Raw genomic sequence first — 64,909 nt, 5'->3', positions numbered from 1 at the left:
AGAAGTGTTTTAATTCTGCCACACTGGAGGGTTTGTGAGCATGATTGGGGTGTTTAGGGGTCACGCCACAGTATCTCTGTGGTAATAGAGTCCATTGGGGCACTCCAAAAGCAGTTTTTTTTCAAGTTTGACTTGCTGCTGTACTTCAAATCACTGTCCTGTTGCATTTACATTATAGCTATATGTAATAAGAATAGATTAGGAATATTGCCAAAAGTATTAATCTGTCTGCCTTCAAACATTTATGAACTTGAGTTCACTCGGGTTGCAGTCAGGACTCTGTAGGCCATTCAAGTGTCTTAACCCCAAACTCACTCATCCAGGTTTTTATGGAGCTCGCTCTGTGTACTGGTGCTCAGTCATGCTGGAAAAGGACGCAGAGCTAATTGACAAGATTATATTGTTTCACTTCATATAAGATGTTTACAAAAAGTAGAACTTATTACAAGTAATTATCATTAAACTTAATAAAATTTGGTAGTTTAAGGTAACTCAAGGTAGTCTTACGTGTATTAAATCCACCCATCAAATTATCTTTTTTAAATGTGCATGTAAATTTGCAGATATTGCCCTTTTAGTGTTAGTGTCTCATGATTAGTAGAAATAAAACTGACATATTGAGAATTGAAAATGCAGTTTAGATATTGTTTAAATCAGAAAACAGAGCTACCAAGCACAATTTCAAAGGCAACAGCCCACTCCTGTGGTGGATAAGCCGATTCGGCTTTTTCGCTAGACGAAGGCCGAGCCAGGGTGGAAAAGATGGCGGCGGTGTCAGCTGGAAGAGGAATTAATCGAAATAATGCGGGAAATTCAAATATCAATATTGATCTTCATATTCCGGTGGTTGAGCGCGACTGTTCCGTGAGTGGGTCAGTTGTGGGTAGTTAGGGGGATATGATTGATATTGATGTAGATGAGGAAGTTAATCCGGGGCAACAGAATGAGCAAAGGAATGTTGACAGGCAAGCTAAGTGCAACAAGTGGGTTAGAAATTTAAGTGAATCTGATAGTGAAGCTGATTTACCATCTAAGAAGAAAAAAATTGAAAGCAGATAAACTGATTGTTATTTTGAGATTCAAGGAAAAGATACATCCCAATGTTAAAAAGATTAATCCATTTACTTTGACAACAGAACTGTCAAATAAGTTAGGAGATATAATGTCTGCTAAAGTTCTTAGTGATGGAAACCTACTTGTTCATTATGCAAACGAAGATCAGCTCAAAAAAGCACTTATATGAGAGAGTTGGGAAAATTTAAAGTTGATAGCTCAGGGCGGGTGGGGGTTCAGAAAAGTGGTAGAAGTAAGGGAGTTATCACAGGGGTGCCTGTCAGTGTGGGAATGGAGTAATTTAAGAAACTCCTTCCAGGAGGAAAAGTGATCAATCTAGTTAGAATGACTTCCACCAAGGACGGTGCAAGGGATAGTGAGACCATTGTAGGGGAGTTTCAGGAAGAAATCTTGCCTAAGAAAGTATTTCTGGGATTCATGAGTTATCCAGTCAGAGCTTATGTACCTAAACCACTGAGATGTTACAACTGCCAGTGCTTTGGTCATATAGCAAAAAACTGTACTCATAAGAGGACATGTGCCAGATGTGATGGGGACCATAATTATGGAGAGTGTAGGTCAGGAGTACAACCTCAGTGCTGTAGCTGTGGAGGGGCTCATAGTGTGGCATTTGCCGGTTGTGAGATTTTGGAAAAGGAGAGGCAGGTGCAAAAAATGAGGGTGGAGAGGAAAATCTCTTATGCAGAGGCAGTGAGAGTGACAAGAGAGGACAATGTGATGAATATGCAGGTTGCATTAAATATGCCAATACCTCAACATCAAGGAAGGAATGATATTCTCGTTGATAAAGTTTCATTAGTGACATTTATCGCTGGGGTTATAAATAGTACTGCAGAAATCAAATCAAAAAATGAGAAAATACAGCTTATAGTAACAGCAGCAGTTAAACATCTTTGTGTAACAGGACTGACATGGGAAGAGGTGAGGGAGAATCTCACCAATCAGTCTAGTTAGGATTCATTATGATTTTTCTCATTATGGTGCTTATTCTTCAGTGGAATGCAAGGAGTTTACTGGCCAATGGCCGGGAGTTTAAGCATTTCATTAAAGAATTTTCAATTTTGCCTGATGTTATTTGTGTCACGGAAACTTGGTTTAAACCGTCTCTTGATTTTCAGATTTTGCATATTTGGTTATTAGAAATGATAGGGAAAAGGGCGTTGGAGGTGGATGTGCTACGTTTGTGAAACAAGATATTCCTTACAGGTTTTAGGTAAGCGAGATAATCAGGAATACATAGCAATAGAAATCTGGAACAACACAGTGTCGACTGTAATCATAAACTACTATCATCCATGTAACAGGTTAGAGCTACAGAACCTTCTTTGTATCCAAGGACAAAACAACAGCAGAGTGGTTTGGTGTGGAGATTTTAATGCTCATAGTACAGCTTAGGGGACTTTGCATACTAATTGTAATGGCAGGGTAATTGAAGATTTGATGGAGGAGCAAGGTTTAGTGTGCCTTAATGTTGGGAGTGGGACCAGAGTTAATGTATTAAATGGTACGGAATCTGTGTTAGACCTACCTATGGTGTTTAATATGCTAGCTGGAGTCAGTCGGTGGACAGTCAGAACAGAAATAACTATGGGAAGTGACCATTATCCTATTTTGTGTTTGGTAGGGGGGAAAGTACAGGTGCCGTTTAGAGAAGGTGTGCAGAAATGGGTCTTCAGTAGGGCCGATTGGGATAAGTTCCGAGGTTTGTGTGAAGAAGCTATGGTTGAGGTTGATACTTCAGATAGCGTAGACATTTTGAACAATCAGTTAATGCAAGCAATATTGTTGGCAGCACAATTATCTATAGCAATTAGCAAATTCCAGAAAAATAGATTACTAGTGCCCTGGTGGACAGATAAGTGTAAGAAAGCTGTTCAAAACAGAAACAGAGCTTTTGGATTACTTAAAAGAACTTATAATAAACTTATGCAATATGAAAAGGCACAGGCAGTAGTCAGGAGAACAGTGAGACAGGCAAAGAGGTCTAGCTGGAGAGCCTTTTGTTCAAGAATAGGGAGGGATACTCCGGTGGGAGAAGTCTGGGGAATGATAAAGAGGATGGGAGGAGACAGGCTGGAATAGGACTATCCTGTTTTAATATCGGAACAGGGGGTAGCAATCTCTGATTGTGAGAAAGCAGAGATCATGGCCAAAAACTTTGCTAAGGTTCATAGCTTTGATAACCTGTCAGAAGAGGCAAAAATGAGAAAGGAACAAACATTGGCTTAATATCAAGAAGTCCTAATTAATAAGGCAACAACAGACCATCAATTAGATTCATTGTTTACAATGGAGGAAATGAACAGGGCCTTTAGAAGATTAAAACCAACATCTCCTGGAAAGGATCGGATCTGATATTTAATGTCAAAGAACATGGGTAATGAACCACTCACAAAGATGCTGGCTTTGTACAATAGAATTTGGACTGAGGGTAAGCTTCCAGCTGCATGGAAAGAGGCAGTAATTGTGCCAATTAGGAAACCAGGAAAAGATCCATCTAAACCAAATAACTATCGTCCAATAGCATTTACCTCAAATTTGTGCAAAATAATGGAACGGATGATCAAAGAAAGGCTATCAAATGAGCTTGAAAGAAGATGAGTATTAGCCAGTTTCCAGAAATGGTTCAGAAAGGCACGGAATACCACAAATTCCATTATTAGACTAGAGAATGAAATCAGGAAAGCCGAGGTAAACAAGGAAACTGTAATTGCAATGTTCTTTGATATTGAAAAGGCATATGATATGATATGGAGGAAAGGCCTTTTAATTCAATTGCACAGGTTGATGGTTGGTGCCAGGGTTTTTAATTGGGTCAAAGACTTTCTTTTTGGTAGACAGATTGAGGTTCGAATCAATTCAGCTTTGTCTAGCAAATACACAGTTTATAATGGTACTCCACAGGGAAGCTGCATTAGTCCTTTGCTCTTCATTATCATGATCAATGATATTTTTTCTGCTGTTCCAGGAGATATTGATCGGTCTCTTTTTGCAGATGACGGTGTACTATGGAAGAGAGGGAGAAACATTGAACATATATTAAATAAGGTCCAAGAAGCTATAAATGATGTAGTTGAATGGGGGAATGACTGGGGGTTTAGGTTTTCTGTTGAAAAAACTAAAGCAATCTTCTTTACAAGGAGGAAATTAAATGAAAACTTCAAACCACAGTTATATGGAGAAGAAGTGGAGAATATTGGATCATTCAAGTATTTGGGTGTGATATTTGATGTACGCTTGACATGGAGAGATCATATTGACAGGATTAAGGGAAATGCAAAAAAAAAAAATTATTTCATGAGATGTTTGGCAGGAAGGGAGTGGGGAGCAAGTTGCCTAGCCCTAAAAAGAATATACCAAGTTATGATTAAGTCAGTTTTAGATTATGGGTGTATAGCATATGGAACAGCAGCTTCTTCTCTCTTAAAAAAATTAGATGTGATCCAAGCACAGGCGTTGAGAGTGTGTTGTGGTGCTTTTAAAACTTCCCCAGTGAATGCTTTGCAGGTGGAAATTGGAGAAATGCCATTAAAGTTGAGGAGAAAACAGATCATGGCAAACTATTGGGTTCATCTCAGCAGTCATGGCAAATTTCACCCCACTAAACAAGTGCTTGAAAACTGCTGGGAGTATGGAAAATGTCAGATGGATCACTTTGGGAAGGTGGAGAACCGATTGGCTAAGGAATGTGAAATAGATGGTCTATGGATTTGTCCTGCGGTGGGTTACCCAGACGTGCCCCACTGGTTAATGATATGCCCTTTGGTTGATTGGTACCTCTTTGACAAAAAGAGAGATAGGAAAAGAAAAGAAGATCTTGTTATCACCTTTAACCATTATGTGGAAAGCAAATATTTTGATTATGTTCACATTTTCACAGATGGAACCAAGAATCCAGAGACAGCAGTGACAGGTTTTAGGGTGTCAGTTCCAGCAAGGATAATTGGGATTAATAGACGCACTCCAAATGGGTTGGGGGTTTATACTGTGGAGATGGTGGCAATCTTGGTGGCATTACGATGGGTAGAGCTTGCAAAGTTAAACAAGGTGTTAATATGCTCGGACTCAACTTCTGTCCTCTCAAGTATAAGACCATCCCATTCAAACAGTAAACAGGATATTCTCATTGACTTCATCTTGGGAGGGGGGGGCAGCACATGTGGGGATCAATGGGAATGAAAAAGTGGACAAACTGGCAAAAGAAGCTCTAAAAAAAAAAAAAAGGACAGTGGAAATGAGGGTTAAATTGAGTAAATCTGAGGTAAAGAGTATGATTTAGAAACACATAAATCAGGAGTGGCAAAGAGAGTGGGATAATGGAAAGAAGGGAAGACATCTGTATAACATTCACAGCAGGATATCAGAGTCCAGAGTGCAGGGAGGGTATAGGAAAGAAGAATCTGTTATTACAAGAATGAGGATAGGACATTGTTCACAAAGGTAGAGATGGGAGAGATGCCATTAGATTTAAGAAGGAAACAGTTAGCAATAACTTACTGGATAAACTTACAAAGCAATAATCCGGATCATCCCACACGTGATATTTTAAAACCATGCTGGGAAAAAGAAAAAAAACAAGTTAAGAGTTTTGGTTGGATTATCAATAGTATAGCAGAAGAATTTCAAATATATGAAAAAGAAATAAGTTCAATGTTGCCTTTGCCAGTAGTGCCACCGTGGCTGTTACCAGAAGCAGTGGTGGATATGGCGTTGATGAAAAAGAAAAAGGATCCAAAATGTAGATTAGATTCAAGTATAATACAAGAATATATAAACAATTACTATCATTATGTCCAGATTTACACAGACGCATCAAAAACAGATGGAAAAGTAGGAGTAGCATTTGTAATACCAGAATTTAAAATAAAAGTAGGAAAAAGAATTACAGATGGATTATCGATATATTCAGGAGAATTATTAGCCATATTGCTAGCAGTGCAGTGGGTGGAGGATATAAAACCATTAAAAACAATCATTTGTTCAGACTCAAGTTCAGCATTATTAAGTTTAAAACATAATCATTCAGAGGGTAGACCAGACATTTTGTTGGAAATAAAACATACTTTATTTAGACTACAAAGGATGGGATTAATATTAGTGTTTTTATGGGTACCAGCACATGTAGGAGTTGGAGGGAATGAGATGGCGGACAGGATAGCAAAGAAGGCAACACAAAACAACTTTAGCTTTATAATTAATATTAGTAGGTCAGAGGCAAGAAATATAATTAAACAGAGAATCAGGAAAGAGTGGCAAAAAAGGTGGGATGAAGAGAGGAAAGGAAGATGGTTTTACAGAATCAACAAGATAGTAGGAGAAGTAAGAACTGGAAAAAGGAGCAGAAAAGAGGAAAGATTAATTACAAGATTAAGACTTGGACATACAGGACTTAATTCTACATTGTTCAAGATAAAGAAACATAATACAAGAAAATGTGATCATTGTGGAGAGGAGGAAACAATAGAACATGTAATATTGAAGTGTCAGAAATATGAACAAGAAAGAACAATTTTAAGGAGAGAATTTGTAGGTATTAAAGAAAATTTTATTTTGAGAGATACTTTGCAAAGACGTTTAGGTAGCAAACATATTCAAATTATAATTAGATTTTTCAAAAAAACTAAATTAATAAATAGAATTTGATTGTTGTAATAGTAAATAAGATTTAAAACCATGAAGAACCACACTCCATACCAGTCGGTGGTGGTAATGCACATCATAAAGTTATTTGCCAACTGCCAAAAATAATACAAGAAGAAGAAGAAGAAGACATTGTTTACTAATAGGGAAACATGGGATAGGGAAATGTGAAGGTTGCCAGGAAGAACATGTGGTTTTAAGGTGTAGAGGTTACAGTGTGTATAGGGAGATTTTGAGAGAAACTTTAAGGAACTAGGAGTAAAAGAGTTCACTTGGAAAAGTATTTTGGGTTTGGGAAGTAGAGCACAATTTCGGGTATTGGTGTCCTTTTTAAATGATACAGTGATATATTGGAGGGTTTAGGTAGTGGCTGACCAATACTCTGGAACAGTAGGTGACGGTAATGCCCCATTTAGTTGGTCGCCAACCGCCGTAAAACTTTAAGAAGAAGAAGAAGAAGAAGCCGATTCGGCTTCAACTGTGCTTCTGCCTCTGTTTGGAATCTCGCGAGACTTCAAATCGTGGGCAAAGAAAATGGAATCCCATGCTAGCATGGTAGCTGAACGAATCTAGCAACTACTGGAAAACAGTAACTTATATTTAAGGTATGATAATGTTGTCTACTTTTTATGTTCCCAGACAGCGTTACTAAATACAGCTAGCTTTAGAACACAGACAATTATTATTAGTTCACCGTCACCGTTAGCTGCAGACAACAATGTCGGACGCCTCTAAATAGTAGCAGTTTTCCCTTGTGGCCTCACGAACTAACTCGGTTGTGCTGCTAAAATCGCAGAAAGAACACGTTTTGTTTTGCGGGTTTACATCTGGCCGCGGCCTGTTATTTAAATTAGGAAGGCTGGTTTCACTATTACTTCTCTAACTAGTGTTAGCGACTTTCAAAAGGCTGTTGTTAAGTACGAACTAATGCTAGCACCAGACTGCTTCTGCTTTGGTAAACATGGTAAAATTTTGTCCAAACACCTCAGTGTAAAGCGATTGATAACTATTCATATCGACACCATAACATAAATCCAGAGTACAAAAAATCAACAGCATATAAAATGAATCATTGTGTATTTGTTTTGTATATTAAATCCATGTTTGGAATTAAACAGGAAAAGCTAGCCGTGCAGAGATTAAAGCAGCATACGCATTATTTCCTTATTTATACATATTATGCAGCGTTGTTTTTAAACAGCTAAAGGTTATCGAGATATTGGGCAAAATGGAACATCTTTACTCAGTTTTTAAGATATTTTTGCAGGGGTATGTTGCAATTACTAAACTATTATTAAAGTAAAACAACAATATTACCCTATAAAATGTTACAGAGCTCAGTTGTCCCTTATGTGTCATCTAATGTGACTAATTAAAAAAAAATCTTCCAAGTAGAAACAGGAAAGCTATCGGAATGATCCTTTTAAAATGACAGATTATGACCCAGGGTCAAACCTAAATGACCTCCTGTTGGTAGATATTTGTTGGTCAAATAACCACATTTTCTTACAGTAGACTGAGTAAATAAGAAAAAATACTTTTAATCATCTGTTAAAGTGGGTACAAACTGATGCCAGTCACCGCTGAGCTGGCAGTCCCACAAACAATTTTAACTTAAATTGTTTATGGACAGGGTTGCTGCCTACTGATGTCGGCATGGACTCAATAGAAAAGACCAATGCAGTTAATGATGATGGTAGTTCAGGTACACCAGGTAAGTGGGTTAGTTTCTTAAGCAAACGGAAACAAAAAAAATCAAGGTGTTGGTTCTGTTTTTGATTATTCTTTTTCTCGTTATTTTTCTGTAGACGAACGGCAGAGCCAATCAGGCGGGGTGGACTCTGGTGCCAGGCCATCCTTGTCACAAGTTAAAAAGTCCTGGGGCTTCAGAAGGACAACCATTGCTCGACGGGAGTTCATGGAGGAGGTCGGAGACTTAACCCACAGTCCCCCGCTGGTGCGAAGGGGCAGAAGTCGAAGAGCCATCCAGGCACCAGAAACGAACACAGAAGATGGCACCAAACAGAAAACTACACGAACAGCCAGGAGTGTGATAGAAGATCTGCAGTGGTCTGCCCCTTCCTCACCTGTATCAGAGGATAGCAAGGAACCATCAGAGACCTCTGCTGGAGGGGCCTTTGATCCCAGCCTATGGCAGGACTTGGGATCTGCTTTCCACACGGCCTTCTCTCTGCTTGGTGGCAATGAAGGCCTGTCATTGACAGATGCACTGGCAGTTCCTGCTTTTTTGGGGCCTGCTAATGAAATTGAGCCCACTGATCCACAGCCGGTAGAAGAAAATGAGGTCCCGGAGAATCTGGAAGACATGGACGTCACACAGCCTGTTGCTCCGGACAATGTTACAGAAAGAGAGAGTGATTATGTTGTTTTAATCTCTAGTCAAGAAGAGGACAGTGATGAAATGACTCTTTTTCAAATTAAAGAGCAGCTGGCCACCAGCAGCAGACCAGGAGACTCAAAGGCTCGCGGTGGGAAGGGTGGAAGAGGAAAAGCCAGGGCGAGGGGGAGAGGCAGGGGAAGAGGTAGAGGAAAGGGTAAAGGTAAGGGAAGAGGCAGGGGCAGGGCAGTGGAACTTCAGCCAATCATTGCAGACATTGAGGACATTGATGATAATGTGATACTTGTTAATGCAGATGAGCCGCAACATTTACATGAGAGCATCCAGAATGATCCACAGAGTTCTCCTGAAATGGAATCAACATCTGCCCACTTTGATATAACTCTGAATGCTGCTTTGCAGTCAGTCAGCTCAGACTGCATAATCTTAGAAAGTGATTTTACCCATAATAGGGCTGTAAATCATGGCCAGTTTGATGATGCACCAGGTGAGATGGAGGGAGAGAAAGGCAAGAAACAGGGTGAGAATATAGGAGAAATTCCAATCATAACAGAGAGTGAGGAACGTGGCTCCAATGCAATGTGCTTCGTCTGCAGCCAAACACACATTAAGAGGTACTTGCTCTTTTCTGGTAACAAGGTCTCTTAACAGAAAGGTTTGCATACCTGTTTTATATGTTTGTTTCACTTCCTGAAAACATCTTTTTCAGGTTCATGATCTGCTGTAACAGCTGCCAGGAGTGGTTTCATAGTGCCTGTGTGGGTATCGGTGAGACACAGGACTGGGAGATAGAAGAGAAAGAACAAGAGTACATGTGTTTAACCTGTACTACAACGAGGCAGACCATCATCCAGTTAGAGTCTCACCTTGAGCCAGACCTTAGCTTTCCTGACTGTCTGACACTAAGTCCGCTTGAAGTGGGATCGGAGCAACAAGAGGAGCAGCAGCAAGTTCTGAAGGTTTGAATTTCATTTCGATTGTTACCTGTCCACAAATGGGTCACAGTGTAGTCAAACCAAATCAATTAGTGCATTTGTGTTTTGGCATTTTGCATATTTAAAAATTTAGCATAATTATGACAGATTTTCAGTCACCGATTTTCCTGAATGAGTCTGCATGTAAGTCAGTGATCTGTGTTTAGGAGGCTGTTTTAGAGGAGGAGAAGGAAGAAGAGAGGGAGGCTCTGGAGACGAGACCTAAACCAGAAGCTGAGGGTGAACCACCTGAAACTGTGGCTGAGCCTCGTTGCGAGATGGAGACAGATGGCCCTCTGTGCACCGGACCTGGTTGTGTGAAACAAGCCCTGCCGGACTCTGTTTACTGTGGCACTGATTGCATCCTTCAGCATGCTGCTATTACTATGAAGACTCTTTCCTGCCCTAAGGTGCCTAAATCCAAGGAACGACCACAGAGAAAAACTGCAGCAACCAGACCTCCTGCAAAGGTAAGTGAAAGGCGAAGGTGAAGTGTTTCAGAGTAAAAAATTTGCAAGTTTGGTGAGAATCTAATAGATAGTTTCTTTGATGTTGATGTATAAAATAATCCATCCAGGTTCAAAGCTCATGCCGAACATCTAAGAGGTTGGCAAGAAAAGTTTTGGACGATGGTGATGAAGTGGAGATGAAGGAAGATCACGCAGAGCAGGAGGAGCCGTCTGCTTCTCCTAAAACCTGTGACCCCAGTCTAACAGATGTTCAGTCCACTTCCATACCGTCATCTAACCTAAACACCACGTGTATGTACCACTCAGTACTCATACACTTTCAGGCAGTTTATTCACCATGCACAAAGCACTTCCTCAGATATCATAGATTTGTCCTTCCCTTTAAATCTATTTTCTACATGAAACAAACACACAATCCCTGTACATATACATTTCTCTCGTGGATGACTGACAAGTAGCAGGGGTCAGCATTGGGTAAGTATGTTCAATTTTATTGTTGCTCTTGAATTTAAATGTCAAAAATGTTCCGTCGAGACATTCTTGATGCATCATATTAGGTGAACACTCTTAAACCAGTATGAAAAAGAAACACTTAGGTAACACGACACATGAGTAGAAGGCACACGGCTGGGTTTTAACCAGTACATTGCTGCTCTTGAAGTTTCTGTGTTGATACTCCATTTCCATTTTAAACTTAACGATCCTTTATATAAATCTCCTCAACTTCCAAGGGTCATCTGAACAATGAATAAAACCTTACAAGTTGGAAAGGTTTTTTTTTTTTTTTTTTTTTTTTTTGGAAACCATTACTTATGCTATGACCAGTAACCCTTAAAGAGAAACCCTTCCTGAAGGTTTGCAATAGGACCTTATATTTCATTAGCCTCATAGCACACTTGTTTTTCAGCAGGCACATTTTTTATTGATATTGAGCCAAAATATGACTCGGGCAGTTATGCTATGAGGCTGATGATAAACTATGCACCCATATTTGGCTTTGCTGCAAGAGGAAAGTGCTGTTCAGGCCTGCTGTCTGCATTTCATTCAAAAAGGTTCCTTAATGGCTGTTTTCTCTGACAGTATCATAATAACCCACCTCTATGGCTGTTTTCTGGAAAGCCACCGTTACTCTCTTGCTTTGCATTTATTGAGAAAAAAAACAAAACATACCTTCAAAAACATACAGGGTGGGGCAAATCTCTTACACACATTTCTGTTGGCTGTGTGAAAATATTCTGTGGTCGCAAGCCCCAAGGATGAACTCTCACCAAAAACTGCACGTTAAACATACTTCACCGATCATTTTCAGGCAGAATGTGCTGACATTTTCATAGTTCCTGGGCATGCACATCACACAGATGCCCATGTCACAACGTGACAGTTTTTGTGCATTTATCAAGCTCACACCTCAAACAGAGCTTTGGAAAGCTCTCAGAATGTAAATATGAAGTGTGTGGTAAATATTTACAGTTCATGGGACATGCATTTTAAACACTTTTACAATACAGAATACTTCTAGATAAAAGCTGCATCAAAGCAAATCAGACAAAAACAAAAATTGACACAAACGCAAATTGACCAAAAAAAATAGGGATAATTAAATTAAACCATTGCAACCCTTTTCTGTAGTAACTTGCAAAAGTATTTATATTTAAACATTTTGACATTTGTTGCATTCAACCACAAACTTTTAAATGATTGATGAAAAGTCGATCATAATTGTAAAATGGCAGAAAAGTAATTTATGGCTTAAAAATGAAATATTTTTACTAATAAAAATCTGAAATGTATGGCTTGCAAATGTATTCATCCCCATTTACTTCTATACCTCTATGTTTATTTCACTGCAGTCATTTGCATTGAAATGTCACCTTATAATTTAGTAAATGTGGTCCAGTTGTGTCTTAATTCATACTCGGTAGAAATACAGGTGTCCTGTAGAGGCTCTTCAGGTTCGTTGGGAACGCAGCAGAAGAGGTCAGGGAAGGCGTTTTGGAAGAATTTAAGGCAGGGTTAGGTTAAAAAACAATTTCCTAAGCTTTAAACATCTTACAGACAGTACAATCTATCAGGCGAAAAAATTAAAGAGGATAGCACAGCTGCCACCTTAACATGACTGTCCATTTAAACTGAAAGGTCAGATAAGAAGAGCATTAATCAGAGAAGCAGTCAAGAGGCCTGGTACAGTTCTGTAGGAGAAGGTTTGTCAACAGAACAAATATTAATCATGCAGTCCACATGCCTTGTTTTTCTTAAAGAGTGGCAAGAAGAAAGCCATGGTTGGACAAGAATAAAGTTCTGTTACAAGGTTTTCTACAAGCCATGTAACAGACACAGCAAACATGTGGAATGATGTTGTCAACATGCTCAAAGTTTAGCGTTTTGGCAACCTTGCATGCAAGACTGAGCGGGGGAACATTTAACACCACAAATCAGTTCAATCACGTCATCTTCAAGGTGAAACATGGTGGTGAAAGCATCATGCTGTGGAGGGTTAGGGAAGATCGATGAAGCTAAAAGGAGAGTTTTACTATAAGAACCTTTCTTAAAGGCTGCAAAGGACCTGAGATGGAGCTGAGGTTCACCTTCCAGCAGGACAACCACCTTCAAACTACCGCCTGATCTTCGATTGAATGGTTTAGAATTACAGCACGTCCATGTGTTTAAAACAGCCTGGTCCAACTCCAGGTCTAAATCCAGTCGAGAATCTGTGGGTCGATTTGAAAATCGAGCTATGTATACCCTCTTCAGTCATACTGAGCTTGAGCTACTTTTCAAATATCGAGGAAAAGAAATTTAGTTTCTAGGCGTTTAAAGTTGATAGTGACATACTACAAATCCCATATAGCTGTAATTACAATAAAAAGGTATTCCACAAAGTTTTGACACAGGATGGCTTAAATACAAATGCATGCCACACTTTTTGGATTTTATGTGTAAAACATTTTGAAAACCATGGGATAAAGATAAAGGGGTATGAATACTTTATAAAAGCATTTTACATTTTAAAGCTTCATATGAAGACGAATCCTTTTCACCCCAGTCTCCAAAAGCTAAGTTAATTGCCTAGTGCATGAGGTCCTTTTCCAACAGGGTTTAATTTCCAACTACAACCTAAACTCCTGTTTATGCTGTTGAATTGACTGTTTTTCCTGATGGCCAGTTTCTGCTCTTCTTCAGAGATGCTTCTTTTGATTGTTCAGCAACCTGATGCCCCCAATAGGCAACAATTTTCTGAACTATTCCTTACCATTGTTGCATAAAATGCTTCGCTGACTACACATAGCCCCTGCATTTCACAATTCTCCATGTTCACGACATCTTAAAACAGCTTTCCACGCTTCTCAAGAAACTACCTCTCAAATTAGGGTGTAGTGTAAAAATGTCCAGTATCTTCGGTGCACAGCTCTCTCCAAACTGGATGGAAAAAGTACCTGGCTGACCATGGAGAGAGCAGCTGCTTTAGAGCAGGAGGAGTTGACTGGTTTTTGTGCTGGGGGATACATTAGTAAATGTCCTACACAGGGTTTGACTTAGAGCTTTGACACAGTGGAGGGAAGATATGTGTCTGCATCAGTGAAAGGCTTTCCTCTCGCTTAGCCTCAGGGAAAAATTACAGTTCAACAGTAACACATTCAAGCCTCTGCTGGGGATGTGTTGAAAAACCCAAGTTGGGTAAAATTTTGCCAACTTTGTTTTCAAGTGATGTGAATACAACGGTAGCTGTGTCGGAGCTCCTGTTTCTGCACAAATACTATTATTTGCATACAGATTTCTTCATACAAACACACAGACTGCAGCAAACTACTCTTGACACTACTTGTTTTTGATGTTTTTTGGAATCTCTTACCAGGGTCAGCTTTTGGTATTTTTCCTTTGTAAATCCTTGTCATTTCTTTTAAGTATTAGCACCATTCCTCAAACTCTTACTCTAACTTACAGTTAAAGTTTGTAAACTCAACTGCTCATATTGCCAGAACATTTACACATCTACATAATATTTGATGGACGGGGACGCCAGTTGATGTCTTTCTTTTTCAATCCCTTTAATAGGTAAATAGATAAAATGTGCTGTGGATCTCAAGATCACAAGCATATTTGGATCCATGGCGGGTTTCTCTGCCGTGGATCCTAGTATGCTTGTAACTTGGCCTAAGTATTGAGATATAAACATACATATACACACATACATATACTGATGGCCAAAAGAAATCTTTCCCCACAACACCAGTTGTCCAGCAGCGTATCATAACCAAACGGACAACCTGTTGCATAAACCTTTGCTTGGCACCACATGGAGCCACTGAACCTCTTGGTGTGCAGCTGTGAAGTGCTGGCGCATTCCTGAAGAGGATCCCGACTGAGCAGCTGGCTACTGGCAGGAATTGGTCAAGTCTCCAGCTGTGGTACAGCAATGCAACTCAGTTTCTCACTGGGGTGGACGTCAAGGGATAAGACAGGCTGAGACAGCATCTTCACTTCATGATATTCCCTGAGCAAATGTGATCAGAGTGGTTGAGTGAGGCCTGAGAGCAGAAGTTTTGTCCTGGTGAATCAAAGCACTCCACGTGATCTTTTTATATGATCACCAATGTTGCTGGTTTGTGACAAAAATCTTGCCTATTACTTTATGGTACTTATACCAATGATTTGTTTCTTTTCCATCAGTATATACAGCAAAAAGCAATACAGCCCAACCCATTACATAATACACTGTTTGCCCAGACATGCCTCCTATCTAAAATTTATTATTCTATGCTGATAGTAGGTATACTTTTTATTAAATTCACTTTAAAAATATTTTATTAATCCCAAAGGGAAATGAAATGTTGACGCTCATGTTATATAGGTTTTTCAAAGAAAAGCTATACTTTTATATATGTTTTATATATAGCATTGAGGAGTTTTTGGTTTCCAACACCCACAGTGTGCAACATTAACGTGTGAACCAGTTGATCAGGCTTTTTATAAGGAGTTTTTAAAAACAAACCGACTAGATGAAAAATATTAGGCTGCTATATTTCAGCAAACGCTCAGTATCCACAAAATATTTTTTGTTCATATACCAAACAGTTTTAATTTATCACTATAGATGAAAACATTTTGAGTTGATCAAGAATTTCATTCATAAAAGTATCTAAATCTAAAAAGATTAATTTCTTTCCTTAATGTTAACACCTCAGTACTGCTTACATGCTTTTCCTCAAAACTTGAGCATCAGCTTTCTCTCTTGGGTCTCCATCAGCACACTTGCCAAAGTTAAAATAGACCTGATGAACGATTTCTATGAAAAGACATCTAGAGGTATATGTGTCGTTAATTGAAGCTTCCTAAGAATCCAAGGAAATCTAAGAGAGTATTTAAGTCACGCATTAGAGGAGGTCCTAGTTTTGGTTTGATGAGCATTTTAAACATAAGGCATTGAGCAAATAAAGTGCCAAATGTACTGATACTAATAGTGAAGTACACGGTATTATGTTTTCCTACAAATAAAGAAACTGAATATAAGGGAAAAGTCTGCCAAAAACCCGTGATTTACCGAATCTATAGATGTGGCGTTGTGTGTTTATATGAAATCATATTGTGAAACTAAATTATTCTCTATACAGATGGGCATCATTGGTAAAGGTATAGAATTTTTTTGAAAGGTTAGTTTGAAAACTGCTGAAATATTCTGTCATACCGTTCCTACAGTTTAAACATATTTTAATGATATTACAGGAAAGGTGCACCAGGGTTTTCCAGTTGTATGAAGCACAAGGGTAGTGCTATACTCCCCCACACCAATGTGTTGCTGTACACTCCCTGTCAGCTGGTTTAGATGGCTACAACACGTTTCCCTTACTCATAAGATATATGTTATATATGGTATATATAATATTTGCAGTCACAAAAAATATGGACATTCATGACTTGTAAAAGAAATGATCACCACCCATCACAGTTTTAAACTACAGTTAGCAAGCTACGAGAGGCATGTCTGTTAAGCAGCGGGCTGCAGGCTGGCAGCCTGAGCAGATACCCTGACTACTTACCCAGCTACTTCTAGCTTGTCGGACCTTTAGTGTTACTCTACTAAAAGCAAATCAAACAGGTATGATTTTTCCGTGCATTAAGCACCTAACATCTTCTGCTACATTATTTTAGTACCAGTAGGGATCAGTTGCTTTTTTGTTCATATAAACACACCAAGTAAAAGAATTGCACATAAATCACACTCATGTCTTTCATGCGATAAATTCATGGCCTACAGTCTGGCCTCCATTGTTTTACAAATGGAAAAGTGGAGGTTAGGCCACTGTCACAATGTAAAGCCTTAAGAGACCCTGTTAGTCAATGTGGCTTTATAAACAACTGAGTTTCTGTCTTTTCAATTTCCGCATTGAATTTAGTTGGAGTCTTATTTGTTTTCGCTTTCATCGCTGATGGTGGTAAACCATGTTCTGCCAGACGAAACTACAACACAATGTTGACCCCGAAAGAAAAGGCCTTTTTGACCTGTGAATGTCACTGGGAGGCACAGGATGCAGTATCTGTTAGGAAATATTAAATAAATGCTATAGGCCATGATTATAAGACATTCCATGATGTGTTCCATGAATGTTTATTTTGGTTAAATCATGACCTGTGTTATGTCAAGTTTAAGTCTAAGCACTTTCAGGCTAAACAATAATAACAATTAGTTTGTTTTTTTTATTCACAGCACTTTGTCTGACTTATCCCATCATAGGTTGTGATGTGGTTTGGTGGTGATGTATTTCCCTTGTACACACATCTACATAGTCTCCATATTGTGCCTTGCTATATCGTGAAAGTATAGCTTTTAGGCTTTCTGTGCAGAGAGGGGACATGAATTTTAATTTAAAAATGTTTTTCAGTGTATTTCCTACTTTAAAAAGCTGACACTGTGTTTTGTTCTTCCTGTGTGTAATGTGAGCAATTAAATCCTGTGCTGTTGTCATGGGAAAGACACGTGAATCTTGTTGAGGATCAGTGTTGACAGCAGTTTACTTTACTCTGGAATGTGTTAGATTTAGATCGATTGCATCTTTTGCTATTGCATGCTCTAATAGCATGCATGTTCTGAAATCAATGTTCCAAGTCATTTTCTGATAATTCAATCACTTCACAGCCTGTCTAAAGAAGCTGATTGCGACACACAAGCACCCTCTACTGGCTAAAAGAAAAACATCTATAGAGTAAACTACTAACATTCCTGGTGTTTGAAAATCTGTAATATGTGCCGTAGAAAATTACAAAAAGAATATGGGAACCTTTGTGTAGAAATATAAAATTCTGATGATATTATCCCATAATAAGAGATTAAAAAAAAATCTACTTTACATGCTAAAAATAGTAATCTTCAAAAACAGCCATATTTGTGTTTGGAAGTGCTTTCCATGTTGTTTTGAAGGTGAATAAGAACAAGCTAATACTCATGAAATAAAACCATGTCGAAAGTTTCTTATGATTAAGAACTCATTTGAATGATAGGAAATAGGCTGATTTAATTAGAAAATCTGTTCAATACAAAATTGCAGTTTATGTAATATATGGTAGTAGTTTCATTTTTTTTTTACCATTATACAATGTATATATAGGTAATTTATTAAAGAGCTTTGAAAAGGTGAGCAGTACACATTAACGGTACACATTAATGTACACATAAACAGATGGAGCACTTAAAGATGTGGGTCCTGGTATTTGGTTGAGCTTTGTTAATCATTTCAAGGTTTGTTATATAAAACAAACTTTTGTGTCTCTGTGTGCCCCTTAGAAATAGGTAAAGTTGTGTCAGAAACTCCAGAGATTTCAGACAGAGACATATGCAGCATCTCAGATCTATTCACAAATTAACTTCTTTGGTACTGACGCGCAGACCTGAGCTACTACGTATAACTGCTATTGTGCACTACATATAGCTTTGCAACTAGGGTTCAGGCTGTTTGTACATTTATAGGTAAGCATCACTGCACATACAATACTCTTTAATCATTTTAGATTTTTTTCAAATGAGAAATTCAATGAGTCAATTAGGGTTTTTGTTTTAAAAAAACAAAAACACGATTATAAAGGCATGATTATACTGACCAACATGATTAATGTGAGATTTCTTCATTCTTATAAACTGAAACTTTATTTTGTCTCAAATAGTTTCTGCAAATATGTACCTTTGCCCGGCATTTCATGTTTGGCTCTGTTGGGCTTTCTTCCCAACAAACTTTTTCATTCATACTTCACATATTTTTTTTTTTTTGGTTGCTTCTTCATAGTGTGTTTACCTGCTACAAACTGAATGATTTTCAACAGACCGAGCTACTATAGTCACATTTCTATTTTCATTCTTTTACTGTGACTTTAAATGTTTTTTTTTTTTGCTTTTTTTTTTTTGTATATTATTTAAAGCTCCATCAACAATAATCTGTTGTTCTGTGGAGCACTATGTTTTAGGTTAATGGTTGGTGTGCAAATACATAGTTTATGTCCTTTTAAAATCAAACTAGTGACCACATATACCAGTGTTTAAAGTGGCTACAAAGGCAACAACATCATTAGGTTTAGGCTGAAACCACTTCAGTTGGTTTATGCGTACTGCCTTTATATGCTTTTAACAGATGCGAGGGAATCCTGTCGACGTTTAGGGCAGCATTACAACAAATTAACAGCAAGCTGGAAAAAGTCAGTGTCTCACCAAAGGTGTACAAGTCTACAGGTAGTACCAAAGACACATAAGAAAAGGATTTTGGCCACACCTTTTTGGGAAAAATTTGGGAACATTTTAGTGGATTAAATTTAACTGAAACTTCTACTTAAGCTTTTGCTCAAATGTGTTAATGAATACATTTTGAGTTTTTTCCTGTCTCTTAAATCAAGTGTGTATTATAAACCAGTCCACTGCCCATACCTATAGCCCTTTGACAAGAAATAATGGGTCACACTCTTGCAAGATGTTAAGTCATATGTTTTACTTTAAAACAATCTTAGCTTTGACTCAAAACTTTTAACAGCTGAACATCCTGACTTTGTGCAGCATACTAAAAAAATTTACATTGTTACAATTAATGGCGCATCTTTTTGTTCAGATCAAGTGAAATAAAAAAAAGGAAGGAATCACTCAATGACGAGGGAAAAAAAATACTGAATCAACCTGTAATTACATTCCTAAAATAAAATACCTGTATTTCATACCGGCAATTCATACTTCAAAAGAACCTAAATGGAGAACTCCATGGAACTCTTCATAAGTCGCTCTCACTGCAGGACACCCACTTAATACATTTCAAACACCACATAAGAAAAAAGTTCTGCCCCGATTATGTGTCAAGAACAATTTGCAAGAAATCTTAAATCATGGCTGCAAGAACAAAAGGACATTTTGTTGTTACAAGCCTGGGGGAGAGAACAAATTTCACCATTCTTGCATATCTATTGCCTGTATCTATTGCCTTTTGGTCAATTAATTAATAAATTAAATAATAAGCACTCATTAATTAGCTGTTCCAGACTGACAGAAAAACTGGACCCAACAAGGAAGTTATGAGTTGAAACAATGGAAAGGATTATGAAACTCATTCATGAAGTTAAACACTGTGTATAGCAAAAGATATTAGTTGTTCGATCAATTGCATTCAAAATGTGTTGCAAGTACAAGTAAAATGCAAAGGTTGTTAAAGAGAAACGTGCAATTTGTCCTAAGGCATCTAAGCAATAATGCACCCCATAACACATAAACAGAAGAAAACATTAAAGTTGGCTTATGACAATCTTTCATAGATTGTGGTATTTGGTTGTAAACCTTGAATTTGCTTTAGCCCAAGGGGTTGATGGTGGAATGTTTGTTTTGCACAATCCTTATGAAAAGCATAACGATACCTGGGGGGGAAAAAAGTCTCATTTCCGCTGTAAGTGGTATTAATTTCATACACTGGTAGGTTTCACAAAGCCAGAATTTTCAGCTGTCAAATAAATAGCATGTTATATCGTTTTTTTTTTTTTTTTGTTGTCATTCAAGTAAAACAACTGAACATCTCCCAAAGAGGAGTTATTGCATATTATCAAAGGGGTGAACATTAGGTGCACCGATTATCTCTGTTCCATATCTCTGCACAGATACATGTTATGTTTTACACATCCTAAGGATACAAAGATTGTTTTTACATTTGCATAATTTCTGCCAGTGGTACAGTTTTGATACACTTGATCTGAAGCAAAAAGGGAATTGTCTAAAATATTGGATAACATTGAAATACCTTGTTTGGATTGGTTTTACTTTCATTTTTTAAATTCAGTTACCTGCTCCCCTCAGCTTCAACAAATATTTAGTGTAGTGTAGGTGAATACTTTGAAATACATTGCAAAAACGGTTTTTCAGATTCACTTTAAATTTTTCTGAAATTTAGGAGATGAGAACTCTTAAACAAAACTGCTTTTGAAATGGGAACCTCAAAATGCAGATTTTACTTTTATTTATGCCCTTTCTACATCTGCTTTTAAGATAGCTGCATGCTGCTTCTCTAGACTTGTGTGCATGTACCCAAGTCTGCAGTCTAGTTTCTACTCATCTTTGATCAAAAACACACTTTTTTTCATATTGACCCCTGCGTATCAACCAAGGGTTTTTTTCTATTTTGAGAACACCTAGAGGGCATATAGACAGTAAATAAATACATTTTTCTCTTTTTCATAATATTCTTCAATGACGAAGTTAAAAACAACATTTTTGTGATTTTTTGTTTTTTCGATTTTGATAAAAAACAAAAATGCAGTAGCCATAGCCTTTTGTATGGGTCTCAGAATTGAACTCGGGTGCACCCAGTTTCCATTGATGAACCTTCAAATGTTTCGACAATTTAAATGGAGTCCACCTCTGGTAAATTCAGTTGATTTAACTGAATTTTGATTTGTCTACATCACTTGTCTATATCTCACAGTTAATAGTGCATATCAAACCATAAACCACACAATGAAGTCAAATGAATGTCTGTGGACCTCTGTGAATGGACTGTGCCAAAGAAAAAAGCTGGAGGAAGAACGCAATGCATTTATTTTTTCAAAAAAGCACCGTAGTCTCCATTTTTTTGGAAATGAGTGAAATATGGAAACGCCACGACCCTCCCCAGAGCTGACTTCCATTACCAAACTTAGTAACTAGGAAAGAAGGGCTTTGGTCAGAGATGTGACCAGGGATCCTGATGGTTATCGTTCGGACAGCTCCAGGGATTTTTGTTCCTATGTGGATTTAAACAATTCAGAACGTCAATCATTGCAAATGCACTCCAGCAATCAGGCGATTATGGTAGATCGGTCAGATGGACAAGGCAGATTGACATGGCAGCCTGTTGGAATTTTGCAGGAACACACCGTAGAGATGGCCAGATTCAGCGAAAGAATATTCTGGGGTCTAATGAAACCAAAATAGAACTACCTTTCCTGAACTCAAAGTGTCAGGTCTGGTGTCTGCACATCACCTTGTGAAGTATCCTATTATAAAGTATAGTGGCAGCATCAAGCTTTGGCGACGCTTTTCTGTGGCAGAAACTGGGCAACTGGTCTGCAGAGGTTAACATGACAACAACCAGATATAGCAGTGCTGTGGACCTTGGACTGAGGTGATGGTTCCTGACAATGACCCAAAGCACAGATTTCAGAGTGTGTCTGAATATTTAGTTACTCTTTTTAGTTAATTCAAATGCACACAAATTATGCCCTTGTGCCATAAAAGTTTCTCAACCAGGGTTAAATATTCTGTGACTATGCAGAGACATGAATTACCAAAACTAAAGATACTGAACGTGCTTCAGAGATTGTGTTGTAAACATGTAATCCCTGAATACATTTGGATGAACTAAGAAACCCGAGGATGCAGAATGTTACATTTCAGCTAACCATTAGCAGTTGTATAAAATACCAAGAGTACTTACTGTAATTTTAGTGTTGAAGTATGTCCTTTTGCAAGATGAATAATGGAAAAAAGTGCGGGAAACAATTGCTTTTGAGTTCTCCAAAAAGGTTTTGGCCATTCTTTGTATCATTACTAATAATATTTATGCATTGGTCACTGGATTAGACACATGGAGTTTAACTATTACAGTGAATTTATTCACAGAGGTTTTATCAACAGCACATTTTGGCAGAGAAATAAAGTGAAATAAAAAAGAAAGTACACCCTCGGTTAATTCTTAGGTCTGATTTTATAAACGATCTGATCTTTACCAGGTATTCCATTGTGTCATCACTGATTAAACAAAGATGAAACAAAAATACAACAGTTTGGAAAACAACTAAGTACACCCTCAAAACTGTGGATATATGTACAAAAGACAAAACGCTAATTTTATTTTTAATCAAGTTGCCTTCCTGTGTTTTAGCACTGAGGCATTAAAATCAGTGTTACAAATTCATAGTTTTATAAGGCTGTTTTCTATGAAGAGTTGCACATTTTATTAAAAGTTCTGAAAATAAAAGTAATTAAATATAAAAATGTAAAACATAAAACATTTTTAAACATCTTAACATGAATAGACAATTACACATTAAGACATGGCAGCCTTGAAATATATGCAAAATTACAAAAAGGAAAAAAACTCAAGAAATGGATCTGTTATTTTCTACTGCAAATGTATAAAGTAATTTAATTATTCAGGAGTGAACAGAAATTTAGTCATTCTTCCTCAACAAAATGTTTTATCTTTAAAGTGCACATGATCAGAAAATATTCTTCAAATTTTCTGTGTCTTTATTGCATCATCTAATTGGATTGTCTTTTGCTTATTTCGACTTTAAACTTATTTTGTTTGAAAATGTACAGCATTTAATAACCTCTCATTAAAGAAAAGTGTTTGCTCATATTGTAGTTGTTGTAAATGTTGACAGAATATGCTAAAATAAGTAAAAGCTGTGAAATGCTACCTAGCTGAACATCTTAATGACATAAATCAAGGAAATTATTAAGATTGACAATTAGGTGAGGGTCAGGTGAAAACATCTTATGCAGAGGATGCAAATGGTGCATTCCAGTCTAGTATTTATTCTTAGTTGTATATAATATAATTTAAAAGAAAAATAGTTCAGAAAGCCTCAGGGAATCTATGTTCTAAATGAGGCTGAAAAGCAGATCACAAATTACCTCTAAGAGGAACTGCACTAAAACAGAACCAGATCCTCTTATGCACACAAGTCCAGAAAAACCTTTGAAAATTATTTTCAAGAAAATATGCTGCATACACAGATGCATGTAAATACTGTTCTGTGAAAAGAGAAAAAAACATTTATTACAACGATCTGTGAGATCTGGTGCCTTCTCCAGGCCAGAACCCATTTTTTGCTTCAGTCACACTTTTGAAGTGCTAGAATTAGAGGAAAAGTCCAAATGTTGGTCATTTGTTAATATGTAATGTTCATTTTAATCAAATATTCATACTACCTGCTGTAGTATACAGAATAGATATAACAGACTTGACAAAAATCAAAAAGATGAATAAGTATTAATTGGTGACTAATTGCACATCTGTTTTCTTTTTCATATTCATAGAATACCATACTTTTCTTTTTCCTTATTTCTAACAGCTGATGAGACCAGTGAGAAGTCAGAAAGTGATATTGAGACCATATCTCCTCTAAAACAATGTCCAGAGGAGCCCTCAGCAGATGCTCCTCTGCTTTCTCAGCCTGTAACGGAGGAACCACCATTACAGAATCTGTCTCAGGAAAAAGAACCTGAAAGTAGTAATGTGTCTAATCAGCAAAATGCAGAAGAAGGTGCCTCCACCCCACCAACACCTGAAAAATCTGATCAACCTGCAGCCACACAAGCTCCACCCATTTCCACTGTTCGACATCTTGAGATGGGTGCCTTAATCGTCAAAAAGACCACATATGTTATACCAAAGAAACAGCCGGTATCTCAGTCTCCATCCAGCCAGGCGTCCCAGAAAGTGTCTTCAGTTCCCACTCTGCTGAATGAAACCCGTAATCTGCTCGTGCCTCCAGCACCCAGTGCTCCGTCCTCCAGACCCTCTCAGCCCAATAACCAGGTCCGACAGAGCATCCAGCGCTCCCTCACCACCATCCTGTTCAAGAGGTGAGAACGGTTTCAGAGGCTCACGTTAAAACCTCAGTCTGTGTACAGTTTGGGTTCGTTTTGCTTTAATCCTTCAGTTTTTTGGTTTGGAAGGTATAAAAAATAAATCATTGCTGAATGTTTTAATTGGATACTGAAATTAAGTGACTACAACCTTAGAAGAAGTCCACTGTTGTAAACAAGAGTAAACCAAAATTCCTCAATAATGGTTTAAAAAGATTATTTAGAACATACAGGTGCATTTAAGTAAATTAGAATATCATTGAAAGCAATATATGTTTTAATAATAAAACTTACCAGTCCAAAGTCTTGTGAATCATCCCCGGGCTCTTCAAGTTTTTCTCTCAAGGCTGTGGTTATCCCTGTTGCTTGTGCACATTTTTTATTACTACACTTTTCCGTTGAGTTCCTTGTTGATGAAAAGCGCTATATAAATAAACTTGAGTTGACTTCCACTCAGTTTTCCATAAATATAGTTGGATGCTAGTTTAGCGTCCTGTGGTGGGTGTAATTAACTTGTATGAGTTTCATTTTTTGAAAACCATTAATAAAATAGTTGTTTGGTGATATAATTTCTTGAGCTACACCTGTTGCTATTCCTACTAAAGGTGGCTGTACGACCATTAAAATCATGTTGTTAACAGCCCTTTTTTCACACAGTGCTTCTGTATTTTCATGTTAGTGTGTAATTTGATTGGAGATGTGTTTTTCATTTCATTAGGGTGACTGATTGTCAAGATCTGGAGATGCCTGAGAGCGAAGTCGTGAAACTTGTCGCTGGCATTGAGAAGGAAATGTTTGATATATTCCGCAATACAGACAGCAAATACATGAACAAGTATAGAACTATAATGTTCAACCTAAAAGACCCAAGAAATAAGGTTGGTTGACTTTTTACTGAACTTGCTTATATTTAATTATATTTCTCACCACTCTATGTCCAATGTGAATCATCATACAACAGATTGATTTTATTCTTTCCTGGTGAAATCAAATTGATATTCCTTTTCCTAATCTCTTTTAGGGCTTGTTGTATCGGGTTGTTAATGGAGAGATTGGTCCCTTCAGACTGGTCAGAATGACCCAAAAGGACATGCAGGCTACTAAGGCCCCTGAGCCAACTGTTAAGGAAACAACTCCGGTAGAGAATATCTAGAAACAAAAACTGATCAATCTTTTAAGACAATTCAGAACTTTTTCTGATGGGCTTATGTTACTGTTTCTGATTGTGAAGGTTAAAGTTGAAGCTGCTAAGAGGACAAATATGCCTAGGCCTGAAGCTGTGAAGATTGATTTGCGCAGTTTGAATCCTGCTAGACCCGAAAGAAAGCCTGAGAGCACGGTTTGTACCCTCTCTACTGATGGACCCACTAATCTTTTTGTTATACTTACTTTGTATTTTTATTTTCCATTAAATTCCTAGGAACAGGTAAAAGTTCTTCCAGCACAACCTTCCAAGGCGAGAGTTATCCAACCAAGCAAAAACAAAAAGATGCCAGATATTCTTTCCTGCATGCTTAAGGATACAACATCCGAACACAAAGCTCACCTCTTTGACCTGAAATGCAAAATATGCACAGGTAAATTCAAAAGAAATCTTTTATTAATTTATTCAACTGCTGTTATACCTTAAAAGTCTGTGATCTGCAGGTTTGTTTTTGTCTTTGACTGTAGTGTATTCTTGTCAGATCTTTAAACTACAAGCAGCTAGGCCTCAAGAGGCTAGTGAGTCCTCAGCTTTGTTTTCAAAGTAGCAGTGAAAGCTGTTTTGATTTTTTTGTTGTTTTTTGTTTAACTGATTATTTTCAAACGGGGAAGGAGAGGAAAATCAGAGATGAGAGATTTGATCATGATAGAAGTAGATAAACTGTTTAAACTAATTGGTGTATTAAAAGAAATCAACTTTTTTTTTGTTAAAAAACTGAAGCTTGGTAGATGATGAGGGTATTGAAAGTTAAAGAAAAGCCCTATTTACAACCAGAGGAAAATACATATGCACCAATCATGCTTTTCTATCTTTAATGTCTAACCTGCCAGTCCTGAATTTTACCAATTCTTTTCCCCCTTTGAACCGGAACACATAAAAGAGAAAAATGGGCTGCAGGTTCTTTGATTGATAGTACTTTAGTACTGCCAAATTCTTTTAAATCCAATAGTACATTTAAATCCATCAGATAGAGATGATATCTATTTATTTTTTATTAAACTTAAAATAATCCATTATAGTGCATGCTACTGGCTTATTCATTTATTGGCTGAAAATGGTGGGAGTTATTAATTTTGATGCACTTGATGAAAAGAAAAAAAATCTAAACTTCTGCATCAGACTGTGCGATCACCTATCGGAGTCGATCAAGGGAAAAATGGCCAATTCTGATTTGTGGATGATTAGTCAGTGCATCTCTATAATTGAAACAAACGTTACAGGGCCGATTTTGATCTTTTAAACAGTCAAAATGGTGAAGGTGAAATACAGTTTAATGTAACCTCTGTATGAAAAATATCTCGGCTGCTGTGGCCTGTAGCAGCATAACTAGAAAAAGTTCAGCATTATACAAAAGGTTTAAAGTCTTAAATAATTCAACACAATTTTCCAATATTTTCTAATATATTTTGGGTTGTAGATTGCCAAAACAAATGTATGATCAGTTGTTTTTAATATGGAGCGGAGGAGACAAAATTGGAAAGATATAATCGTTTGTACTAGTTGTAATCAAAACAATCCCTAGACAATGTATTCTTAAGGGGTTAGGTCTTAAAAGAACAACCTGTGTTACTATCTAAATTTAAAAGCTGAAAATATTGTCTGCGTAGTCTAAATGATATCATTATCTTAAATAAAGCATGTAAAAAGCCTGCGTAAAGCATATTACTGTTAAAACAATTTCTTATTCATTTTCAAAGGCCAGATGCAAGCTGGAGAAGATGAAGAACCTGCGAAGAAAAAAACAAGGATTTCTACATCAAGAGATAAAACTGAGCCATCTTGGAAGAAGCCTAGAGGAGATGAGTCTCCTCTGTTGGCACCACCTGACACACCTGAAATGGATTATCCCACATCTTCACTGATGGAGCCATCGTTCCAAATTGATATTGATTCTCCAAAGTTGACAATTGTTGAATCTCCTGCTTCCCCGGTGATGGATTCTCCTGCCTCCCCAATATTAGAGTCTCCTGCCTCCCCTATCATGGAGTCCCCTGCCTCTCCAACTCCAGAGGGATCCACAGTGCCTCCACCAAAGAGATCGTATACACCGGTTGTGATTCCCACCGTCTCCACTGTAACCATTACAAGACGTGATCCTCGAACAGCAGCAAACAGATTCCCTGCTTCCTCAGGGGGCAACTTCGGTCTCAGTAACAGCATTAACAAACAAGCAGCCCCTTACACAACTATAAAAGGCACCCCGGCCTCCAGCTCAGCTTCACCACCTTCACTATCACCAACGAAAGCATTACCCAAATCCATCTTAATGAAACCATCCTCCTCTGCTGATCCAAGACTTTATGGTGCATCCTCCAGGTACTTAAAGAGCTCTGAAAGTATAAATTCTAAATTTAGTTTTAATGTTTCAGTCTCGTTGGGAAGAGATATGGGGATTTCATTTTTATTGTGCTATTATTTGTGTTTCAGAGCCATAGTCTCTCAAACCCCAGCAGATGGTGATACAACACAGTTCCTAGCTAAGCAGTGTATACTGTGGAAAGGCTTTCTAAACATGTTCACGGTGGCTAAGTTTGTGACGAAGGGATATCTGGTTTCCGGACCTGCTGAAAATCTTAAAGCGGTATAGTAATGCACAATAGTGTTTAATGTTAGCTGAGCTGTGCCAAGAACATCTGGCTCAGTCATAGAGCAAATTGTTGAAAAACATTGCTTCTCTGTGTGTTGCGTAGGATTTGCCTGATACCATACAGATTGGGGGGCGAATCTTACCTGAAACTGTGTGGGACTATGTTGAAAAACTCAAGACCTCGGTTACAAAGGTAAGGAAGATATGTTTTGTATTAATATTTGCACCTTGCAAGATAATGTTGAAGATGTATCAGTTTTTTACTTAGCCTTCTGTTGGCCTTTTTTTCATTTAGGAGTTGTGTGTGATCCGGTTTCACCCTGCAACAGAGGAGGAAGAGGTGGCCTATGTGTCCCTTTTTTCCTACTTCAGCAGCAGAGGTCGTTTTGGTGTGGTTGCCAACATCAGCCGTTCCATCAAAGATGTATATCTTGTTCCTCTTGCTGCAAATGAATCGATCCCATCTATACTACAACCTTTTGAAGGTCCAGGTACAAATGATACACCTTTTGTGTCTTATTTTTTTTGAGTGATGTTCAATTTCACCCTAATTTTAAAAGCAGTTTTTTATATCAACTAGAGTTACACTGATCAGGCTTTTCCTGGCCAATTCTGATTCCTGGTTTTCTTTGAAGTCTGATCCACTGATTCATTTCTGATAGCTTCCGATTTTCTTTCTACTTAACATATAAAAGGGAAAGAAATGTACTACAGGTTCATCGACAGAGGTAGTAGAAAATGAAGGAATTATAAGATCACCCCCATTTTCCTTAACCTTTTTTGGATTTTTATTGATGAGTTAGATTTTTTAAACACCAAAAATGGTGAGAGTTCTTAGTTTAAATAAAGGACAGAAAGATTTTTCAATGTTGGACCTGCCTATTACCCATTAGGGCCAATAAAGCAAAAATTACACAACTCATAGGTGCGTCTCTAATATCAACTCTTCTATGTTTACATTTTCATCTGTTACATGTTTTAAGTATCCTGAATTCAACTAAAATGTAGATATCTGGTGCAAAAACACTATGAGCAGTTTAGTGATGGCTTTAGAAGTGATTTTTAGTCAACATTAATACAAGTATACCTATGCTAGACTCGTCAATTATTGGTCATTATATTTCTGATCCACATTATGAGTTTTTAATTTGTATTTAAGTAAAATGACTTAGAATGTTTGTTTGTTTTTCAGGCCTTGAAAAGAACCGACCCAATCTTCTTTTGGGCCTAGCAATTGTCCAGAAGTTAAAGCGTCCAGGGAGCTTGCCCCTGGAAACTGAAGAGAAGAAACTCAAAATTAACATGTCCAAAGACCCTATGTGGATCCCAAAACCACCAGTCCTTTATGGTTCTGACAAGCTGGAAATATTCAAACCATATGATCCAGAGACTGCTGGTAGTTCCTCCTTTCCTGGTTCACCACCCTGCGTTGGATCGCCATCGGACTCTTCCTCTTGTGGCTCAGTTAACACACCTTCCCTCTTGAATTCCGTTAAAGCAACTCCTTCTGTCTCATCCATTGCTGCCACTGAGACCACATCTGTTAACAACTCAGGCAAGAATGCTACACCATCATCCAGCAACAAGACCCCATTACAGACTATTTTAAAGACATTGTTTAAGGGAAAAGAGTCTAACCCAACAGCGTCACCTGATGGAAATTCCCCAAAAACAGCAGAAAGCGCTATAAAGAAACCATTGTTCTCTAAAGTATCTGGATCTATGGTTGATCCAATAGTCCAGCAATATGGACAGAAATCAAAAATTAAAAAGGTGGAAAAAGAAGAAGAAAAGGAAGATGACCTTGACAGACCCTATGACCCCGAAGAAGAATATGATCCCTCAAAGGGTTACAAACGTTTTACTCCACATATCACAGACAATAATAAGACAGACGACTCTGCATTAATAGGCTTGGTGGAAGATGATGTGGCCTATGATCCAGAAGATGAAACTATCTTTGAGGTATTTCAAGGTGATGCTGCAGTAACGAAGCCCCCCATTCCAACCCAAAGTGCAGATACTCCATCATTCCCGACACCAGTTTCCGATTCTACTCCAACAACGCTTAAGTCTAACCGATCTTCAGTAATGTCAAAACTTCCTACGGGCGCTGTAGTTGTTTCTGCTGCAACTCTGAGTGAACAACAGCGGATGCTTGAGGAACTTAATAAGCAAATTGAAGAGCAAAAGCAACAGTTAAAAGAGCAGGAAGAGGTGCTACGTCAACAGAGAGAGGCTGTGGGTATGTTTATGGCTCACTTTTCTGTTTCTGATACATTAATGTCTCCTCCTACCAAAGAACTGCCACTCAGCCAGCTGCCAACTGTGCAGGGTGGTGTAATACCAACAGAGTCGAAGCCTGTAGATAAACCTGACAAGGTCAGCAACAATACAGCAGTTGAGGATAATTCCGTTGTGAAGCCAGAAACGGTTAAGCTAGGACACACAACGGTCAGTGATAATGTGAAAGATACCACAAATACTCTGACACAGCAAATGGGAGCACAAGAAAATGTAAAGGAATGTGAGAAATATTCCTCTGCTGGAGAAATTGAGGACTCCGATGTAGCTTATGACCCTGAAGATGAGTCACTTTTTGATGAAATCCAAGATGATGTGTTTAAAGGAGGAAGTACAAAAACGAGTGATGCTTCATCTAGGACTGAGGTTGGTGTTGGGGCAAAAGCTGCCTCTCCAAATTCACACCACAGCAGAAGGCGAAGGTCACCACCTAAAAGACGGAGTCATCGAGAAAGGGACCACAGAAGCCCATCAAGAAGGTCACAGAGGCGTTCTCATTCACATTCTAGGAGACATAGAGACAAGGATAGACACAGAAGAAGTGAAAGAGACCGGTCAAGACACAGAACCAGAGATCTGTCTGAATATCCGGGACATCATCGGAAAGACCATGCTACTAGCAGACATTCTCACAGCCGGAGAAGGTCCTCATCTTCCCCGAGAAGAAAACACTCTGCCTCCCTTTCACCAAATCGTCACAGGGAATCCCCTTCACAAGTCATTGATAAATCGAAACATAGAAGTGGTCCATGTAATCCTCCTGAGACTTTAAAGACAATCACAGCACCATCATCGCAATCAGCTATTGGAATTAAAAGTGAGCCAGATGAACATAAGTTAGATTGTAACCTTGTTGAGAAGCCTGTTAAACACTCACTTGAACTTATTCAGAATGTAAAGACTGAGATTTCAGAACCATCAGCCAGTCAATATGATAATCAAATCAGCAGTTCTTCTAGTCAGGAAAGCAAACCATCTCTGCAAGAGAGATGGTTTCAAGACAAATTCGAAAGCAAAATTCCTCTGAGAGAAATTGATCCACCTCTTCGAGATTCTCCTGAAAGCCCTGATCCAGAACCACAGTTTTCAAAACCTTCCATCACTGAAGATGTTGATTGTGCTAAGACTGATCTACCAATGGGACTAAATATTCAGGAATCAGGACCAGAAAGAGATGCTGTTGTGCACAGTATTCAACTTGGCACAAGTTTTCAAGATACTGGAAATACAACTCCAGATATGAAAAATTCTGAACACCGACTGACACATACAGATCTAATGGAAAAGAGAATTGGCTTTATAGCACCAGACAAAAAACGGCTTGACATGCAAAATGTGATGACAAATGTTTTGGGCCCTACACTAAGCATTCAGAATACTCCCAAAGATGGTCATGGGCGACGTTTAATGCAACAAGCAACATGTCTTCCGGGTTCAATGCTAAATTTGATAAAGAATCATAACCCCATTATAACTGATTCACAGACTGTCTCAGGAGGCTCAGAAATAAGAAATCAGGTGAAAGGAACAGAAAACTCTTCTTTGCAATGCATTAACCAAGATGTAATATGTTCATACCCTGGTGTAAAGCAAAATGTTGTGCAGATTGCGTCAAATTCAGAAATGGCAAAATCAAGCAGACAAAATGAGATCCCAAATCAAGTTGTTAGAAACCAGTTGTCCGATAGACCTCTGCCTGGGTCAGAAGATTCTATCTCAGCTATGCTGCATAATAATCCAAATATAAGTGGGCATGTTGATCAGGCAGAGCAAAATGTCAGTTATTACGGAAAAGCTTTACCTTTTTTGAAAACAGATGAGTCAATACCACAGCCAAATAACCCAGACAGCAAGTCAGGCATCATGAAAATGGACACTTCATTTGGGAGTGCACAGTTTGAAGGCACAATTTCACATCCTGGGACATTGGGGTCTCATGTAAGAATAGGTATTGAAACAGGTCAGAGTCCATCTCTTATTGGATTTAGAGATCAAACACATTCACTTGGCAGAATGGAATCTCAATCCTTTAGAGGAGATGCAGTCTTTAGTGGAGGTCAAGAAAGTGGAAATAGGCCAGACATTACAAATCCAGACTGGAGAGGTCCAGGGTCATTTCGCATTGGTCAAAACAAAGTCCTTGGTCCACCTGAGAGACATCCTGGTTCAAATGCCCCAAAGTCAGACTGTGGAGATGCTCAGAAAGGATTAAATAGGGAAGTATCAGATCCAGTCAGAGCAGGGACATTTACACAAAATGATTGGATTGCCCATCAGTTTGGTAAAAGAGGGTCAAACTTGGAGAGTCAGGGCTCTTACAACGTAGGTGCTCAAAACTTTCAGTACGGACAAAGAAATCAAGAAGTAAGTCCAAACAAACAAGCTTTCATGTATGATGCTATGGGACCAAGAAGGGGAGATTTTATGGGAGCTAGAACTGAAATAAGAAATCCTGAGTTCCAGTTTACAAGGAATGACACAAGTCAAACGGTGTGTTCCGATATGATGGAAAAAAGGCCTGAAAAGAAAGACCCTGATGGTGATGTGACAGTGCATGACAGGAGAGAACCACCAGGTCCCAATTTGAACAGACAGGGACCTGAATGGATAGGTCCCAACAGTGAGAACCCTGTGAATAACAGTAGAGGATTAGGGACTCCAGATTTCATGGGACAAAGACTTGAAAAAACAAACGTACCTGTAAGGAGAGGACCAGATGTCACTGGTCAAGGAATTGACATAAGGGGTCCCTATATGAAGGGTCCTGGGAATGAATGGAGAGGAACAGGAGGTCCAAACTTCAAAGGAGGGCCTGAAAGGAGAGGCGTATCTATGGAGTGTGCTGAGCAATACACCAGAGGGTCTGAAAATCTAGAATTAAGAGGACCTGGGCACGATAAAGGAAGCCTTTCTGTGAAAAATACTAATTCTCAGAGTATAGGTGGAGGTCCAGTTTTCCGAGGACCGGGTACTGAAGGCAGATGCTTATCTGTGGAAAGTCTTGGGCCAGACAGAATGTCTGGACATCCAAATTTTAGTGAGCAAGGGTCCAATAATAGAAGTACTACGATGGGTGGCCCACAAATTGACAGGAGAATGACAGAAGGACCAGATTTCAGAAGGCCTGTAAATGAAATAAGAGGTCATACTATGGATAGCCAAAATTCTGACAGGAGAGGTGCTCGGGGGCCAGAAAATTGGGGACCAGGTCCTGAAAGAGAAGGAGCATATTTGGGGGGTGCTAGGCCCGAAAGCATAGAAAAAGGACAAGAAATTATTCTCCCAGGTTTAGAAGGTCCAAATCTTCATAGTGAACAGGAAGGACCACACTTCAGGGGACAGGTAACAGAAGGTACATGTCTAAATTTGGAAGGCTCAGAACACAGTAGAAGAGGTCACAATCTCCAGGGTCCAGGTTCCAATATGGCAGGTTCAGTACTCAACAGAACAGGGCCAGGGGGTCCAGGTACTGAAAGAATATGGCCTCAAGATGAATATCCAGAAGGCACAAACATGAGGGACCCTTGGCCAGAAAACGCAGCTCCAAACATGAAACAAGCACACAGCAGGAGCCATCCAAGAGGCTCAAAGTTCAGGTGTTTTGAGCAAAGAAGAACATCTTCAGATATGGAGGGTGTGCAGCCAGATAGGAACATGGCAGAGCCTGAAGAAGTGGACCATAACAGAATAGATGCAGGAGGTGCGCAGAGTGTTGGGATGGGTCCACGATATTGTTGGAGACCATGTAATGAAAGTACAGGTCCAGATTATGAGGGCCCAGTCCCTGACAGACAAAACCCAAGGGGCCCAAGCTTTAGAGAACCTATGCCTGTAAGGCCATGTCCAGGTATGGACAGCCGAAAACCTGACTGGAGAGAATCTGGTGGTCTTGATTGTAGAGGTCGAGGTACCAGGGAAGAAGGGGCAAATACAGAGGGTCTTGAATATGAAAGACAAAATAACTGGGTTGAATCTGAACCTGTTCAAGAATTTCCTACTTACGAGATCTTAGATTCTGATAGAGGAGGTCGAAATTTTAGACCTTCAAGGCTAATGAGAAGAAACATCAGAAGACCGGGACCAAATGTCCATGGCTCTGCACCTAGTCGGAGGGGTGGTGCCTTTGAAGGGAAATGGTCAGAGAGAAGAGGGCCAAGATTCGAGGAGTTGGACAGAGGTGGATCTTCTGGGGATATCTGGGACAACAGTGGCGACGGGAGTTTAGAGACTTTCCAAGATTGTCCTGATGAACAGGGTGAAGAGCCTCAAATGCATGACGATTATAGTGAATGGAGAGACACACAGGATAGTGAAAATGTGCAGTGTTCTGTTTCTGGAGATGACTGGGATAGGCCTGCTTGTGGAGGTCCAGGGTTTGTTCAAGACAATGCAGATATTGAATGTCCTGGACCTAATAGAGAAGGAGAAAAACTTGATTGGAAGGACCATAATAGAGCAGGTTCTGGGGTATTTTTCAGAGGGAGAGGGAATAGAGGTCCATGCAATAGAGGACAAAACTGGGGTCGAGTCCGAGGTAGAGGACGAGGATCAGCTATGCAGAGACAAATAAACATGGAAAATGACTGGGGACAGCAGGACTTTAAGGGGGATATTGGAGGCCATGATGGTGGCATGCCCTGGGCTCAAAGGGGAGGTTTCAATTTGAAAAATTCAATCCCAAACAGGAGACATTTTGAGATGGAGGCTCCAGGAGGCCCAGATTTAGGATGCCTGGAACCAGGCTACAGAAATTTGAACGATGAAGGTCCCGAGTCAGATGGAAGAGTTTTAAACTTTGGTGAATCAGGATCTGAAAGGCATAGCGTAGACATGGATGATCATGGAACAGGTGCTCAAGGATTTGGGCATGAATTCAGAAGAGTAAGGAGAGGTCCAATAATGAGACAAGGGCCCAGCAATGCAGAAATAAGAGGAGTGTCACCTAATGGTTCAAATCTTAGACATAGTAGATGGGATACAAACTCAGAGTTTCCTCAGTCTGATAGAAGAGTACCAGATAGGAGGGTAAGGGAACAAAGGCATCAAGGTCAAACAATAGGCAGAGAGGGAAGAGGTTCTCATCAAGAGGGCCATGGCACTCGTGAAAGACCTCCAGCACAGTTCAATAGGCCTGTAGGTCCTGGTCCAAACAGAGAAGGAAAGTCATTCCATGATTTTGATAGCTCACAAAATCAGCAACCTGTGCAACCACAAAGACACAGAGGTGCCTTACTTCCCACTCCTTCAGAATGTCCACTACCAAATACTATGATTAAGAGTCATGATGGCTCCTTAATGAAAACACCACAGTTTGGTCCCCCATTCAATAGGAACAGGGGAACGGTTAGAGGCAGAGCAGTGGATAATCGGTTCAGAGGGCGTGCAAGAGGGCAAGGACGAGGAGCCCCTGTACATAAAATAAATGTTGGGTATGAAGACAGAATGTAATTAAAATGCTAAAATAGATTTAATACTGGACATGTGTTTATTAAAAAACAAAGTACTCTTTAGGACACCAAGGCTGAAAGACACTTTAATAGAGCTCCTCTTTAATGGATTGTTTTGTAAAGGGTAGAATTAATTTCTATTACAGCTTGACTCGCAAGCATAGAAATGGGTGAAATCTGCAATGGTTAATTGATCTAGAAATGCAGTTTTTGTGTTAATTATGTTCAACTTTGTTACTATAGTCATAGTAGTATGATTGTGACTTACACCCTGTAAATTATTTGTTGTATATCATATACTCTGTGCATTTTGTAGAAGGAAATAGTTTGAAACGCTTTGTACAAAAATAGTTTTTTTTGTTTGTTTTTAACAGAGCCATAACATCACTATATTGTTGTTTTATTTGTATGTTGTGATCATAAAAATGTAACTTGTGTCAGTGTTCTTTCAGAATGCTACGAGTCAATAAAGTGACATTTTCAAAACTTGTAAGAAATGTAATTTGTTAATATTTCTTCATTGGACTAAAGTATTAATTAACTGCAACAACAGAGATATCCATAAATGTTGAAATAATCCTACGTTTAAAAAAATGCCAGTGGGATATTATTTTTTGTAAAGCTGTTTTTTATTTCCAGCAAGACTGAAAACTGATGTCGGCCACCCGAAACCTGATTCACCTTTTTGATAAAATTGCAGCATGCTTTTTTCCGTTTTCTGGTAGGGTGTTTAGGTTTACAGTAACACAAGATGTGTTTGACAGGTTTATTAAAGGCCATAACACTAAGAATCAAGAAAATATCAATAATGTAAAAGTCAGATTGGAGGAAAACCTTTCCAGTATTTGGTGGAAATAACTAAAATCTTGCATTATAGCAATAATGTTTCAGCATTAGTGTTTTTTTTTTGTGGGTTTTTTGTCAATTTGATATATTAGAAATACTTTTACTTATTACCCACTTTTCACTATTGCCAAAAATATCATTTTCCTTCAGAATAAATATTTCATGAAAATTATTTTTGTATATACATGCTATTGCTGTATTGAAGATTTTCTGTCACAGTTGTAGGGTTAGTTTTTATGTCTACTAGTACAGATGTAATATATAGACAGTTGTCAAGGTAATTGGGATGCTTTTTTATTTTTTTGAATTTTAATTCTGTTTCAAACGTGATCACCGTTTCTGTATGGCCTAATAAATAAAATGTGTCTCTGTTCAATTGTTTTATAAAAATGGACGCCATAAGGGTCTTAAGAAAGACAATAATAAAAACGTTTTAAAAACACATTATGACCTTACGTTGAGTAAAGGTTTTTAATGTTAGAGAATTTTAAAAAGATTTCGTCAAACGGTCAAACTGGAGAACATAATGGAAAGTGTTACAGTTGGAGACCCCTGTCGTCACCAGAGGGAAGAACCGAGCGGCGAACTACGTCGTCACCTTTACGACCAAGAAGTTATCTCTAAAGTAAGCAGAAGACCCAGATAAAAGCAACCGTTAGGAAAACCAGTAACAGTACTGCTTATTTGTACTTATTTTACATGTATATGTAGACAGGATTACATTATAATGCCATATTTCATATATTGCGCGTTTGTATTGTGTTATCCATTCAAAGATGGCGACGTTTTACGTAGAGTGAACGTTAATGTACGAATTCAGTAGTGGCTTAGTTTAAATATGCTAATGTAGCGTTCACCAGCTAGCTACTAGTTATCGCACATAACTCCGCTGAATGCTTAAGAAACAAAAATCGTTAATTTGTTATGAAATCACTCCAACAACCGCCTATTTGTAGAGGGGGATTTTGTAACATGTATTTGAGTATTTATCTAAGTGTTTTATACTTGAAAATAGACACGTTTTCGGGCTTAAGGCATTCTATTTACTTTTTGAATGCAAATTTAACACAATGCATGCCACAGCATAACAACCTGTTAGTGTAAGCACATTTTAACACTGTAGCTATATCAACACCAATTATTTTTTAATAAATCCCCAAACCCAATTTTTCCCTAGGGAAACTGAGTTTTATTTCATCGGCCATTCAGCGGCTTAATCTAGACTTACTGAATGTGACACTTTAAGGTCAAGTATTTATACCTTTGTTCAACTTTTGTCAAACTATAACCGCAAACCTCAGTGTGTTTTGTCAGGTTTTTATAAGACACACCAACACATAATAGCGGAGTGGAAAGAGCAATACATGATTTTAAAGTTTTTCGAAATACAAATCTGAAAAGATGGGTGTGTATTTGTACTCAATCCTTTTTGAGTCAATAACCATATTTTGCTGGAATTTTCGTTAAGGGTTTCCTGCCACACGTAGTGCTAAAGATTAAACTTTGATCTCATCTGTTTAAGTATGAATCTGCCATCACCATGTGCCACCGTGGTGGTAGTTTGGCAAGACTAATAGAAAACTTGGCAACAGATCCTCCCACCTGAGCTGGGGATCTCTGCAGCTCCTCCAGAGTTACTATGAACCCCTTGGCTGCTTCTTTAATTTGGACTCTCCTTGCCTTGCTTGTCGGTTTAGGTGGATGACAAGTCTTTAAGTAAGTGTACAGCAGGCCATACTACAATTCAATTTAGTCAGGTGGTGTTTTTTTACTAGTTTGCGGACTTCTGAAGGCAAGATTTAATAAGGGGAACCAGAGTAAAGGGGGTTTGTTTAATATCAAAATCAACTTTAATGGCCATGTTTGTGAGTACAAACAAGGAATTTGACCACGGTTTCAATCGATCACATCGTATATCAAACCTCAGTTCAGAACAACAACCACAACATGTAAAGACACTTCAGAGTTTAAAAAATAAAAATATATATATATACACACTGCAGGTTGTGGCAGTTCAATGTGCTTATTTGTTTCATAGCAGAGTAGCTGATTACTCTGGCTGTGAGGTGTTCAGCAGAGCAGCCTGGGGGGGAAAAACTGACTGTGTCTGCTCGTTTTTGTCATTAGTGCTCTGTAGCGCCTACCTGGAGGTAAAAGTCTAAACAGTTTGTGTCCAGGATGTGTGGGGTTGACAGAGATGTTAGCTGCCCTTTTTCTGACCCTAGACCTGTAAACTGCTGGATGGACTGAAGGTCAGACCTGATGATCCTCTCTGCAAAACTAATTGTTGCAGAATTATATGGACCCCAAAATTCTCAAATATGTTAAAACCGTGCATAATTTTCCTTCCACTTTACATCTAAGCACTACTTTACATCGATCACATAAAATCTCAACAAAGTACAGTGGCGTATTGGTTGTAGCTAATGAGATTTGATCTTAATGTTTTGCTGCAGTATTGCCACTTTATACAAATATATGAACACCAGAGTAAGCTGAAGTGTTGTTTGGCCTGTAAAACAAGTCATATTTTTCTTGATGTCATTTCCATTTTCAGAGGGAAATATGTCCTCCCTTCCCCCAGTTTATAAAAGTCTTCATGCATCATCTACATCAAGTGGACACACCTCTGACTTCGTAGGTTTGATTTGGAGCCAAGGTGCATGCGGGACCCAGGGTCAGGGGCTGACAGTGGGCTCAGAGTTTGATTTGACAGAAATGTCAGATGTTGAATGCTCACACTTTCAGCAATTCATTCAAATGCAAATGGAGCCTGGGCTTTCAGACACTCCTAAGGCCAGTCCTCCCCCAGCTGCACTGGTAGTTCAAGACGCCTCTTGCTCTACATGGATTTCCCCTCGCACGTCTAGTCAAGCTATTGACTTGACAACTTCAACCTCAAATGATTACCACAGTCTGGTGATGCCAGGGGAAAAGACTCCTGTGTTTTATGGTGAGGTTCCAAGTTTTGTGCTGGCCAGAATCGGAGGAGAAGAAAGCCCAATCAAGGCGGCTATGAAGGAAGGGGCAAGTTCCAAGAACCGAGCAAGAGTGTGTCTGGAGAAAAGATTCAACAGCATGTGTCCTGAAACCACAAGGCAGCAGGATAGTTGCTCTGCTGTTGTCAGCAAGTTAGTTTCAGTATTATAATGTAATCATTTTTTTAGGACGCATAATGCTGTTGTATTTTTTGCTTAGTGTGCAACAACCTCTGTTCTTCTGTTCAGTCTTTTGACAGTATTTCAGCATTCAGCAGAGGCTCAAGAAGCATTCACACATTCTCAAACACAAAAGTGGGTAAAAGCTGATCAAGCAAATCCTTTTAAGGTTTCTAGCTCCCATGTCGGAGGTGTTTCCGACCCGATAACCAACGTCTTTGGTCAGGTGGGATGGAAATGAACATCATTCAGCTTCATACATCCAGGCAGCATGTTTAATCCAACAGTTTAATCATTGATGTTTCCTGCTGCATTTGCAGGTTATTGCACACATGGCTGAACCCAACACACACCAGGGTTTAATAATGTCCCCCAGCTTTTCATTTAACTTTTACCCAGAATCCTCTGTTACAAAAACTGTCTGTCCTGACAGCAACAACCCTAGAGAGGAGGAAGAGTTGGCCATCACTGAAAGTACAAGTGAGTACTCTAATTATAACCTCACTTGATTCGTTCTCTGTTATACTACACAGGATTATAAATCTGTATCCTGTTGCTGTTTCACGCAGTGAGTGGGGCGCAACATGCCGTCTACAGAGGGCATCGCAGCAGCCCGTGCTCTGAGCCTGTCAAGGCTGCCAAAACTGCTTCAAACCCATCCAGAAAGTCCAGGAAGGGCGGCTGCAAAAGGGCTCGATCTTGCATATCCCTAACCCAACGTAGGGAGAGACACAACAGCATAGAGAGGGAGCGCAGGTGAAACCTTTTTGAAACTGTCTTGATTGAATTCGTGGAGTCCACCACAGTGTATAATTTTATTTATTAAATAGTAAAATGGTGCGCCCTCTGTTTACAATTGGTGTTGGTCTTATATTCAGCATCCAGCTGCTGCTTATACTTCTAACGCCCACTGAAGCTGCAAAGGTGGACACTAGGGCTGCACGGTATTAGGAAAACGTGACGTGGTATCGGTTAATGTCGTCGACATGACTTGCAATAAATAAACATTTCACTAAACACTTGTAAACAGTTGTTTTTGCTTTGGAATCATTGCAAACATAAAGTCATCACCATATAATTTACTTAGAGAGCATGAATGCATGGTACCTATATAATAATAAATATTTTGTGCAATCCTAGCAGTGCTTTTCTATTTTGATAATGGGTATAGTGATATTGTAATAATGCTAAATTTGCCATATATTATTCAGCTCTGGTGGACACTCACTTTTGTTAAATTGTGCAATATTCACTAAGCATTTGTTCTTCTAATTTTTAACTTATTGTAAGAACGTATAAGGAATCAGAATCAGAATCAGAAAAGCTTTATTGCCAAGTACGTTTTTGGACATACAAGGAATTTGTTTTGGCGTAGATATAGTTTTATGTTCTAATACATAATAGCCTAGGTATTGCCTAATTTTGCCAGGATAGTATGGAGCATATTTCACAGTTTTGTCCAGAATTAGTTTAATCTGTACGTATATGAACAACAAATAAGGAATGCACAATATTAGCAAATCATGAAACCGCAATATTATTTTTCAAGGTAATGATTGCAATGGTTAGGATTAATTGGAATGTATAAACCTGACTTTTGTGAAGTGCCTTGAGACAACATGTGTTGTGAATTGTTCGTTCGTTCGTTCGTTCGTCGTCCTCCGCTTATCCAGGACCGGGTCGCGGGGGCAGCAGACTCAGCAGAGACGCCCAGACGTCCCTCTCTCCAGACACCTCCTCCAGCTCCTCCAGGGGGAGCCCAAGGCTTTCCCAGGCCAGCCGAGAGACATAGTCCCTCCAGCGTGTCCTGGGCCGTCCCCTGGGCCTCCTCCCGGTGGGACGTGCCTGGAACACCTCCCGAGGAAGGCGTCCAGGAGGCATCCGGTATAGATGCCCGAGCCACCTCAACTGGCTCCTCTCGATGTGGAGGAGCAGCAGCTCTACTCTGAGCTCCTCCCGGATGGCCGAGCTCCTCACCCTATCTCTAAGGGAGTGCCCGGCCACCCTACGGAGGAAGCTCATTTCAGCCGCTTGTATCCGTGATCTCGTTCTTTCGGTCATGACCCAAAGTTCATGGCCATAGGTGAGGGTAGGAACATAGACCGACCGGTAAATTGAGAGCTTTGCTTTTCGGCTCAGCTCTCTCTTCACCACAATGGACCGGCACAGCGCCCCCATTACTGTGGCAACTGCACCGATCCGTCTGTCGATCTCCCTCTCCATTCTTCCCTCACTCGTGAACAAGACCCCGAGATACTTGAACTCCTCCACTTGAGGCAGGAACTCCCCTCCAACCTGAAGAGGACAAGCCACCCTTTTCCGGTCGAGTACCATGGCCTCGGACTTGGAGGAGCTGATCCTCATCCCAGCTGCTTCACACTCGGCTGCGAACCACCCCAGCGCATGCTGTAGGTCTTGGCTAGAGGGGGCCAGCAGGACCACGTCATCTGCAAAAAGAAGAGACGAAATCCACTGGTCCTCAAACCAGACCCCCTTGGCTGCGTCTAGAAATCCTGTCCATAAAAGTTATGAACAGGACCGGTGACAAAGGGCAGCCCTGCCGGAGTCCAACATGCACTGGGAACAGGTCCGACTTAGTGCCGGCAATGCGGACCAAACTCCTGCTCCGCTCGTACAGGGACCGGATGGCCCCTAATAAAGGGCCCCCGATTCCATACTCCTGGAGCACCCCCCAGTCACAGTCACAGTCACAGTCGAATGCTTTCTCCAGGTCCACAAAACACATGTGAACCGGTTGGGCAAACTCCCATGAACCCTCGAGCTCCCTGTAGAGGGTATAGAGCTGGTCCAGTGTTCCACGGCTGGGACGAAAACCACACTGTTCCTCCTGAAGCCGAGGTTCGACTATCGGTCTGACTCTCCTCTCCAATACCCTGGCGTAGGCCTTACCAGGGAGGCTGAGGAGTGTTGTGAATTGGCGCTATATAAATAAACTAAATTGAATTGAATTGAATATTGGTTGGAATAAATCCATATTTTCCTCACTCTGCTCTTTCTAATCGGTTCTTATAATTATATATTGGACTTATCGATTATAACGTGCCGGTTGGGGGAAAAAGCTCCAAGGTAAAACGAGCAGACCAGGCAATACAACCATTGTGATGTTCCTCTGTACTGAATTATGAAGTAACTGACTAGTGTCCTCTTTCTTAAACCCCTTTTATTGCAATAATTTAGACAGTTTCCAGCATAGATGGAAACTTTTGTGCAGATGCACATATTTGTTTTTATTTCAAAAGACAAGAATGGACACCAAAAAACCCATTTAGCATCAAAGACTTATAGAAACGTGGTTTTAATAATCCATTTGTCCTCAAGTGTTTTTCCAGTAAGCATCAGCTGGATTTAGCTTATCCTCTAAATAAAACTATTTTGCCAAATGACCCTCATCAGATTTGGTCCACATTTGAATAAATATTTAAAAGAAAAAAATGTGTATGTGAATCAGGGGACCTGACTCATTAGAATCAGAGACAAAGTTAAAGTACACAGGTTGCATTTACTGTATATGTGTCTGGTTATATACAGGAAGAGGATCCGCTTGTGCTGTGACGAGCTGAACACGATGGTACCGTTCTGTGACTCTAGCACAGACAAAGTCACCACGCTACAATGGACCACAGCTTTCCTGAGATACATCAATCAAATGTATGGAGACAGCTTCAAGGAGGTAGGTCTATGTAGAACATAGACTTATACACCCGTACGCGCAGCAGGCGTATAAAGTTCGGTGTGGAGAAACCTGACTTGCTTGTACAGAGACCTGACCTTAACCTTCTTCTACACCTTCATCTAACTGTGAACACACTCCTAAACCTTGTGGAAGATGTTTATAGAAACGTTAAAGTTGCTATTGCTGGCAAGGGTGGACTTTAAGAACAGGATATCATCAAAGTTCATGTACATGTAACAAACTCACTTAATAATAAGCCAAAAACTATTTGCACAGTCTTTTGCAAACATTTAAATGACCACTTCATTTTATGGTCTCATCATGGGCAAAGTAGAAACTGTGAAGGTCTGCCGCTGAAATCACTTGAAAAAAGATGTTTACCTCCCTGGAAAAGTGTGTAGCCATCATTGCTTTGCATGTAAATTTCCTCACATGTAAACACATCACAGCTATGGTTGCATTTAAAAGAACAGGTTTTCAGGAAGGTGTGACAAAGCGAGAAGCAAAGTTCAGGACTGCCAAGAGTGTTCAGGATGTGCTAGTCCCGGCAAGATTTTACACAATGGCTTCATGACAAACGGCAGAAAAGAAGCCACTTCTGCTCAACAAAAATAGGACACACTTAGATTCTACAGAAAGGTACAAGGATATTTTTTCAGATGAATCCTTCCAGTTGTTTGTAACATTTGGAAAACCATTTGTCCCTTGGAGCATTGGTGAATGTTGTTTGGTGCCAGTGGTGAAGCATTCTGCTACACTCCTTGTGTGATGCTGCTGAAAATAACATCGTCCAGTAGTCTGTACACTTTGGTGATGGTCAGTGTATTTTTGAGCATTATGAAGCACCATGTCACAAGGTAGAGGTTACAATAAAAATGTCTTTAAATCATAACATTACAAATTTGGTGCAAATTTGTGAACATCTTCAAGCATAAAGGCTGGTTCTCATATGGTGCATATTAGAGCAATAGTAGAAGTCATGAAAAAGGTATACACTATGTATTGATTCTTTTTATTAAGTGTATGCACTTTCAACTTATAATATGTCTTTAATTCTTCACTTCAGTATGGAAACATGTAGAAAAACAACTATTGATAATTGTAGTTGGGACAAAAACAGATTATATTGGAAATGATCGTCTCTTTTTTTGGCAGGAGTTTCAGACGATCTTCAAAAAAGAGAGAAAAGAGTTTTTCAAGTCCAGTGCCTCTTCAGGTCAGCAACCATCCAACCCAAATTCAGACGACACATTGAGCACTCCTCTGGCAGCAGAACAATGATCTACTACATGCGTATTCCACATGTAAGAGGACACTTTAAAAAAAATAATCAATAAACTAAGAGTCTGTAGGGCTTAACTGAAAAGTTGACATTTTATGTGATTGAAAAGTCCGATTATTTAACCCCACCTTAAAGAGTGGAAGGTTTCCATTGGCTAAATGAGGCTCAAAGTTTTCTGCAGTTGCATCGTAAGACCACTATGTGTCATTGTAGTGTCAGAGTTGCCAAAACCATTTCTATCCAACTGATAAACTGAAAAACAAATATATTTCACACCAGATGGCACTGTTTTCTGTTTAAAAATGGGAAGGACTCTAATGGCAAGAAGACTGTTCTTCATCCATTTTGTTTTATTAATACGTGTCACTTTTATACTTCTTTAAAACATCCAGCTGCATGATTTTTTTAGCTGAGGTTCATACCGAACGTTCTTCAACTTACTATAAATCCTATTCTGTGTATGCAGTTATGTGTTTTGGTATTTAAACTTGCAAAATAGTGAATTAGTGGAGGTATAATGATTTCATGGTTTTTAGAGTGTATATTTCTGAATAGTTTGGCTGGTCTGATATGTAGAGAAGAGTAATGTTTTACTGAAAAGTGGCTTTATTTGTTCTTACAACATGTCGCTGTAGCATTTTACTGTACATACAACAGTCACCCACAATAATAAATAGTATTTAAAGTAATGTATATTTAATAGTTACAGCACCGGTGGTACACAGTGGATGTGGTCATTGCACATTGAAAAACCCCCAAAAAATTAAAAAGTTCCTAATTTTATTAATGAATTATACATGTCCGATTTATGCATCCACAACGTTATCCTGTTTATGATTCTCTTAGCTTTAGTTAATTAACTTCAGTTTACAAGTAATATAAAAAAAACAAGCTGTAAAAAAGCAGTTAAGTCTTTTTGAATTATTCTACAAAATCTCTGGGCACATGGGACAGTACATTTACAGCTCCAGCACCTATGTCCATATTTTACACGGTCAGTTAGTATATTGAGGTAACACCTGTGATTTACACAATAAGCTGTGTGAAATGAGCGTTCACATCAGAGACGGTCACAGTTGCTGTCAGGGTGTTGTCTGCCACAATGATGATAACCGAAACAAATGGAGCATCGAAATGACAATTACAAATTCATGCCAGTTGTTATGTGACACATTTGAGTCAATACAGTTGTTCTATTGCACTTTTCCTTGCCTGATCCACTTTATTTCAAGATGTTACCTGTAATTTTCTGGGTCTCTCAGTTGCTTTGGTGTTCCTGTCACTCGTGGGATGTTCCTCCATTCACACTTGTAGATGTTATTCCTCCTTGTGATACATGTATTTAAATAAAGAGGACTTGTTGTGAAGGTTCTCTTGTCTCATTCCTCTCATGTTAACACCTCCCCTCCTGAAAGTGGAGCAGTCAGGCTGCAGGAAGTCATGTTTAATTGTTTTTGGGGTTTGAGGATTTCCCAGCCGGTGACGTTCCCTGGCAGGCTGATGTATCACAGATCCCTGGAGGACCCTGATGCCCTGTCCTGCCTGCCCTGCCAGGCTCTCCGGGCTCACCCGGATCTCCTGGAGACCCATCACGGCCATCTTTGACAATTCCAGGTACTCCAGGAAGACCTGTTGGGGGCGAGAAAAGGTTTACAAGATTAAGTGAGTATTAGAGGCAGTTATCCATATGGCGATATAAAATATCTGCCCTATACCTTGGTATCCTTGGTCCCCTGGAGGTCCATCAATGGTTTTGCCAACAGGTCCCTTATCACCGGCCTCACCAACATCACCTGTCATGAAAAACGAAACATTTAACAATTTTAGCCCTTTAAGAATTCTTTTGAGCTGTTCTTTTGGGGTGGACTGGTGATACACTAAAAACAACTTTAAGTTTGAATTTCTCAAAATGTAATTTTCTTATAGTGTTGAGGTCAGGGTCATTTTAAAAGCTTAATGTTAGCCTGCTCCAGACCTTCCAGAGCTGATTTAATGTATGTGCGGGATCATCCTCCGTTAGAGAACCAAATAATGTCTTGATCTTTTATTTTCTAGCTGCTAAGTTGAGGTAAAATGTGAATAATTTGGAGGTAGTCCTCTGTCTTAAATACTCCACCCAAGTTGTTCAACAAAACAGATCCACAGCATGATACTACTTCTTGAGGAAGCTTAGGTCCTTTGGTGTTTGCAGCAAGATGCTGCATATCTTCTATAAGTCTGTTGTGGAGAGTGTGATCTCTTCTGCCATCATCTGCTGGGGAAGCAGCATCAGAGCCAGGGACTTAAAAAAGCTCAACAAGCTGATAAAAAAGGCTGGTTCTGTTCTGAGGACTCCTCTAGAACCTCTGGAGATCATTGTGGAAAGACGGATTCTTCATAAAATGAAGAACATTATGGAGAACCCTGAGTATCCTCTTCATGAGACTGTCCTACAACAACAGAATGTCTTCAGTCAGAGGCTTCTTCAGATCTGCTGTAAGACGGAGCGCTACAGGAGATCCTTCCTGCTCACAGCCATCAGCATCTACAACGGCTCTTTGAGGAAACCTTCATAATATGAGCTATAACAACATTTAATTTCCCTTTGGGATTAATAAAGTATTTTTGAATTGAATTGAATTGAATGATGCTGCCGCCACACTGTCACTCTCAGGACACCCCTGCTTGAAAATCAACACTTTCAATCTCAAATAAAATTTGCAGATTCGCTCGTGGATAAGACAAATATTTTATGGTCAGATAAATGAGGATTTCAAAACTAAACAAACTGCCAACTGTTATGCATGGTGGTGGCAACATCATGCTGGGGGTCTGTTATGTAAGCAATAATGAAGATTGTATTGTTTTTTACTTCAACTCAACTACTTTGACACTAGTCTTCAGCAGCTGATGGACGGTGCATTACTCACGCCACCACAAACGTCCTCTGGTGTCCATTCTTTGTTAATCGAATAGTTTACATGTCCATCATTGTGTTGCCTAAATAGGACAATTGCTTGGCCCCCGTGTGGTAATAATTTGGACTGAATTCAACACAGTTTGTGCACTTTGTTGAGAACTGTATAATTCTTCGTACCTCTGGGACCTGGATCTCCAAGTTCTCCTGGCAGACCTCTGTATCCTGGTGGTCCACGAGTACCTGGATGCCCAACAGAACCAGCAACCCCCGGCTTTCCTGGAGAACCTGCAGGGCCGGGGCGGCCCACCATTCCAGGTGCCAGGGGTCTTCGCAGGTTGGCTGCTAGCTGTGCTATCTGGTCTGCATGACAGAGAACACTGTAAGGTATAAACTCTTCAATATTTATTTTACTCAGCATGTAAATGTGTGGATCGTAATTGGAGATCCGGTTTAAGATCTCTCACCATCAATCATGGAACCACACAGCTCTCTGATGTGCTGCTCACTTGCCAATTTTCCCTGAAACACAAGAGGTCATGTATGAAATGTAACCTCATTTTGGTGATAAAACTAGAGCTGTTTGTAAAAAAAAAAAAAATCCCACTCACAGGTACACCTGTCTTTCCTGCGATTCCTGGCTGACCCTGTTCCCCTTGGAAGCCCATTGGTCCTTGTTTTCCTGGAGGTCCTCTTGCCCCAATCTCGCCTTCTGGACCCGTTACACCTTTGGGCCCCAGTTCACCTCTCTTTCCTGACTGCAATTAGCAATAATTATCAGTTTTGATTGCTCAGTATGGTTTTATCCAATACCTTTTATCCAAACTCCTAAAGAGATTTAATCGCTGACTAAACACCACCAGAAAAATAAACTTGGCGAGGGTGGGTTCATATGGACTCTTCTTGACTGATAATTACTCCAAAGAGCACAGCAAACAGTAAGTGAGACTAAGGGAGTGAGGCTCATCAACGCTGTGTCGTTAATTACACAAATTGTGCTGCAGCTTAGTGTGACTTGTTTTTCCCTCATGGCGATAGCAGCAAACAGGCCAATGGAGCTAAAGCTGCAGTGCCTTTCTCTAAATAATCCTATTAAACCTGGAATGTGAAGCCGGGCGTGCATATGCCATGACTTTGACAAGTGGGCAAAAACTGCTCAAAGTGAGGCGCCATTTTTAATGTTTGGAGAAGGAACAGACGCAGAGGGAGTTTGGAGCAAACTTGCACTGCTAATTACACCCACACAGCATCTGAGGTATGTTTGGCAAACAAAACAGTATTTGGAGACATGCTTTTAAAGATGAGATTTTGTAAATATGGGATTAAGTATCTTACCTCTCCTTTTTGTCCAACTGGCCCAAATGGACCCTGAAAATAAAGGCATTCTTTAGGTATTCAAGCATTTGGCTACAGGTGGGTCTCAGTATTTTTGGATGTCATCAAAAAGACCATTTATTTCATTACTGCAATTCACAAAGAGAAACGTGCACATACTGTATATCATTACACACATTTCTAATAATTTTGATAATTATGGCTTATAGCCAAGATTCAGTTTCGTATAACTAGAATATTACATAAGTACCAATAGAATAAGGGATTCTAGTTCAGAAATGTCCTCCTACTGAAAAGCATTTCTACAGTAAAAAGCACTAAATACTTGGCTTGGGCTCCTTTTGCATGAATTACGTTATTGATTAATGGCAAGGTGGCAATAAGCCCGGCTAACCGTTGATGCTTTAAGAAAGCCCAGGTTGTTTTAACAGCAGCCTTCAGCTTGTCTGCATTGTTGGGTCTGGTGTCTTCCTCTTGATAATCCACCATAAGTTCTCCACAATGTTCAGTTCAGGTGAGTTTCCTAACTATTAACCACAACAATACTATGGGCTTTAATGTGGTACCTGCTGGAAAATGAAACCAGCATCCCCATAAAGCCGAAGGAAGCATGCAGTGCTTTAAAATTTCCTGGTAGACATCTAACTTTGGACTTGATAAAACAAAGGTGGACCAACACCAGCACACGGCATGGCTCCCCAAATCCTCACTGACTGTGAAAACTTCACATTAGACTTAAAGCAACTTGAATCTTGTGCCTCTCCATTCTTTCTGCAGACTCTGTGAGGTTCATTTCCTATGAAATGCAAAATTTACTGATAAGAGGACATTGGACCACTGTCCAGTCTGTTTTTCTTCTTAGCCCAGGTAAGATGCTTTTGATGTTGTCTCTGGCGCAGGAGTGGTAAACACAACGCCCATCTTCTTGATACATCTGTGACTCCAACTGACTCCAGCTACAGTGAAGTTGCTTATTTTTTAGTGAAGTTCTGCAAGATGCCCTTCCTGTATTTTTCAATTATCCCAGACGGGACCCTTTAGAAACCTTTTACTGAAGGTGCACTATTTGCACAGAAAAACAGGTCCATAATAAAAGGCATTGAGTCGTTCAGAAATGGCACGAAAGAGACAACCACCCCTCTTTTATGAAAGTGATCACCATTGGCCAACCAAGACAGTGCTATCCAGATGATAGTCAAGGAGGGCGCTGCATATCCATCAGGGTACAGGTTTACTTGTAGGTAAGTCATACTACAGCACAGAAGTCGGAACCAGCCAACACTTTCCCCTCTTGTTCTGAGTGGAGGCTAAAATGATTGCAGGACTCTCTGGACGTCTGTGAACTTCACCTATTATCGTCCCTTCTCTCTCTTCCAAACTCTTTTTCCTTCATTTAAAGTTACTGTTAAGTCATGAAATTCCTAATTATACCATGAAAAATAATATTTCTCTTGACATCTGAAAGATAAAAAAATACTTGAGAAGTTTTAATCCGTTTAATTCTAATAGTAAAATAACCCCTGTTCTTTTCTAACTTTGTGCAAGTAATGTGCCATTTATTTTTTGGTCATGTTTATTTTTTATTAGTTATTTAGAGTCTCTTTGTTTTTACTTTAGTTATTTTTCTAAAAAGTAAATATTAAAATTAAAAAAACAAATTTGTTTTTCTTTAATTGTGGATTGCTCAAGATGCAACATCTTATTGCTAAGTAAAGAGATTCATTTTTGGATGAGTCATTTAAAAAGTTGCGTATTCTCTACTACTGCAGAGTTTTGCTGTATTGAACAGCTGATTAGTGCTGAAAAAGTCAAGAGTCACCAGTTAGATTAGGACAAAAATACTTACAGGCTCTCCATTCTCTCCTGGTAAACCATCACTTCCTGCCACGCCCTACAGAATGAGACAAAATTTCAATTTGTTGATTAAATATCTGAAAACACGCGTCCTAAAGGCCCCCAAAACGTCCTGTGTTCATCAATACTGAAGAAAAACAACATGGTCTACATTAAATGCAGATCTTACGATTGTTAGCTTCTGTCAGACAGCTGGAGAAGAACACTGAAACGTGATGATCAGATAAGTTTTAACTGACTTACTATGTCTCCCTTTGGTCCAGAAGCTCCAACTGGACCCTAAAGAGGTGGGAAACAGAGAGGGGGTAAATATGTAAGAGACATGCCGAGCATTTGCTTCTCTGTGAGAGGGAAGGAAGGGGGGATGGAGGTAGGCTAGTTGACGGAAATCTGGACTGACATAAAGGCCAGCTTTGTTCTGTCTTCAGGTTCTGAACAGGAGGCCACCTTGTGTCCGTGCGTTCTCCTGGCGGCAGTCTGAGTTTAAACTGATAAAGCCGAGGATGGATGACCTGGTTATTACCTCATATGATCACAAACATCTATGCAGTGTCTGTGTGGAGTTATTGTTTCCATCCTTTCAAATTGACAGTGAATAGGAAACGTTTTGAATGTTAACTCGACCAAACAGAACTTCTAGGGATGTTCATTTAAACTCCTTTTTTCTAAATGATCTCAAAATCAATCTGGTTAAGGAAAACAGTACAAATTTAAGGCTCAATTGGATCCATTTACTGTAGGAACTCACTCTTTCACCAAACTCTCCTCGGAGTCCCGTTGGCCCTGGAAGACCTGGGTCGCCCAAGGCTCCTTTGACTCCCTGCAGCAGAAGTCACACACACAAAATCAGCAACTTTACCTAAAAATAATAATAACTTAAATAAAACATGATAATTTGGGATTTCATGCCACTGACCTGGAAGCCTTTAACTCCATGAGGCCCAGAATTGCCTGCTGGTCCAATACCTCCCTGTTAGAAAGAGACATAATCATGTGACGCTACTAGACTATTAATGAGGCTATTTCGATTCAAAGAACAGGAAGTAAGCAAACTGATGCTGTCATTGTGAAATATTTGTTATGCCGCACAGTATGTTATAAGACCGTTTTCTATTTTGGTTTCCTGCAGAGTCTGATTTGAGACAAAGGCCTTTCCTTTTCTGATCCCCGCATGTATTTCTACATCATTAATTAACGTCACTCATGTAAGCTTCTGAATCTAAAGGGATACTCGTATTGCCTTTGTAGCATATAAATAGATGCAGAGGCCAAATGCTATTATTATGCTATTTCAGTTTAATTTAGTTGTGGCATGCTATTTGTTAAGGTCTTTTAGCATTAGTGTTTTATATTACTTCCATTCTTTCTAATTATCAAGAACTCATGAAAACTGGAGGTGAGATTGTTTTTTTAACATGCTGGAAAATATTTAACAGTTTAATCTCAATATTTTCCTGACTTAAAACAAGACCGTCTTAATTCATTCGCTGTAAATGCATTTACAGGTTCAGTAACTATCACTGGTCAGCAGTTTTCTCAGTTTATAATGAGAGTATGAACTTACAGCCACGCCTCTGGGACCTGCTATCCCCCTGTTTCCTGGAACGCCAATTTCACCCTGAAGAAAATAGATTGTGGAAAGTCAGAAGATCCTTAAAAGTGTGCACCTACAGGTTATGCGACTATGAAGAGCGGTTGATGACTCTCCCAACAATCCCATCAGATACATACAGGAATACCTGGCTCTCCAGAGGGTCCTTGCTCCCCAGACTTCCCTGGATCACCCTGGTATAAAAAGAAGTGAGGATGAACAACTGATCTTCATGGTTCTTGACACTAGGTTCTGACTGTTCTCTTGTCAAAATACTCACAACTTGTCCTTTTGACCCCTTTGCTCCAGCTTTTCCAGGCAAACCCTTGAAAGGAAGAGAAGGGGTGTTAAATGTAAGGTAATTTTTAATCCATCAAGCTTTATTAGCATATTCTGGTCCACAAAAACGTCTGCATGCTAAATTTTTTGTAGTGTATCTAGAAGTTGTAAGATGCAGACAATGATGCCTTTGGGAGGATTCCTAAGACGTCATTGACTGCAACATACAGCGTCTGCATCTTATGTAGGGTAAATATTATTCTAGGTGAGTAAAACATGGGTTTGGCTTTATTCCAACATACGAAATAAAGTAATAAAGTTACTGTCACGGCCTTCTTTGTCCCAAAACAAAAATGTCCAAGCAAAGCCAAGGGTGGTAACAGGTGGTTTGTTTCTGAACACACTTCCAACAACTTTATTTGAGAAATATATGCTGTTAATTTCTTGCAAAATTATAATCCAAATAATTATCTAATACTTTATTAAACTCAGATTTAAACAAAAGTTAACTTTTCCTATATCTTCCAAAAACTGGTCAAAAAATAATTTTTCTGCACCTCCCGTCCTCACCCAACATTTGACAGGCAAAAAAGAAAAAACGCCCCGCATTTCCTCCCGGTGTGCTAATTATCTCCTAATTTATGTCAGGGTCAAAAGGTTACCAAACTAATTATTCATTTCTAAATATATAAAAATGTATTTACAGATTTAGCTTAAGTATATTCTTACAGTTTTAAAAATAAAATCAATAGGTTCCAATAAGCGACAATTCCAATAAAGTGATAAATCATAGAATAAAGAATCCACTGATTAATTAGTTACTTACAGGAAGTCCATTTGGTCCTTTCTCACCAACTACTCCATGACGTCCAGGATCACCCTGTGGGCAGAAAGCAAAACCCTCTGACCCTTTTAAGTCTCAGCTTATGCAGAAGTATATTCCAAGAGGAGGTCCAGCTCACCTTCTCGCCATCCAGCCCTGGTGCTCCATCTTTCCCATCTCTTCCAGGTATACCCTGTCAAAGTAATCAGATATGACCCTCACGGACCTGAACGTACATTAAACATTCAGATTTTTCAAATTTAAACTTACAGGCTCCCCTTTGGGTCCTGCTCCCCCCAGAGCTCCTTTGGGACCAATTTTGCCCTGGTAAAAGACACATACCGTGGACGTTATTAACTAGAACAATTGCATTTCCTGCTTAAATATTGTCTGCATTAAATTCTGATCAACTGAAAAACTGAAGCGAAGCAGAAACAGTTCCTAAAGAGTACAAACTTAATTCGAAAATATTAGTAGAGAATACATCTCATGAATATCTGAGCAGTAGAGACTCAGATGCGTTATTGGAATATTTATACATTTAACATGGTTTTAAAATAAATGTTATGTATTTTCTTAAGTTTAAATCTCAATGAACGTGTTCAAAAAAATGTTTCATCCTTTGTAATATTTGGATAATATTGGGAAGTAAAAAAGGGTTACTGGTAGAAATTAAAAGGTGAAAGTAAAAACATAAACTCCAGTTTTCCTATGAAGCAAAAACTGTAATAAAATTAAGAAAATCTGAGTTTATATGTGTAGGAGATCTTTACATTGTAGTCTATGGACAAGTGGAAGGGGTTTTCCTGTTTCTTAGCCAAGTAGCAAAAATTGCTTAACTTACTCTTTTTTGAAAGTCACGCTATGTAAAAGATAACAGATTTTCCTACAATTTGATGGATAAACAGCTGACTGTAGTTGTGTAAATTGTAAACGGCTACTTCTTAATTGTTAATGGTGTCATATAAGCCTATAAAGGCTGGGCACATGATGTGCATGACACTTGAATATTAATTAATTAATTCATTCATTCATTCATTCATTCGTTAGAGGGGTGGCAATATGAAGAATACGATTGCAAAAATTGTGGAATGAACGAGGTCGGCTAAGGATTGAGTACCGTCATCCTCCTTATGCAAGAAAAACGTCATTAAACTTAAACTAAGATTTTGTAAAAACATTGAAATACACTGAAGCATTTGGTGATACCCCAATGTCTTGTAGCACGTCTAACATTTGAATGGATTTGTAGCTGAACGTAAGGTGAAATAGTGAGAACAAAGTGTGTTGAATATTTTAAAAAGTGTAAAAGTTAGAAATAACCAAGGTGTGTGAATGGTTGAAACAGCACAAAGATGGCAGAAGAACTCAGAGGGCAAAAATGTATGAAAAAGAGTAAAGAATTAAATTATGCCAATAGTTTACATGCTTTACAGCATTAACAAAATGATTGTGTCTCATATATATAAAAAAATTTAAAAACATTTTTTGACTTACAATTTCTCCTTTAGGTCCCTTAAATCCCTGTGGTCCCTTTTCCCCAACATCGCCCTGCAGACATCAGATGAAACACACACCCAGCTATTCATTGATGGGACCGGCCATCCTTTTTTGCTGTGAACTACCAACAAACAACATTGCGCCGAACAAAATGAAACAAACAAGGAGTGACTCACTGTCTTTCCAATGATTCCAGCTATGCCAGGCTTGCCTCTGAAACCTGGGAGGCCCTGGAGACAAACAAATGACACTGAAGTCAGCTAAGGCTTCCAGACCTGTCCGACTTTTGTAGAGGGACTGGCAGTGAAAGTAATGAAGGAAGGAGGGATCCTGCTATAAAGTTGCTTACTCTGTCCCCTGCAGATCCCATTGAGCCTTGTAGACCTCTCAGACCACGTGGCCCCTGAAACACAGCATGAATGCACCATGAAAACGCAGGAAAACACGCTTTGAAGGTAAAACAGCTGATAAAATTTGCTGTAATTTTCAGTTATGCGACAAATTCTCTTCCTGAATCCCACCTGAAGACCAACAGTTCCTGCAATACCCGGTGGTCCCGGTGGACCAGGGTCCCCCTAGAGATAACACAGGACACTTAAAACCACCATCAGATATGTCTCATAAATAACAGCTGATGTATTTGTCTCACATGTTCAGTTCACCTTCTCTCCGTCTTTTCCAGGCTCTCCTTTGTCTCCTTTGTGTCCAGTGTGTCCCTGTGTGGTGAAACATGGATCGAAAAAAGCAGGTTAGTTGACACAGCAGTGTGTAAGTCCAAACAGCTAAAAATAAACTGTTTACCTTAAATCCTGGCATCCCAGGTGGGCCGGGGGGACCGGGAGGGCAGATAGCAGGACACTGCAGAAGACAGAGACATGATGCGGAGGACTCCACATTCACTGTGTGGAAAACACATATTCAGTTTACAGCGTTTGTGGTGTGCAGTGCATACGTCTTACCAGGAGATCACCAGTAAGATCTTGAAGGGTACCAGGAAGCCCCTGACAGGAAAAAAATGTACAAATCACAAATATTTCATTTCTTGCTTTCGGCTGGAAGCAGTAGCAGATACAATGAGATGTTAGTAATTGCACTTACTGGGGGTCCATCAGGGCCAGGAGGTCCTGGAAGTCCTGGAAGACCCTCTGGACCCTAACAGATTATAAAGGCACTGGTGTTAGGACCTTTTTAGCAGCTTCAATTTAAAAGATAAATTAACTAAATCTATTGCTTTTATTCAACCAGATATAATCCCTCACTTTGGTGCAATGCTTAAGGTCCACCTCTACTTCAAATCTTCCTTTTTTGTCTTCTCGCAGTAAAGTTTGGTAGTTTGACACAAGAAGTCAGATTAACAGCGCCTTGCAAAAGTATTCAACCACTCTGTTGCAGTTCTAGATGTATGTTTAGGATCGCCGTCCTTCTGGAAGGTAAACATCCAACTAGGTTTCAAGTCTTTTGCAGCCACCAACAAGGTTTCTTGCAGGATTACCAGGTATTTCGTTTATTCATCTTGCCACCAACTCTGACCAGCTTCTCAGTCTGTGCTGAAGAAAGGAATCTCCACAGCATGATGTTGCCACAAACCTGTCACCCAGAGTGTTCGGTGTATGCAGAATGACAGGCTAAAAGGTTTGATTTCGGTCTCATCTGACCAGAGCACCTCTTTCAACCTGTTTGCTGTGTCCGCTACATGTTTTGTGGCAAAGTGCATGGATGGTCCTGTGTTGCTCTATCACATAAAACCCAATTAAAACATATTAGGACTGTGAAAAGTCAAACAAATACATTTGCAAGGTACCGTAATACTTACTTTTCGAACACTTATACACTGAAACTAGGCTCTGATGCTTAATAGAAATCCTTTCACGTATTTTAAAAGTCCATAATCTGACAGAGAATGAAGCTTCATTATGACCTTCTGAAATACGTATGCATATCCTTAACTATATCCTTAACATACACACACACACATATATATATATATACTTACTGCTGATCCCTGAGGCCCGACTCCGCCCGGCAGCCCATTGGTTCCTGGTAATCCCTACAAACAAAAGTCACATTGTGTGTGTTGAAGGCATCAGAGTACAACAAAATACGACAAATGCAAGCAGATTATTTCAAATGAAAACGTTTACTCACTGGGGTTCCTGGTCTCCCCCTGCCCTACGGAAGACACAGGAAGGCAAATTAAGTCACACCAGGAACCAAGATTTTACTGACAAAAAAAACATCCATCATAAAGTTTTACACTGCAGCTAATGTGTTTTCAATGTCAGCAGTTTTCTGGTATAAGAGTCTGAAGGGGAAACAGTATCATCTGTGTCCTCATCTTCTAGCTGCCTGTTTAAAGCTGATTTTAACAGCATGAAAAGATCCAGTGTTTAAGTGAAGCAGGTACACATAGGATTACACAAAGACAAATATCTGTGCTATCTGTTGTAGATGTATAGTGTGTGTGATTGCTTACAGGAGGTCCAGGTGGCCCCGAAGGTCCAGCTTCACCCTGTTGGCAGCAAGAGAGAACACAGTGGACTGAGAAATCCAGCTGGGTTTTAATGAAAAAAATAAGGAATCTGTGCGAAATTAGCACTATGAGGTGTGTCAGGTTGTGGCCTGGAGGCTGTTTAACAACCTGCATCCAGAGCTGTGTTTGGCTGAATCCCTGGATTCTTTATAAAAACAAGGTTTATATGAGCATTAGCACTTTTTCATTTTTATCTTCTTATACATGTGTCTCCTGTGGCTTTTAAATTTCGAATGCCCTATTTTTGTGTTTTTAAATCTTTTAATTTAGATTTTTTGTTTTTCTGTGAGAGTAACTTTATAAAATAAAAGTTTTTTAATTTACTCAAAATATCCAGTATCTATATCCTCTTTATTTGTTACATGTGGGCTTAAACGTGCATCTCCAGAGTTTATACTTGAGGAGGCAAATAATTACTAACATTTCATTTTGTATTTTTTGCTGTTGAGACAGCTTTCTACTTGGCAAAAAAGGAAATACATATATCTTCATGTGGAAAAGCATTATCCAAATAATTTATAAACAACAGGTAAAAAGATGTGAGCTCTTTGTGTTCTGTGCTGTGAATAAGCATTTGGTCCCTTACAGATTCAATCTGTTTTATTTCTCTTTCACAACTAAATGTTTCAGATCATCAAACAAATATTTAATTAATTAGGATAACGAGTAAATACAAAACGCTGTTTTCAAATTATGATTTTATTTATAAAAGAAAAAAAAAGCTTTCCAACTGGCTCCTTTGGGAAAAGTAATTGTTCCCTAAACCTAAGAATTGGTTGCTTGACTCTTGTCAGCAACAATTGCCATCAAGTGTTGGTGATAATTGGCAAATTTACTCTGGAGAAGCTTTTTTTGCCCTAAATCTCTTGCGGATCATCCAAATATGTTCTAGCAAATGTGACAGGATCCTTTGTGTTCCTTTTGGTCGCCAGTGGATGCCATTTTTGCCTTTGTCTTTTTCTTGTTTAATCATAAATGCTGACCTTAATTGAGGCAAATGAGGTCTGCAGTAGTCCCCATGATGAATCTTAGAGTAAATTTGGTAGAGCGTCCAGGAAAGTATCACACCTGTCCCAAGTTCTCTCCATTGTTGGAAAATGGTTCACACTGAAGATCCAAAGCCTTAGAAATGGCATTGGATCCTTTTCCAGACTGATAGATGTCAATGACTTTATTTCTCATCTGTTCTTATAATTAAATAGATCTGGGCATGATGTGCCTACTTCATGTTGTCATTCAGGTTCTGTTTAAGTGATTCCTTTATTCTAACATCCCTGCAGTAATCAGGACTTTGCATGGCTTGTGAAACTAAAGTCAGCTTTAACAAAGGGGGTGGCATTGGGCCGGGTTGGTTCATATTATTTCCATTGCAAATGAAATCGTGATTTAAAAACTAGTTTTTTTTATTAACTCAGGGTATGTCTAATATTTAAAATGAATTACATGATCTGAAATATTAAAATGTGAGACAGTCTCTGTAAGTCCACAGTGAGGGGATGAAGAAGCTGAAAAATAACTCGGTTAGTTGTTTTTTAGTTGTTGACTTTTACTTTCCTAATATAATTAAGTTTAGGTTTTTTTATTTTTACTTTATATATATATATATTTTTTGTAGATGAGTTTTCACAATGACAAAATAATGATAAAGTGAACAGAATTTAAAAACTACTTCGTTAGACTTAATAAAATATGGTTCTGGATACTTTCCATTAACGTCCGCTACTCTGCAAGTCTTTTTTGCCTGATTTTAAATAAAAATGTAAAACAAATGTCCACCAATACTAGTTGTACCTAATTAGATCTGTGTCACATCTAAACTTTGTATCACGCTTAATCACTCAGAGCCAGCTGTCGCAGCATAGTTATCTGCATAATTATGGACATGAGTTAAAACTGGCTTCCTCATTTAGTTGGCTAATTAGCTGGGAGGTGGCGGCAAAGAGAGGACAGTGGTCACTGATTCTCTGTTATTTCATAAATCTGATGTATTATGATAACTATAATTCTTGTTAGATCACAGGATGTTCTCTTAATGACCATTCAGAGTTTATGAGTTGTTTCCTTTAGAAAAAGAGTCTATATCGCCCACAGTTTTTCCTACTGGTGGGAAACGGGGCACATTCCAGGCCGGATTAGGGAGAGGCAGAAAATATAACCTCATCCTGATCCCTCATTAATAATATTCCTCACCAAGAAGTTGAGCCAATTAGACAAATTTGTGGTGACAGAGAACACAGGCCTCGTGCCTATGAGAGCCTCCAGATTGAACAGAACCAGAACAACCTGCAGGGTCATGATGGGTCCTGATAGTTGCTGACTTTAGCTGGTTGATCCAGGGCAGGCTAGGGGACATTTCAGGTTTTAAAATCTTGTACTTGCATCCTAAAATGTATCCGTCAACATCACTGGAGGATCAGAAGATACACTTACTGCTTCCCCTGGCGGTCCATCTCTGCCAGCAGGACCATCAGGACCAGTCAAACCCTAGGGATGAATAGCACCATCATTACTTCTTCCACTGCTGGTTCTTAAATAACCTCAATAACCAATCATTTACAGCTTCTCTTCAGGAGATGTGAGATTAATGGAAGCCCTGAGGATTTGGACCCTTACATCAATTCCTGGAAGTCCTGGCAAACCTGGTTTTCCTGGCAGTCCTGATATTCCTGCTTTACCCTTAGGGCCCTGCAAAAGATCCAAGGGAGATTTAATAAAGTGTTATTTAGCCAGTTTAACTAGAGATATCTACATTTTATAAACAGACAAAACAGTGTTTTGTGTGTAGCTGAATAATCCTCAGAACTTAAAAAAAAAAATACTTAATGTCACTTAAATAACCAATTTAAATGTTTGTTTAGCCCACTGCTGCAATGTAGACACAATTTAGGGATATGGAGTTAAGCTTTATCTTTATATTTTCAGGTATTTATTACAGTAACAATTCAAAATTAGAGTATCTCTTGCTGTGTACAAACAGACCCCTGCAAACACAAACAATGCTGTAAAATAAAACTACTCAAAATCTCTATTAAAGCTGCAACTTCAGTTACATGAAGCAGTACAAATAAACCATTGAACAGTTCACAGCAGATGCCTTCAATCACATTTTTAGATATATTGATATTTGTTGAAGGTCTCATTGAACCAACTGTGGTAGAAATAATTCAAACAGCAAAAGCAACACCCACCAACCGGTTGGTCAGATTTATGACGTTTACAAACATTATCAGTTGTTCAAAGGTGGGTAGTAAAGAGTTAAATTTACTCGAGTAACTTTAAAAAAAATAGTTCTTCTAGGAGTAGTTTTACGTCACAGTCCTTTTACTTCTACTTGAGGAATATTATTTTGAAGTATCGCTAGTCTTACTTGAGTAAAATTTCAGGCCACTCAGACTGCTTCGAGTTTGTTCACTAAATGAAGAACAAACGTGTTTTAACCAAACATGCAGCAGGCGCAGACACACACCTAGAGTTTATGTTAAAGTGGGACCTCTTGTTTATACACCAGCTTCATTGTTCTAATGTTATTTTCTATTTGATAAGCCTGTGTGCTATTAGGTGGTGAAGTGAACAAAATATTTTTTTTGTCAATGGTAGTTCTAACACGTAAACCTTACCTGCTGTAATTATTGGCTTCAAAAGCTTGAAATGGAAATGTGTATTTCTTCTGCCTGAATTTGTTATGTTGTAGTTAGATTTACATTTTTTATTTTATTTCTTATAATCATCATAACATCTGATGTTATGATCAAACGGTTACTCAGTACTGAAGCAACCTTTTTACCAAATACTTTTTTAATCTGACTTGAGTAATTTTTGGTTACCCTACAGATCTCTGGTAAGAGTTTATTGTTAACATAATAAATCACATTTCCAATCATGATAGATTTGTTACCTGTACAATAAATGATTCTATAATTGTCAATCTCTGATACAATCACCTGAAGATTTATCCTAAATAGCAACATTTTTTTGTGGTAGGGCTCATAATGACAAAGCCTTCATTTTAATCACTTTTTTATGTTTGCATCATGGTTGGATTAATGTGACGAGATCAAAAAAATGCTTAAAAATTTTTAAAAAACAACAACTTTATTTTGACTTGTTGCAAAGACGTCAACGGAAATAAAAATGTTGCAACCCTTAATAAAACCTTTTGTGTATCTGTCTCCTTTCACCACGCCCACAGTTTGTCAGAATGGTTGTAATACTTACAGCTTTCCCTGGCAGCCCAGGAGGTCCAGGTTTCCCCTGTCAACCAGAAAAAATAAGTTCGATTTTAACATTTTTCAGTCATAAATGACTAAAATGACTTCCTCCCCAGTGTGAAGATCTTCTGTGTTTAACTGCAGTTGAGAGGAGCAGGTTCTGCATCTTATTCATCTGTAACCCAAGCAAGGAGTGCATTAACTGCTTCACTATTTACAGTTTCACTTCCCTGCAGTGACTTGGGGAGAACAAACAGCTCTTGGCTGAAGCCATGCAGACTGGTCACATGTTGAAAGACTCAGTGTGGTTTGAGGAAGGTGCAGGGAGGAGGTGCGAGCTGAAACCCTAGATGGTCTCACAGAGTTGGGGAATGTATGAATGGGTCCTCTGTGTGCCCAAACCGTACTGGAGGAATATAAATATTCAGAGCTAAAATGGGATGAAATGTTCTGTATCAGTGACATTTAAAAGGATTCTTCTGTATTAACTGGCATTGACAATTTATAAATTAAAAGACAGTGTAAGCAAAATCTTATATAAATTGTGATTTCCATATAAAGGATGAGTATTTCAGTGTATTCTTTCCACTTTTACTGACATGATGCACTTAATTTTCTATAAAATAATATTAATTACCCAAGGAGACTTGCAGTTTTTAAGCAATAAACAAGCCTTGCCTCCCTAAATCCAACAGGTAATCATTAAATTAATGTAGGCGGAGCTACAGGAGGAGTCAGTGAGATAAAACCTTACATTTATAGACATTGTGCTCCATTTATGCACAAAAAACGTGCCTGAAATCCAAATGTAAAAATACACCACGAGAACAGTCACCTCTAGAATGTTTTCTAATGAGTGGGCAGATGGGGGTCACTAATAATGAGATGAGGTGGAGGTTGCACACTCAATCCAAAAGCCATACCTGAATTTCTGGAGTTAAATTATGTCATCATATAACACATAAAATAAATAAATTACTAAACATTGGCCATTGAGGCGTATCCACTTCCCTCTTAAATCTTCATTATAAAAACAAAATTAAACAACGTGAGACAGTTTGGCCGGGTGGGTAAAAAGTCAAATCTAATCACCACTACTGGTTTATAGTTAAACCTGTTAAGGTCCAACTTTCAGGCAAATTCTGAGTGCATCCCAGGTGTCTGGTCAACTCACATCAGTGCCATCCCTTCCTGGTTGTCCTGGGGGTCCTTGTGGCCCAGGGGGTCCTCTGAGTCCAGGTCTCTGTGAGATAAAAAGCATTAAAACAAGACGGTTTTGCCTGAACTACATTTAAGATCTGATGAGAAAATTTGGCAAGATGAAGCCTGACAGAAATGATCCAATTCTATTAAGTTTATGTATATTGTGCCAAATGTCACCATCTCAAGGAACTTCACAAGACACCTTCAGTTCATCTAAAGGAATATACCATCAAATGAATCCAATGCAATGCCACAGCACACCATGAAAAACATAAAGAAAATACAAATAGAAGACGCTTTAATCCTCCTTTGTGCAGAGTTTATTATGTTAGATTATCAGTGTTTCTTTTGCTCACTTCATTGAACAAATGGATCTCTGTGAGGACTTCGCAGAAGCACTCCTGAACTCAGTTCTGAGCGCTGAATGAACAGAGGCTGCATTGTGCACACTGACCTCCAATCTGCACATTCCACAGGTTCAGAGAAAACATAAAGCTCCGACTGCAGCAGCTATGGACTGACCTGCACACAGTTTAATCTGAATTGATAAATGAGCAGATTCCTGGTTGACTGCAGGTAAAACAGCCTTTGAGTTATCATCCACAAAACAATAATAGGACCCATCGGGCCCTGCATCACACGTCCGTCAGACACTAAAACATGGTGCAGGTGTCTTCAGCAGAGGAAAGATGCAGCTCTTGGATGAGCCTTACCTGGGCTGAGGATGATGACAGAAGCTGGCACAGAACGAGCACCGAAAGAGCAGAGAACCCTGTCATAGCTCCCTGCACGCCCTCACAAACCCGGGTTTATGATTAAGAAAGGTCAAATCCCCTGCTCCACTTCCAGTCTCTTCTCTGTTCCCTCGAGCGTTTGCACGGAGCACTTCCTTCACCTGATGCCCGCAGCCCCTGAATGGCTTTCTCTTTGCTCCCAGATAAACCCGAGCCTCCAGTCGAAGGGGCTGAACTCAGACAGGCTGCTTGCCTGCAAGGGTGAGGGGTGTGAGGGAAGCTGGGGGGTCACCCAACTTGGACTTCCAAGAAAGTGGGCTGAGCTAAAAGTGTTCAACTAACCAATTAGAAAGTGTTCAAAACCAAAAGGAAATCATACCATTTCACATTTTGTCAGCTTTCAACAACAAACTTAGACTTTTATGTTACAGACATAACACGTAGTAGAAAACTGGAATAATTTATTTAAAATTATTTACAAACAAAAATCTAAAACCCTCAAATAAAACCTGAAGCAACATGTAGCTTTTTAGAAGTAATTAAGAAAAGAGTAATTTAATAAACTTCAAAATGCAATAAAAATAAAAAGAATCAGTAAATTAAAAACAGAGTAGGCAAATCATTGAAACCTGCATTTAAAATCTGACAGGCTGTCTGTAAAGATCTCCGACCCAAATGAGAGAAGGGCTGCACAAGAAACATCTTCAAAAGCCAGGTCTCCTCAGAAGGTGCAAACGTGCCCCTTCTGATTATGTAAAGGAACACCAAACATGGGACACTGAAAAGCAGAAAGTTTATTCTCTAATGAGAAACAAATATCTGGGTGGTCCTGAT

The 64,909-nt window shown here is 39.1% G+C and overlaps 3 protein-coding genes across 5 annotated transcripts; 2 read left to right on the top strand and 1 right to left on the bottom strand.

Annotated features, from left to right (window-relative positions):
- Positions 1 to 6,914: 6,914 nt before the first annotated feature.
- Positions 6,915 to 36,635, top strand: si:ch73-181d5.4. 2 transcript variants are annotated; one of them, XM_047366169.1, is made up of 16 exons: positions 6,915 to 7,319; positions 8,348 to 8,428; positions 8,523 to 9,687; positions 9,783 to 10,032; positions 10,215 to 10,517; positions 10,625 to 10,808; positions 24,084 to 24,597; positions 25,319 to 25,478; positions 25,622 to 25,738; positions 25,832 to 25,939; positions 26,021 to 26,177; positions 27,502 to 28,120; positions 28,232 to 28,385; positions 28,495 to 28,584; positions 28,687 to 28,882; positions 29,584 to 36,635. In XM_047366169.1, exons 2-16 carry the CDS (start codon positions 8,371 to 8,373, stop codon positions 36,141 to 36,143), a joined length of 10,635 nt encoding a protein of 3,544 aa, XP_047222125.1. In that variant the 5' UTR covers positions 6,915 to 7,319; positions 8,348 to 8,370; the 3' UTR covers positions 36,144 to 36,635. The 2 variants fall into 2 exon arrangements, with proteins under 2 accessions (XP_047222125.1, XP_047222134.1); XM_047366178.1 differs by lacking the exon at positions 8,348 to 8,428 and having other exon boundaries at positions 6,916 to 7,319.
- Positions 36,636 to 37,382: 747 nt separating this feature from the next.
- LOC124868699 (transcription factor-like 5 protein) lies at positions 37,383 to 46,489 on the top strand. 2 transcript variants are annotated; one of them, XM_047366211.1, is made up of 7 exons: positions 37,401 to 37,613; positions 39,546 to 40,119; positions 40,216 to 40,372; positions 40,467 to 40,626; positions 40,716 to 40,902; positions 43,696 to 43,837; positions 44,996 to 46,489. In XM_047366211.1, the coding sequence occupies exons 2-7, from the start codon at positions 39,554 to 39,556 to the stop codon at positions 45,119 to 45,121; spliced, it is 1,338 nt and encodes a 445-aa protein (XP_047222167.1). In that variant the 5' UTR covers positions 37,401 to 37,613; positions 39,546 to 39,553; the 3' UTR covers positions 45,122 to 46,489. The 2 variants fall into 2 exon arrangements, with proteins under 2 accessions (XP_047222176.1, XP_047222167.1); XM_047366220.1 differs by lacking the exons at positions 43,696 to 43,837; positions 44,996 to 46,489 and adding an exon at positions 41,025 to 41,159 and having other exon boundaries at positions 37,383 to 37,613.
- col9a3 (collagen, type IX, alpha 3) lies at positions 45,797 to 64,345 on the bottom strand. The gene is made up of 32 exons (XM_047366191.1): positions 64,055 to 64,345; positions 63,313 to 63,381; positions 62,146 to 62,181; positions 60,544 to 60,615; positions 60,361 to 60,414; positions 57,874 to 57,909; positions 57,546 to 57,569; positions 57,394 to 57,447; positions 56,499 to 56,552; positions 56,360 to 56,401; positions 56,202 to 56,258; positions 56,063 to 56,116; positions 55,922 to 55,975; positions 55,750 to 55,803; positions 55,577 to 55,630; positions 55,398 to 55,451; positions 54,171 to 54,224; positions 54,040 to 54,093; positions 53,904 to 53,957; positions 53,079 to 53,123; positions 52,939 to 52,992; positions 52,772 to 52,825; positions 52,124 to 52,177; positions 51,956 to 52,027; positions 51,451 to 51,486; positions 51,200 to 51,244; positions 49,354 to 49,386; positions 48,630 to 48,776; positions 48,486 to 48,540; positions 48,199 to 48,381; positions 46,838 to 46,915; positions 45,797 to 46,751 (listed from the first exon to the last, which is right to left on the bottom strand). The coding sequence occupies exons 1-32, from the start codon at positions 64,118 to 64,120 to the stop codon at positions 46,567 to 46,569; spliced, it is 2,037 nt and encodes a 678-aa protein (XP_047222147.1). The 5' UTR covers positions 64,121 to 64,345; the 3' UTR covers positions 45,797 to 46,566.
- Positions 64,346 to 64,909: the final 564 nt, after the last annotated feature.

Source organism: Girardinichthys multiradiatus, chromosome 1 (assembly GCF_021462225.1).
Source record: "Girardinichthys multiradiatus isolate DD_20200921_A chromosome 1, DD_fGirMul_XY1, whole genome shotgun sequence".
Classification (NCBI taxonomy): Eukaryota; Metazoa; Chordata; class Actinopteri; order Cyprinodontiformes; family Goodeidae; genus Girardinichthys; species Girardinichthys multiradiatus.
The sequence above is the reverse complement of the archived record's forward strand: the minus strand, read 5'-3'. Positions and strand labels throughout refer to the sequence as shown.

Excerpts from the sequence above, each read along its gene's own strand:
- si:ch73-181d5.4 (XM_047366169.1), top strand. The coding sequence starts at position 8,371 with ATGGACTCAATAGAAAAGACCAATGCAGTTAATGATGATGGTAGTTCA. Across the intron at positions 26,178-27,501 it reads GAAATGCAAAATATGCACAG|GCCAGATGCAAGCTGGAGAA; the intron begins GTAAATTCAAAA and ends TCATTTTCAAAG. Across the intron at positions 28,585-28,686 it reads TCAAGACCTCGGTTACAAAG|GAGTTGTGTGTGATCCGGTT; the intron begins GTAAGGAAGATA and ends TTTTTCATTTAG.
- LOC124868699 (XM_047366211.1), top strand. The coding sequence starts at position 39,554 with ATGTCCTCCCTTCCCCCAGTTTATAAAAGTCTTCATGCATCATCTACA. Across the intron at positions 40,120-40,215 it reads TGCTCTGCTGTTGTCAGCAA|TCTTTTGACAGTATTTCAGC; the intron begins GTTAGTTTCAGT and ends TCTTCTGTTCAG. Across the intron at positions 43,838-44,995 it reads ATGGAGACAGCTTCAAGGAG|GAGTTTCAGACGATCTTCAA; the intron begins GTAGGTCTATGT and ends TTTTTTTGGCAG.
- col9a3 (XM_047366191.1), bottom strand. The coding sequence starts at position 64,120 with ATGACAGGGTTCTCTGCTCTTTCGGTGCTCGTTCTGTGCCAGCTTCTG. Across the intron at positions 54,094-54,170 it reads CAGGACCCAAAGGGGAGCCT|GGTATACCTGGAAGAGATGG; the intron begins GTAAGTTTAAAT and ends TTACTTTGACAG. Across the intron at positions 49,387-51,199 it reads CAGGAGAGAATGGAGAGCCT|GGTCCATTTGGGCCAGTTGG; the intron begins GTAAGTATTTTT and ends CTTTATTTTCAG.